Raw genomic sequence first — 72,089 nt, forward strand, 5'->3', positions numbered from 1 at the left:
CATGCCTCCTAAGTTACTCCTCTTTACTCCCAAAGGACTTCTCTTGACCTAAAGGCATTAAAGACCTTAAGATTTTTTCTGCTATGGTAATTGTATGTGCCAAAATTTGTTGCATACTAATGCAACAAAAAGTATAACAATTTTTTAACATATTACTTAGAGAGTGAAGTATGATTTCATCAAAAATGTTAAAAAAATCTTCAAATCAATGAAAATCAAATATCTTATAATACACAAACATTCTAAGATAACATTTAAAATAATTGCAACTGTCAGATAAATCCTTCAATGCAATCATCTAACTTTTTAATTATACACATCAGAATGAGACATTGCTAATAAATTATTGTATTTAGCTCTGAATATATTATTCTAGTTAACTGTGTGCTTGTTGCACATGATGAGCCTATTAAACCTCCTTTCCTTATAAATTTCTCAGTCTCAGGTGCTTCAAAAGACTTGCAAAAGATCTGTAAAGTTATAACTAAAAACAGGCTTTGTTTCTTAACACTGGGATGGAGTGTCAGTTAGAGGAGGGAATCCCTTTTACTTTATGCACATCAGTAATTTTTAATGTTCTTAGAATCACACATTATTTTGAAGATAAAGTAAATGCTGTTAATATTTTCCTGTATCTTGTATTCTTTATATTTTATTATCTTTGATTATAGAGATTATTTTCATTCATTTTTAGCCCTTTCAGTATCTGGGATAATATTTAGCTTGTTATTGAAAATTTACATAATTCTAAAGAAATATTTTTTAAACCCTGTCACAGTGATTCTCTCACAACTTATACCTGTTTTGTGACATAATGCGGTGACACTTATTTTACCACCATTGACTTGCTTCACTTTTATTGAATGATAAAGTGTTGCTGGCCTATTTGTTGTTGCAGTATTCAATATTGGCATCTCTCAGTAAGCATTTACCATTTCACTTCTAGGTTTTCTGTGGTTTGTCTCTATTCCTTCTGAGATGCTGTAATTATGCCTAGTGTTGAGTTCATAAGATTTTGGTTTGATTCATTATAAAACTAACATATCTAGAGTTAGACATGTATGTATACATAGATAGAAATGTAATTAAGAATCATTAACTTTACTTCCTCAGAATTATGTACAATCAATACCATTACTGTGTAGTTATATCTCTTAATCCATCATGCAGAATTTATACATAGCATTCATTTGTACTTTATTTTGTATGACTAAAATGTCACCATGTCGTAATCCTACAGTAGATAAATTGTCTTTGTCCTATTGTGGTATATAAGCTTTCAACATTGTAAAATAAGATGCTTTTCTATTTGTTGTAAAACAACAAAATTGTAGTTAAAAGTGTCTTGACATACAGTAAACATTAAAAACAGACCTATATATCAAAATCTTAGGATATTTAGCAGCTCTTCAATTTCCATGGCAATTGTTCAAAATTTATAGCATATGAGAATAACATACTCTGTTAGTTCGAGGAAAACATTATCTTATATTCAGAATGTATTTCATATGCCATCATTTATGTCTTTGAAGTGACATTTCAGAGACAGAAAGAGAAAGAGATCATGCATACATGTCTATCAGTATTTAGGTTTTCTGTCTTACTAATAAACTTCAAGTCTTGGTAGTTTAACATATTATGGTTAATTCTCACCCAAACTGATTCTGAGTGGGCATAAGCTCTTACATCATAAATTTATGCCATCTGGAATGAATCTATGACCTTCAAATTTTCATCCAGGGAAGAGAAATAGAAGGAAAAAACAAGCAATTGACTGCCTCAAGATAGAATCTGTAAACTGATATTACGCTCATATTTTATTGACCATAACTAGTTACATGAGCTAGGTCTCATCTAAAGATAGGTTGAAAATCGAAACATGAGTATTTAATAAGCTTTAACTGTGGTTGCCGTATTATGGCATTAAATAAGAAAAGCTGTGATAATATTAACATTAAAATCACAAACAAGGATCACCAAATGTTTACGTAAGTAACTAGAGACAACACAAAGCATGGACTGTCCCTGAGTTAATACAGGTGACAGTTCTATAAGCCAGATAGACAATTAGTCAAATATAATAAAGGTGAGATCCATATCATGATAGTGGAAAAACAAAGCTCTGTAGCAATTTTCATTGCTTTTTTAGCCCACCTTTCTTTCTGTTTCCACCTGGGTTCTTTCCATTTGCCAGAAAAGCTCTCTTTAATCTTTCTACCGTAGAAGATGAAGTTTCTAAGTTTTGTTTTGTTTTGCAACTTTTTATTTCCTAATTTTTATAATTATTTCACTGAGTAGAAAATTCTGTGTTAAAAGTTTTTCTTTCAAATCTTTAATTCTATTATCTTCTCACTTTTGTTGCCTCTGTTGAAATGTCAATTGTCCATCTTATTGTTCCTTTGAAGGTAATGTATTTGTTTTTTTATTTTTTTTCTGATTGCTTTTCGACTGCTTTCTTTGTAGGCAGCAGTTTTACTTTAATAGAAATAGGTGTACTTTTCTTTTTTTGCTTCCTTTCTTGTTCTCTCTCTTTTTTTATTTCTCTAAACTAATTTTGTGTAAGGTGATAGTGCTCCTTAACCCATATGCCTGGTGTTTCATTATTAGAATGCTAAGCTTGTAGGAATTATTGATGTTAAGTTAAGCTTGATGACCTGTCACTCAAGGTCATCACCAAGGTACAATTTTTCACACAAAATATTTGCAACCTCTGGCATAAATGAACTAAAGCTAGGGATCTTTTATCATAAATAATTCTTAGCAATTATCTCTTTAAATGCCACTTCTGCTTCATTTCTTACTTCTCCCTTTAGGATTCAAATTATATATATGTTAGACTTGTGCTTGAGTACTAATACCACTAACACTCTCTTCTCTCTTTTTAATTTCTTTTATGTAGTCTAGATATTTTCTATTGAACTGTATTTTTTGACAAAATGTGTTTATCATATGCGCAAAAATAAGACTTTGTATGATTATATGTACAAGACTGGTTTCTTACAACACTTTGGGCAAAACCACAGCAATAACCAAAAAAATTAATCAAAAAGAGAATGGATGAATAAATTGTGGATTTAAAAGTTATACAACTATTTATTTTTGTTTGCTTTTAAACTTTTTATTTCCATAGGTTTTTGGAGAACAGGTTGTATTTGGTTACGTGAGCAAGTTATTTAGTGGTAGTTATCGAGATTTTGGTGCACCCATCACTTGAGCAGTGTACACTGAACCCAATTTGTGGCCTACTGTCCCTCACCCCACTCCCACCCTTTCCCTTGAGTCTCCAAAGACAATTGTATCATTCTTATGCCTTTACATTCTCCTAGATTAGCTCCCACTTAAGACTGAAAACATATGGTATTTGATTTTTTATTCCTGAGTTACTTCACTTAGAGTAAGTATCCAGCTTCATCCAGGTTGCCGTGAATGCCATTAATTCATTCCTTTCTGTGGCTAAGTAGTATACACTAGTATAAATACCACAGTTTCTTTATTCACTCATTGATTGATGGACATTTGGGCTGGTTTCACATTTTTGTAATTGTGAATTGTGCTGCTGTAAACATTCATGTGCAAGAATCTGTTTTGTATAATGACTTTTATTCCTCTGGGTAGATAGCAGTGGGATTGCTGGATCAAATGGTATTTCTAGTTTTAGATCCTTGAGGATTCACACTGTCTTCCACAATAGTTGAACTAATTTACACTCCCACCAACAGTGTAAAAGTATTCCTATTTCTCCACATCTTCTCCAGCATCTGTTGTCTCCAGATTTTTTAATGATCATCATTCTAACTGGCGTGAGATGCTATCTCAATGTGGTTTTGATTTGCATTTCTCTAATGACAAGTGATGATGAGAATTTTTTCATGTTTCTTAGCCATGTAAATGTCTTCTTTTGAAAAGTGTCTGTTCATATCCTTTGCTCACTTTTTGATGGGGTTGTTTGTTTTTTTCTTCTAAATCTGTTTTAGTTCTTTGTAGATTCTGGATATTAGCCCTTTGTCAGATGGGTAGATTGCAAAAATTATTTCCCCCAACCACTTCTGCTGGTTGACAGTTCACTCTAATGATTGTTTCTTTTGCTGTGCAGAAGCTGTTAAGTTTAACTAGATCCCATTTGTCTATTTTGGCTTTTGTTGCCATTGCTTTTGGTGTTTTATTCATGGAGTCCTTGCCTATGCCTATGTCCTAAATGGTATTGCCTAGGTTTTCTTCTAGGGTTTTTATGGTGTTAGTTCTTATGTTTAAATCTTTAATTCACCTGGACTTAATTTTTGTATAAGGTGTGAGGAAGGGATCCAATTTCAGCTTTCTGCACATGCCTAGCCAGTTTTTCCAACACCATTTATTAAGCCATTTTTTCCTATTGCTTGTTTTCTTCAGGTTTGTCAAAGTTCAGATGGTTGTAGATGTGTGGCATTATATCCAAGGTCTCTGTTCTGTTCCATTGGTCTATATCTCTCTTTTGGTACCAGTACCATGCTGTTTTGGTTATTATAGACTTGTAGTATAGTGTGATGCTTCTAGCTTTGTTCTTTTTGCTTAGGATAGTCTTGGCTATGCAGGCTCTTTTTTGGTTCCCTATAAAGTTTAAGGTGGTTTTTTCCAGTTCTGTGAAGAAGGTCAATGGTAGCTTTATGAGGATAGAATTAAATCTATAAATTATTTTGGGCAGTATGGCCATTTTCACGATATCGATTCTTCTTTCCCATGAGTTTGGAGTGTTTTTCCATCTGTTTGTGTCCTCTCTTACTTCCTTGAGCTGTGGTTTGTGGTTCTCCTTGAAGAGGTCCTTCACATCCTTTGTTATTTGTATTCCTATGTATTTTATTCTCCTTTTAGCAATTGTGAATGGGAGTTTATTCATAATTTGGCTCTCTGTCTGTTACTCGTGTATAAGAATGCTTGATTTTTGCACATTGATTTTGAATCCTAACACTTTTCTGAAGTTGCTTATCATCTTAAGGAGATTTTGGGCTGAGACAATGGGGTCTTCTAAATATATAATTATGTCATCTGAAAATAGAGGCAATTTGAGTTCTTCTTTTTCTAATTGAATACCTTTTATTTCTTTTTCTTGCCTGATTGCTCTGGCTAGAACATCCAATACTATGTTGAATAGGAATGGTGAGAGAGGGCACTCTTGTCTAGTGCCAGTTTTCAAAGGGATTGCTTCCAGTTTTTGCCCATTCAGTATGATTTTGGCTGTGGGTTTGTTGTAAATAGCTTTTATTATTTTGAGATACATTCCTTTAATACCTAGTTTGTTGAGAGTTTAGCATAAAGGGCTGTTGAATTTTCTTGAAGGCCTTCTCTGCATCTATGGAGATAATCATGTGGTTTTTGTCTTTGGTACTATTTATGTGGTGGATTCCATTTATAGATTTGCATATGTTGAACCAACCTAGCATTCCTGGGATAAAGCCGACTTGATCATGTTGGATAAGCTTTTTGATGTGCTATTGCATTTGGTTTGCCAGCATTTTATTAAAGATTTTTGCATCTATGTTCATCATGGATATTGGCCTGAAATTTTGTTTTTTCATTGTGTCTCTGCCAGGTTTGGGTATCAGGATGATGTTAATCTCATAGAATTTGTTAGGGAGGATTTCCTCTTTTTGTATGGTTTAGAATAATTTCAGAAGGAATGGAACCAGCTCCTGTTTGTACCTCTGGTAGAATTCGGCTGTGAATCTGTCTGGACATGGACTTTTTTTAGTTGGTAGGCTATTAATTGCTACCTCAACTTCAGACCTTGTTATTGGTCTATTCAGAGATTCAACTTCTTCCTGCTTTAGTCTTGGGAGGGTGCAAGTGTCCAGGAATTTATACAATTCTTGTAGATTCACTGGTTTATCTGCATAGAGGTTTTTGTAATAATCTCTGATGATAGTTTGTATTTCTGTGGAATCAGTGATTATATCAATGAAATAAAATGAGAAGGCAAAATTAGAGGAAAAAGAGTGAAAAGAAATGAACAAATCATCCAAGAAATATGGGATTATGTGAAAAGACCTAATCTATGTTTGACTGGTGTACCTGTATATGACAGGGTGAATTAATCCAAGCTGGAAAACACTCTTCACGATATTATCCAGGAGAACTTCCCAATCTAACAAGGCAGGCCAATATTCAAATCCAGGAAATACAGAGAACACCACAAAGCTATTCCTCAAGAAGAGCAACCCCAAGGCACATAGTCATCAGATTCACTAGGGTTGAAAGGAAGGAAAAAGTGCTAAGGGCAGCCAGAGAGAAAAGTCAGGTTACCCACAAAGGGATGCCCATCAGACTTACAGTGGATCTCTAGGCAGAAACCCTACAAGACAGAATAAAGTGGGGGCCAATATTCAGCATCCTTAAAGAAAAGAACTTTCAACCCAGAATTTCATATCCAGCCAAACTAAGCTTTATAAGTGAATGAGAAATAAAATCCTTTACAGACAAGCAATTGCTGAGATATTTTGTCACCACCAGGCCTGCCTTACAAGAGTTCCTGAAGGAAGCATTAAACATAGAAAGGAGCAACCAGTACCAGCCACTGCAAAAAATGGACCAAATGGTAAAGACCTTTGACACAATGAAGAAACTGCATCAACTAAAGGGCAAAACAACCAGCTAGTATCAAAATGTCAAGATTAAATCCACACATAACAATATTAACCTTAAATGTAAATGAGCAAAATGCCCCAATTAAAAGATACAGACTGGAAAATTGAATAAAATTCAAGACCCATCAGTGTGCTGTATTCAGGAGACCCATCTCATGTACAAAGACACAATTAGACTCACAATAAAGGGATGCAGGAAGATTTACCAAGCAAATGGAGAGCAAAAGAAAGCAGGGGTTGCTATCCTAGTCTCTGATAAAATAGACTTTAAACCAACAAAGATCAAAAGAGACAAAGAAGGGCATTACATAATGGTAAAGGGTACAATGCAACAAAAAGAGCTAACTATCCTAAACATATATGTATCCAATACAGGAGCACCCAGATACATAAAGCAAGTTCTTAATGATCTACAAAGAGACTTAGACTCCCACACAATAATAGTGGGAGACTTTAGCACTCCACTATCAATATTAGACAGATCAACCAGACAGAAAATTAACAAAGATATCCAGGACTTGAACTCAGATCTGGACCAAGTGGACCTAATAGACATCTACAGAATTCTCCACCCAAAATCCACAGAATATACATTCTTCTCAGCACCATATCACACTTACTCTAAAATTGACCACATAATTGGAAGTAAATAACTCCTCAGTAAATGCAATAGAATGGAAATCATAGCAACCAGTCTCTCAGACAACAGTGCAATCAAATTAGAACTCAGGATTAAGAAACTCACTCAAAACCACACAACTACATGGAAACTGAACGACCTGCTCCTGAATAACTACTGGATAAATAATGAAATGAAGGCAGAAATAAAGATGCTCTTTGAAACAATTGAGAATGAAGACATAATGTACCAGAATCTCTGGGACACATTTAACACAGTGTCTAGAGGGAAATTTATAGCACCAAACACCCACATAAGAAGCAAGGAAAGATCTAAAATCAACACCTTATTATCACAATTAAAAGAACTAGAGGAACAAGATCAAACAAATTCAAAAGCTAGCAGAAGATAAGGAATAACTAAGATCAGAGCAGAACTGAAAGAGACAGAGACACAAAAAACCCTTCAAAAAATCAATAAATCCAGGAGATGGTGTTTTGAAAAGATCAACAAGATAGACCGACCACTAGCCAGACTAATAAAAAAGAAAAGAGAGAAGAATCGAATAGATGCAATAAAAAATGATAAAGGGGATGTTGAACATTTTTTGATATGTTTGTTGGTCATTTGTGTATTTTCTTTTGAGAATTGTCTATTCAATTGCTTAGCTCACTTTTTATTGGAATTGTTTTATTCTTGCTAATTTTCTTATGTTCCTTATAGATTCTGAATATTAGTTATTCATCAGATGTATAGATTGTGAAGATTTTCTCCCAATTTGTGGGTTGTCTGTTTACTCTGCTGACTGTTCCTTTTACTGTGCAGAAGCTTTTTACTTTAATTGAGTTCCACCTATTTATCTTTGTTTTTGCTGCATTGGCCTCTGGGTTTTTGGTCATGATGTCTTTGCCTAAGCCAATGTATATAAGGGTTTTTCTAATGTTTTCTTATAGAATTTTTATAGACTTAGGTCTTAGATTTAAGTTTTTGATTCATCATGAGTTGCTTTTCATATAAGGTGAGAGATGAAGATCCAGTTTCATCCTCCTACATGTGGCTTGCTAATTATCTCAGCAATATTTGTTGAATAGGCTGTCCTCTCCGCCTCTTCATATTTTTGTTTGCTTTGTCAAAGATAAGTTAGCTCTAATTATAGGGTTATTTCTGGAGTTCACTATCTTGTTCCATTGGCCTATGTGCCTATTTTTATGACAAAACAATGCTATTTTGGTGAGTATATCCTTAAACTATACTTTGAAGTCAAGTAATCTGATGCCTCAAGATTTGCTCTTTTTGCTTAGGTCTCTCTTTGGTTATGCAGGCTCTTTTTTCATCCCGTATGAATTTTAGATTTTTTTTTTTAAGATCTGTGAAGAATAATGGTGATATTTTGATGCAAATTGCATTGAATTGGTAGATTGCTTTTGGCAATATGGTCATTTTTGCAATATTGGTTCCATTGATCCATGAGCATAGGATGTGTTTCTATTTGTTTCTATCATCTATAATTTATTTCAGCAGTGTTTTGCAGTTTTACTTGTAGAGGTCTTTCACCTCTTTGGTTAACTATATTCCCAAATATTGTATTATTATTGTTATCATTATTATTATTTTGCTGCTATTTTTAAAGGGGATGAGTTCTTGATTTGATTCTCAGCTTGGTTGCTGCTGGTTTATAGTAGAGCTATTGATTTGTGTGCATTAATTTTGTATCTTGAATCTTTCTGAATTTATTTATCAGTTCTAGAAGCTTTTTGGATGAGTCTTTAGGGTTTTTGAGGTCTACAATCATATCAACAGTGAACAGGGACAGTTTAATTTCCTTTTGGCCAATTCGTATGCCCTTTATTTCTTTTTCTTGTCTAATTGCTCTGGCTAGGACTTTAAGTACTGTGTTCAATAGAAGTGATTAGAAGGGCTGGGCACAGTGGCTTATGCCTGTAATCCCAGCACTTTGGGAGGCTGAGACAGGCAGATTGCTTGAGGTCAGGAGTTCAAGACCAGCTTGGTCAACATGGTGAAACACTGTCTCTACTAAAAATACAAAAATTAGCCAGGCATTGTGGCAGGCCCTGTAGTCCCAGCTACTCATGAGGCTGAGGCAGGAGAATCACTTGAACCTGGGACGCAGAGGTTGCAATGAACTGAGATCATGCCATTGCACTGCAGTCTGGGCAACAAGAGCTAGATTTTATCTAAAAAAAAAAAAAGTGGTAAGAGTGGGCACCTTTTTCTTGTTCCTGTTCTCAGAGGGAATGCTTTCAACTCTTGCCCATTTGGTTGGCTGTGGGTTTGTCATAGATGGCTTTTATTACATGGAGATATGTTCTTTGTATGCCAGTTTTGCCAAGGGTTTTAATCATAAAGGAATGCTGAATTTTGTCTAATGTTTATCTGCATCTGTTGAGGTGATCATGTGATTTTTTTAAAAATTCTGTTTATGTGGTGTACCACATTTATTGACTTGTGTGTGTTAAATTATCCCTGTATACCTGATATGAAATCCACTTGATCATGGTGGATTATCTTTTTGATATGCTGTTGGAGTCAGTTAGCTAGTACTTTGTTAAGGATTATTGCATCTTTGTTTATCAGGGATATTCATCTGTAGTTTTCTTTTTTTGTTACGTCCTTTTCTTGTTTTGATATTAGGGTAATACTGACTTCATAGAATGATTTAGAGAGGATTCCCTGTCTATATATATTGTGAAATAGTGCTGATGGAATTCCCTCCAATTCTTCTTTGAATGTTCGATAGACTTCAGCTGTAAATCCATCTGGTCCTGGAATTTTTTTGTTGGTAATTTTTTTTATTGCCATTTCAATCTTGCTGCTTGCTATTGGTCTCTTTCAGCATTTCTAATTCTTCCTCATTTAAGTTAGGAGGTTGTATATTTCTAGAAATTTATTCATCTTCTCTAGGTTTTTTAGTTTATGTGCATAAATGTGTTGATAGTAGTCTTGAATAATCTTTTGTATTTCTGTGGTGTTGGTTATAATGTCTTCCATTTCATGTTTCTTTGTACTTATTTGGATCTTCAAGCTTCTTTTCTTGTTAATTTTCCTAACCATCTGTCAATTTCATTTAACTTTTCAAAGAACCACCTATGGGGAAAGATGGGTGTTAGACAGGGTTCTCTAGAGAGATAGAACTAATGGAATATATATACATATATATATATATATATATATATATATATACACATATATATATATATATATATGAGGTTGTTGACTATTAGCTCACATGATTACAAGGTCCTACAATAGGTTATCTGTAGGACCATTTTTTTTGCATATTACATTTCTCTGATTGAAATCTCCATTCTTTAATTTATTATGTATCTCTTATTTTTGTTTCTGAATCATGTTAATCATACTATGTACTCCTCTTTTACCAGTTAAATGAATTACTTTCAAATATTTAATTATTGCTGTCTGAATTCACAGTAACTTTTAATTGTATGATGTAACACTCATAAAACATGCAGGCTTTTGATTTCATAACCATCCATAGAGGGTTCATTCTGTTTTTCCTGGGTAGTTAAGGGTGGCAGAAAATTACCTTAATCCAATTAGAGGCTGCCTGATTAGTGTTTTGACAGTTTTGGTACTAGTTCTTCACTGCTCCAAGGGCTGAGCTATTTAAGAGTTACAACTGAGGGCCCACTGAGACCTTTTGTAAGGTCTTCTCTTCTCCACAGATTCAAATAAGAACTGAATAATTAAACTTAGTTTTTTAATCTTCTGTTTTAACAGCTTTGGAATTTGAAAAATGTGTCTACAGAGAATTTGACACTGTTGCTTTTCTCTGCCCCTTTTGTTCACCAGAATTTGGACGTTCACATTGTTTATTTTTCTATTGTCTATCTATCTATCAGCTATCTACCATCTGTGCAACTATCTTAATTTTGTGAGACCACCAAAATGTTGCCTTCTTTCTCTGAACCTTAGGATTGTTTCTCTAACACTTTACCTAAATCTTCACATTTTTGTCTCTTAAGCCAATCAACAGATGTCTGGGGGGTGATGGGGAATGTCACAACAGAATATTTGCTTATGTCTGGCAGTTCACTCTTTTCTGAGACTTGTTTTTTTCAAGTCCAGTTGTCTCAATTACTTCAATACTTTTTTCTTCTTTTCAGAAATGCTCTTTTTCCTTTTCCTGTTTTCTTTTTAATAAACCTTTAAATTTAAAATTATTTAAGATTTACATAAAAAGTTGTGACTATAGTATGGAGAGTTGTCATATGCTTGTATTCCTATTATAAACATCTTACATTATTTGGTACATTTGTAACAATTAAAAAAAGTTATGATTAATTATTGTTATTTTTATCCGATGTCCATGCCTTATGTTTTAGATTTACCTAATGCTCTTTATGTACCAATATCCAATTTGTGAGATCACATGACATTTATTCATCACATCTACTTAGACTTCTCTGGACTGTAAGTGTTCCTTATCAACTTTTAATTTATTTCAAGTACATTATTACATATTGTCAAACTTGTCTAATAGTTATTTGTAGCAGTGTCACAGGATCCTTGGGGTGTCATTTATCCAGCCAGAAACCTCTGTGGCTGGTGGCACCTATGCCCAAGTTTTGCTTGGGCCCACTGGTCTCACTCTTCCCACTTGGCCTGGCTAGCTGTGCTTGGCTTGTACTATAGGACTGGATCCCATGCCTGTCACGGGTGAGCCAAGCACAGAGAAGTGAGGGGTGTGTGAGCTAGTGAGTGTTGGGTCTGGCCATGGGGCACAGCCAAGTTTACTGGCTGCTGTGGGGCAGGCAACTCCAGGTGTCAGCATGGGAACTGGCTCCCTGCGAGGCTGCAGCTGGACAAGGCATACTGCAAGCAGCTTCCAGAGTTGGCACAAGAGAATGTGGTGGCACCTAGAAGGTTGGAGATGCCAGGAAACACAGGTCCCAAAAAGGGCATCACAGCCCTGGCTCAGAGATCTCCTAGGTCTGGGCTACTCAAAGGGCCACAGCTCTTCTCTGCTCCTCGTTGCCTACAACATAGCAAACAAGGGACCTGTTTCAGCCCTGTGCATATTACAGTTCTTTCAGCCCCATCATTTGGCAGATCTTGAGTTATTGTCCCACATTTAGGAAAAATGAGGTACATGGACAAATGGAGGGTGAGCAAGGCAAAGGAGGTGCTTTACTGAGTGACAGAATGCTCAGAGAAGACCTGTAGTGGGTAGCTCCTTTCTGTAGGCAGGTTGTCCTATTTTCTGCTCAGCTCTCAGAAGAATAGAGACCCACAGTTGGTAGCTCCTCTCTGCAGGTGGGTTGTCCTGCTTTCTGCTCAGCTCTTAGCAGATTCGAGACATGCAGTTGGTAGCTCCTCTCTGCAGGCAGGTCATCCCATCAACTGCCCAAGTCTGACTGAGTCCAGGGTTTTTATGGGATTTAGAGAATAGGAAGTGCATGTTGAATGGTCCACGGGCAGTAATAGGCAAGCCCAGAAAAAGCACCGTAAGTTCCCATTCTGGTCCATGGAACAGGAAGCCCACCCCCCAGGTCTCAGGCCATTCCTGGCCTGAAGGTGGGGTTTCACCCACCTCCCCCTTTCTGCCCAGGAGCCTGTCTGCTTCCTGCTGTCATTAACCTGTCATCCATGGTGCCCACAGTGCCCAGGCTGTTTGTGCCAAGGGGTGCCTGCAGGCCCACATTGAGCCACCCCTAGCCTCCCTCTAGGCTTCCTTCCAGTGCTCATCACTTCCCAAAGTCTGGAGGGAGCCTATGCAGCAGGGTCCTGTTGTGTCAGTTCTGCCCTGAGTGTGTGAACACCTGATCGGGTCATGACAGTGCCCAGGCTTGCCCACAGCTTTGCTTTGAAATCAGGTTGAGCACCGAGAGCATGGAGAGGCCAGGCAGTGGGAGCAGGCACTTCTGAGCCTATGGGGAAAAGTGGGTGTTAGGGTTCTCTAGAGGGATAGAACTAATGGAATACACACACACACACACACACACACACAAAAGTTTGTTGAGTATTAACTCACATGATTACAAAGTCCTACAATAGGTCATCTGTAGGCTGAGGAGCAAAGAGAGCCAGTCTGAGTTCTGAAACTGAAGAACTTGGAGTCTGATGTTCAAGGTCAGGAAGCTTCTAGCACAGGAGAAAGACATAGGCTGGGAAGCTAGACCACTCTCCCTTTTCACATTTTTCTGGCTGCTTATATTCTAGCCACATGGGCAGCTGATTAGATTGTGGTTTCCCAGATTAAAGGTGGGTCTGCTTTTCCCAGCCCATTGACTGAAATGGTAATTTTCTTTGGGAGCACCCTCAAAGACACACTCAGGATCAATACTTTGTATACTTTAATCCAATCAAGTGGACAATCAGTATTAACCATCACAGGGGACTTCCTGACCCCTGAGAGTACATAGATACCCCAATATGCAGCCACAGCTGGGTGGCTGCAGCTGCACCCAGGAGGGTGGGGCACCCACTCCTCCAACCTGGAAGACAGTGGGGCTACTATCTGCTCCCAGCTCCCACGGGCTCCATGGATTGCACAGCCCTGGCGGTGCCTTCTCTACTGCAGCCAGCATCATGGCAGTGACTGCTCCATACAGACCACTTCTGCATCAGAAGCAATGTTAGACTTCCTCATACTCTACCATAGCCAGAAATGCACATGTGCTAGAGCAGTGCTTTTTAAGATAATTTTTACAGGGCCACAGTGAGAAATAACTCTTATGTCACATCCCAGTAATTTCCAATAAAATATTTCTTACTATGTGCTAGGTACTAACTGTACAACTATTTTTGTAATATACTTAATGTTCGCAATAAACCATGAATTTCTTTCAATTATTTTCCTCATATCCAGTAGAAACTAAAATCCAAACTTTCCAACTAGTAAGGGGCAGAAGTTGGATTAGAATCTAGGAATGATGTATTCATAATCTGAGTTGTGGATTTCATGCAAACTTTTATTAAGAAATATATATAAAAGTTTAAATGCTCAAGTTCTTAATCCCAGAAATTCCACTGGTAGTGATTTATTATCTGGATAAACTTGCTAAAAGTTATATGTAAAAGATTAAACCATACAACCCTGTTTTCAATAATAAAACCCAGAAAATGACCTGATATAATTCCATGAAGAAGTGGTTAAATGATTTGTACTGGTTAAATGATTTATTCAACAGAGGACCCCAAAGTGCTTATGTGACAGTTTCTCCTAGATAGATTATTAAGTCATAATATCAAGTTTCCCAATAGCATATATAGTAAGATTCTACTTTTGAAAAAATTATGTGTATTGGCAAATGCATGAAGTTCTTGGAAGATTACACATAAAGTCTTGTTTTATAATACACAATTACCAAAGGTTGAGAACTTCTTTTTATATGTAGTGCATTTGAATTGCCATCCATAAACATGTTTGTGTGAACTTTTAACCATGTAAAAAGGATGATGCAGACAGTTTAATAAGTCCCTGTCCCAGTATATTTGTACTGATATAACAAAATATCATAGACTGGAAATTTATAAACAGTAGAAATTTATGTATTACAGTTCTGGAGTCTGTGGCATCCAAAACCAAGGTGCCAATGTTTGAAGTTTGGTGAGGGCTACTCTCTGGTTTTCAGATGGTGCCTTGTTGCTATGTCCTTTGGAGTGCATAAATGTCGTATCTTCACATAGTGAAAGAAGTGCAAAGGCAAAAGGAAACTCACTAGTTCCCTTAAGCTTTTTTAACAGTTCTAATCCCATTAATGAAAGAACCCTTATACTTACCCCCAAAAGGCTTTATCTCTTAATGCTGTTACATTGGGTTTTAGGTTTCAATATCTGAATTTTAGGGAGACATATATATTCAAACTATAGCAGTTCTAAAGTAGATTGTTAAAGAATATGAACTAAACTTACCAGTTTAATTTTTGCCCAAAATTTCAGTCCAGGTTCAAAGATAAGTGCCCATTTAACTGAATTATCACAGCAAGATATAATGACTTAGATTAAATATTGCCACCAGGCTTACATAAAACACTCCATAACTGCAAATATTTTTAAAATAATTTATGTTCCTAAATTTAGGAAATAAGAAATTCGGTGCTGATGGACTACTACAATTATTTATAAGGTGGTAACATTTTTGTTTAATAAAGTTCACAATAGATGTGTATTTTATTTAGTTGATAAACATCAAAACAGAATGTTACCATAAGTTGCACTGGGATTCTAGATCCTGCTTTCTCTGGCTGTGAGAAGCCACTTGTGTACCTCTTTGCATGTCATATTCACTGATGACTCTTTGGTCACTTAAAATCAACTGCAGGAAAATATACTCCATGATAATTAGGATGACTAGAAATCATGGCTTTCCCTTCTACTCCTCAAAGAGATATTGGTTAAATATTTCCCACCATCCTCTGATTACGACCATGACAGAGCATGAAATCTGTAGATATACACCAAAGTTTTGAGTCCTGTTTGTGCCACTTAGGATGTGGGTAGCCTTTGCAGATTACCAAAGGCCTGAAAGTCCCCATGACTTTACTGGGAAACAGTATTACACACTTTACTCTCTAGGCTGTTTTATGGATTCAGTAAGTAAGATATGTAACATAGGCTACATGTACTCTGCCATGCAGTAAGCTTTGAATACGATTTAATTATTTTACTCTTACATTGTCCCTCTCCTCTCAAGTTTACTTTGGTTCCTTTATTTAGTTTTTTTTTTCTATTATGGCAATTCAAGTTAACAATGTAGAGAAAGTGAAGAAGTAGAGTGAATAGAACACTAATTATCTGACAGTTAATATATGTACCTAATAACTGCTGAAAATCTCACCTTATATATCAACCATAACTTATTTCTTTGCAGATAATCATTTCTGAAAGGGGAAAGAAAATGTCCTTTCTTTTAGTTTCCATCAGCAGTTTGTATCTGCTTTACATTCATAAAATGATAAATTATTATAACTAAGAATGAGTTGTTCCTATGAAATTTTAACTTAAGAAATAATTACGAATAAAGATTTGTTTAGTCACTGTTTATTTGCTGCTATTTAGCTAAGGAGAGGGCTGTGGTGGTAGCTCTAGCAACGAATATGTTGCCTTGAGTCCCAGAAATGTGATATTAGAAGAAATAGTAGGACTTGTAAAATAATTAAGTCTCCAGTAAGAAATCACTACATTTGTCAAAAATATATATTACGTAAATGTTACTTAAATTACTATGCAAATGTTATTTTGCAAGTAAAGTATATTTATGTATTCTAAAATTATAACCACTTTTAGTGAAAAAATGACTACATCAATTTCCTGAAGACTATATTTTAATTTGTAAAATTATGAATATTATAGTTTTGTTGGTTTCCTCTAAATTCTTGGGGAGTTAGTTGTAATAAGAAAAAGTTTCTAAATATATTTTAATAAACTTACAAGTTAATATGTACAATTGAAATGATTTATTTAAATATTTTATCTAAAGTACTGAATTTTCCTTCAATACAAAAGTCCTTAATTCATAGATAATATAAATATGAAATACCTATGTCCCTCATTATTTTATAAGATATGAAAAAATTTACTAAACTCTGGTAGTTTTTTTTATAGAAAAGAATTAATGTAACTAATATTCTTTTCCCACACTAGCCTGCTCTTTATGTTCCTCTACAGAACCAGCAGGTGAGCCACACAAAGGACATCTTTGACAGATAAAGAACACTGATGCCAAGGTCTGAAATAAATTTTTTAGCATTAACATCTGTGTTTGTGCAAAGCTCTTGGCTGGTTTCTTCATTTGATGCTTGGATGGGGCTGTTAGCTCTGTTGACTCCACTGCTAACCATACTAATATCAGTTTAGCAGGCTCTGGTGACCTGCACACAAAATCAGACATTGATAAACTACTTTACAAGTCCTATTTGTTGAAAATTGTCATTTTTGTTCCTTTGAATGACCTGTGTCCACAAGAATTTGTCCTCATTGTATGAAAGGCACTCTAAGAAAAAAATTACCTACATTTTTCATGTAGAAGTAAAGAATGGTACAAAGCACTCTTCCTTAAGATAATCTCAAATCATTCTCTGTATCTTTGGATGACTTTTTTTCACATTGCTTAAAAAGTAAATTACTATAAATCAAATTTATTTCAGGAAATTCATAATTTATAATTTTTAACTAATTTATTATAAATATATATAATTTATTATAAACTATAACTAATTTATAATTTCTTAATTGAATGTCAGGCAACTACATTTTAAATACATTTATTTTCATTATTATTCAAAGTTCATACATATTACTTTTAGGGATACAGGAGATATATTCCGAAATTTGCAACAAATGCAAACATCGACTAAATCAATTTGATCTGATCATATTACAGAGGTGTTTTCATATACCCTGAAAAACCCAAATAATTCTCATTTAGCCAAAAACATTTTTAAATATGTTGGCACAGACACATAAATATAGAAAATGTTTTTCCATGTTTTTGCTAGAACGTGCTCATTTAATATTTTAATAAAATGTAAATTACTAAGTATTTTTTTAAATGGGTACTTTCAAAATTTTGTGCAAGTTTCTGAGTAGTATAAACATTTTAATCAAAATTGCTCAACTCTGTGCAAGATGAAAAATCAAAGGTTTATATTAATGGTCCAATTCAGGAGAAATAATTTGCTCTAAAATATTTAACTGCTATTGGATTTTGTGTGCAAGGTAAAAGATCACTTAATGTTTCTGTTCAGGCCCAGATTTTCTTTTGTTTTGTGCACTTATGTATGTTTTAGTTTCTTACATATATGTAGTAAACTGAGTTTTACTAATTTTACTAGGTTTTTAAATAATAATCATGACAATGTGAAACACAAAAGAAAACACACACATACACACGCTTTTCCAGAGCAATTCCCCAGTAAAAATACCACTCCAATTTTTTTGTTATTTTATCCCATGAGTGTAATAAACTTGTAAAATAATTTCATAAACTTTGAAGATTTTTACGACTGAACATTGTTATAAGCACACAGTTGGTTCTTCTAAACACACATCTCTACCGTAATTTCATTTAAAACAAATATAAACTTGTTATTTTTCAAATCTAAATTTAAAAATATAACACAGTGACGAAGGAGCATGTTGTATATCTTAATCTAATCCCCAAAGACTAATTAGACTTTAACTTAAGTGCTATTCAAATTGGTTTTTATGTGCTTAAGTTATTTGAAAATACTGTCTTCCAAAGTGTGGAGGAATCATTTGGATGACATTGCAAACTTCTGATGCCAAGCTGGAAAAATTTCTTCCAAAGACAGCATCTGGTTATTTGGCAAAATCCATTGTAGTTTTTCTGCACACCTAGGTCTGTTATATGGCTGGCTGCTTTTGAGGACCAGTTTCTAGTTTACTAAAATGGAGGACTATATAAATCACTGAAAAAGTTTGTGATGCTGATTTAAGTACTAGTTTAAAAACTAAGGCTCCATATATGAAATAATTATAACACTGACGTCTGTATGCTGATATACTCTCACAAACATCTGTTTCTACAAGTGCCTGTGACTGGTTAAATGTGTAGGATGAATAAGCATATTATATATTCTATAAAAAATTTGAAAATCATTGATATTGTTTGAAAATATATCCTTCACACATTCAGAGTTAATTAATGGAGACAGGAAACAGAAAAGAGTTGTTCAGGATCTTCTCTTTCTACTGATAATGCTATTGATGAAGTGAGCCAAAAAAAAATTTCTGTGTGTGAAGTAATATTAATACTTTAACATATTTCTGTATTTTCCAAATATACCATATGTGAATATTGTTCTTCAGGATACTGAATTCATAATCAACAGAGCAGATAGAAGACAGAATTATTTTCTCTCTGGGTAATTGTAATTAATGTAATTCACTGATTTCTGATATAATGATAAATAAGATGGCATACAAAATAAAGGTTAATTTAACATCTCCCCCAACCCTTTTGGTAGTAGCTCTTGCCCGAGTTAAAAAGAAATAAAAATAATGAGAAAGTATATGAATACCGTTTTGAAGATATTTTTATGGTAATAGTTTTCTTCACTAGTGTTTTATCTGTAGTCACTGAGCTTTTTCTCTTCAAGAGCAATTTTTCAGATTCCCCTGTAAATTAATTTACCCTTTGTTTGTTCAGTGTCTTATATTTATGAGAAACTATTCCAAGTCCTGGAGATAAAACTCAAATTTCATAGTAGTACAAGGAGCTTGTATGTTATAACATTGAAATGGGGCTCAGGAAAAGAAGGAAAAGCTAAAGAAGACAGCTTCAAAAATGTTGAAATGTAACATAGTAAATATAGTTTAATTGCTAAGGAATCATAGATAATCAGCTAATTTTTCTTGATAAGTCAGGAAGAGTTTTAGTAGGAAGGTGCTATTTGACCAGATTCTGAAATAAATGTAAAAGGTTTGCCAGATATAGGTGAAGGGGAAGAAGGCAGCAAATCACACTGCCATGTGTGTACCTATACAATCTTGCATGTTCTTCACATGTACCCCAAAACCTAAAATGCAATTAAAAAAAAGAAAAAAAGGTTATAAAACTGAAAACAGAAAAATATTTGATGGAAAATTCCAGAAAATTGGAAAAATAAGTTTAGAAAGATGAGTTGTAAAAAGATATGGTATTCTTAAAGAATTTTTTTTTTTTTTGCTACACACACACACACACACACACACACACACCCTGCCCTAGGAGAAAATGAATATTTCTCAGCATAAAGGTAAATGGATAACATAAATTTAAACTTAATATAGGCATACCTTGGAGGTATTACAGTACAAATCCAGACCACAGCAATAAAACAAATATCACAATAAAGCAAGTCACACAGGGTTTTTTGTTTGTTTCATACTGCAGCCTATTAAGTGTGCAAAGGCGTTATGTTTAAAAAAGTGTACATACCCACATTTAAACATTCCTAATGGTTATAAAAGACTAACAACAGTCATCTCTACCTTCAGTGAGTCATAATCTTTTTGTTGATTATGTTGATGATTGCTGACTGATAAGGTGGTGGCTGCTGAAGGTTGGGCCGTGCAATTTTTTTAAAAGGAAAACAATGAAGTGTGATATATCGATTGAGTCTTCCTTTCATGAAAGATTTATCTGTAGCATGCAATGCTATTTGATAGCATTTTACTCACAATAGAACTTCTTTTAGAATTAGTTCTCTCAAATGATATGACTGCTTTATCAACTAAACTTAGGTAATACCCTAAACCATTTTGTTATTATTTCAGTGATGTTCACTGTGTTACTACCAAGAGAGATTTCATCTCAGCAATCACTTTATTTGTTCATCCAGAAGAAGCAACTTCTCATCCATTCAGTTTTATCATGAGATCACAGCAATTCTGTTGCATCTTCAGGCTTCACTTCTAATTCTAGTTCTCTTGCTATTTCCACCTCATCTTCAGTTATTTCTTTCACTGAAGTCTTGAACTCCTCAAAATTATCCAAGAAGATTAAGATCTACTTCTTTTAAACTTTGTTACTGTTGATATTTTGAACTCCTCCCATGGATCACAAATGTTTATATCATCTAAAATGGTAAATTCTTTCCAGAAAGTTTCCAATTGAGCTCAGACCCATCAGAAAAATCACTATCTATAGCAGTCAAAGCCTTACAAAATGTATTCATTGAAATACAAGTCATGAAATTTAAAATTATTCCTTGATCCATGGACTATAGAATAGATATTGTGTTCACAGAAATGAAAATATTAATATATTTATACATCTGCATCAGAGCTCTTGGATGAATAGATACAGTGTCAATAAGCATCGATATTGACAGTAATACCAGGAAAGGAAACTTTTTTTCTGATTCAAAAGAGGGATTAAAATAAATATTCACTAAACCATGCTATAAACTGATGTGATGTTATCTAGGCCTTGTTGTTTCATGTATAGAGCAAAAGTAGAATAGATTTAGTATAATTCTTAAGTCGTAGGATTTTCGGAATGGTAAATGAGCCTGACTGAGACTTAAAATCAATAGGTGCTTTAGTCCCTAATAAGATCACACTGAAGTCAGATATTGACTTCCCCTCTCTAGCTATGAAAGTCTTAGATATCTCCTTCTAATATAAGGTTGTTTCATCTTTCCTGAAAATTTGTTGGTTAATGTGGCAACCTTCAACAATTATCTTAGCTCAATTTTCTGGATAACTTGCTATACCTTCTCCATTGGCATTTGTTGCTTCATCTTGTACTTTTATGTTGTAGAGAAGGCTTCTTTCTTCAAACTTCATGGTTTAACCTTGGCTAGCTTCAAACGTTTTGCCTGTATCATCCTTACCTCTCACAGCCTTCACAGAATTTAAGAGTTAGTACCTTGCTCTGAATTAGGCTTTGGCTTCAGGAAATGTTGGGGCTGGTTTCATTTTCCAGCCAGATTACCAAAACTTTCTCCATCTCAGCAACAAGGCTGTTTCATTCTCTTATCATTTGTGTGTTCACTTGAATAGTACTTTTACTTTCCTTCAAAAAATTTTTATTTTTATTCGCAAATTTGTTAACTGTTGGGCTCAAGAAGCCTTGCTCAACTTTCCAAATGCCTCCACCACTAAGCTTTAATTATTTCCAGCTTTTTATTTAAAGAGAGAGATGTGGAACTCTCTTTTTCACTTGAACACTCAGAGGCCATGGCAGATCCCTGCTATTAACTGTCCTAATTTTAACATTTTCATGTCTCAGGGAATAGGGAGTCCCACTGGGAGGAAGAGAAGCAGGGCCTGACTGATAGGGCAGTCAGAACACACATAATATTTATTGATTAAGTTTGTCAGATTACATGGGCTAAATTAATACTACCCTAAAACAATTACAATAGCAGCATCATAGATCACTGATTGAAAATTAGAGGATAAATGGAAGGACACAGCACTCACCTTTTTCACAAAGAAGGATCAAAACAGTGAGTAGATACCACCTGTCAAATAGACCTTCTAAGAGAAAACACTGGAATTCAGCAGAGCAGTGACTGGAAACCTCTGGAATGTGAAAGGAGAAGGATGTGAGACAGCATGCCTGCCTGGGAGTAGTCAGAAACCAAGAGAAACTACCCTTTATGGTGAAAAGGTAAACAAGAGATATCCGATGGTCCACATTCCCATTATGGACTCCTGCAATTCTAGTTATGCGGAGCTCTCTGACCCTCACAGGCTCTGATACTAGCAGAGGAAGCTCCCTGGAGTCCTGACAAAGGCACTGTTCCAGAGGGAAAGTGTTGGATCCCACACACTTCTTGAGACCCAAGAAACTGCAGCCTGGTGCTATTTTCAGAGCTCAGCTCCCACAAGACTACGTCCTGCCTTGGGATCAACAGTTCTACATCTCCACATTCCTAGAACCAGCTAGGCTGATGTCCTCCCACATGCAGCCGGGAAGCTACTTCCATTGCCACCAGCAATGGAATTGTTTGGGAGCCTGGAGATTAACTCACCCTGCCCACCACCACCAATGCCCATGCACATTGGCTGTGGGTCTGAAGACAGACTTGCTTCTCCTACTACTGGTGCCACAATTACACAAATTATTCAAGTGCCTGGGGATGTATCTGTCTTGCTCATTCAATGCTGCTGCCTGCAAACCTTGTCTGGGTGCCTGAGGATAGGCCCATCCTGCCCTCCACCACCTGTCTATGTGCTTGCTGTCCAGAGGCATAAGGAATAGACCATCTGTCTTGCCAATGGCAGCTATACAAACCTCCTGGAGACCTGGGTACCAGCCGAACTACAATGCTGCATGTATTCCTGGTGTCTGTATATGTTACACAGTGGTCCAAGGGTTTGTTTACCACCACCATTGCTGGCACTATGTGTACCCAAGCATCCTGTACAGGAAGTCCTATCCAGAGCAATCAGGCAAGAGAAAGAAATAAAAGACATTAAGTTGGAATACAGGAAGTCAAATTGTCTCTCTTTGCAGATGACATAATCTTATACCTGGAAAAACCTAAAGAATATACCAAAAACTCTTAAAAATGATAAACAAATTCTCTAAAGTTGTAGCTTACAAAATCAACATACAAAAATTAATAGCATTTGTATACCTCAATGATAAACTAGCTGACAAAAAATAATCTTATTTATAATAGCTACCAAAAAATCTAAGAATAAATTTGATCAAGGGAGTGACAGACCTCTACAACAAAAACTATATTGCACTCATGAATGAAATGAAAGAGAACACAAATAAAAAGACTCATGGATCATAAAAATTAATGTTAAAATGATTATACTGCTAAAGCAATCTACATGTTAAAGGCAGTTCATTTCAAAATACCAGTAGAAATAGAGGAATAAAAACTATCCTGAAAGTCATAGGGAGTTGCAAAAGACCCCAGAAAGTCAAAGCAATCCTCAACAAAATATACAAAACTGGATAGATCACACTGCCTGTTTTTAAAATGTATTACAAAGCTGTAGTAACCAAAACAGCAGGATTTGTGATAAAAATACACAAATAGGTCAATTTATTGCTTTGTTTCAGACATTGACTTAAGATTATAAGAGTGAAAAGAAATCATTTTATTTTTTGCTTGTCATGATAGTGTTTGCATTAATTTACTTTTCAAACCATTTCATGAAATCTTTTGCAATTTAATACATGTTTTTTCGTTATATGTGTTCTCTGTATATACACAAATGATGTTAATTCACTTGATCCCAGTAATTATTTTACAATCTATATGTATATAAAATCATCATGTTATATACCATGAATATATACAATTTTTATTTGTCAATTATACCTCAGTAAAATAAAAAGAGAAGTCAAATTCAAAATGATCATATTTTTATAGCGTTTTCTAGTACATTACATTAAAGATCATTACATAATTAAATCTGTTCAATATAAAATATTTTGAAGCATATATTTTGTGTAGGAAAAAATTCATGTTCAGATGGTTAATGAAAATATACAATTAATATAATTTTAATATTTCCCAAACTTAAAAATTTGAATTCCACTTATGTTTTTCTACTTACTAATTCATTTTGAATATTCTTTATAAACAATAGCAGTAGCTATCAAGTTCTTTGTTAAGCCCTTTACACATGAACAATTTAATTCTTCCATAAGCAACGAGGTAGGTACTTTTACATTTAATCTCCATTTTGCAGATAAGAAAACTGAGGCATAGAAATGTCACCTAATTTGCTGATATTTGCACAGTTAGCAGTAGCAGAGCAAGGATAAAACCTTCTCACTCCAGAGTTTGTGGTCTTCACATTTACAGTATTACTTATTGATGGTTTACAAATAACTACCCTTGAAGTTGTCCTCATACTAGAACAAAGTCCTGGTTTAGTTAAAGTTCATTTGGAAAATCCTTGTAACTTGGGAAAATTTTTCTATATTTAGTAAAAATCTTTTATCTTGAAATGTTCACTTTCGAAACACACACACACAAGAAAATCAATAATGCATAAAAAGCCTAAAAAAATTAGTCCTATACTCCTGAGAAATTTGTGCTTTTACTTTTTTATTTTAGTATGTGTCTTCTAATTGTTCAAGAAAAAAAATCAGAATTTTTAATCTTGATGCATTCACTGATTTGGAAAATGTAAAGTGACTGGCTTGGAAAATTATTTAAAATGTCAAGTAGTTTATGTTTTCTGGGTTTTCTCATTGATTTTCCTGGAGTGTATTCATAGGTAATTATAAACTTTCAAATGTAGACAATATACTAGATCTTTACATTAAAACATCCCTCATAATACATGCAATGGGATTGAGGAGTGGGGAAAATTTATCAGGGGAGTAGAATTGTGCAATGTCTTCTCCTAGAAAAATAAAGAAAAATAAAAATTGCATTAAAATTAATGTCTTTATTTTAGATCTCTATTTCAACAAAAGAAGTTTGATGAACCACTTTTTCTTAAATTATGTTTTTGTTTTTCTGTTCTTTAAAATAAAACATAATTCCTTTAGTCCTTAGCTTACTAAAATTTTAATATTTTCATGAGAATACCTTCAATTAAAAAATCAGAATTATTGGCTGGGTGTGGTGGCTCATGCCTGTAATCCCAACATTTTGGGAGGCTGAAGAAGGTGGATCACCTGAGGTCAGGGGTTTGAGACCATCCTGACTAACGTGGTGAAACCCCATTTCTACTAAAATACAAAAATCAGCTTGGCATGATGGTGGGCACCTGTAATCCCAGCTACATGGGAAGCTGGGGCAGGAGACTCACCTGCACCCAGGAGGTGGAGTTTTCAGTGAGCCGAGATTGTGCCACTGCAATCCAGCCTGGGTGACAGAGTGAGACTCTATCTCAAAAAAAAAAAAAAATTTAGAATTATCAAATATCCCCATCTTCCACTTTATACTAAGCAGCTTGTAGAGGGAACATTATTTTCAGAAAAGTTGTTTATTATTCTTATTAGTTTTGCTTGGTGATTGTTACTATATTTGAGAGCAAATAAAGAGGAATGAGTGAATATTATACTCATTAAAATAGTAGCTCAATATATAGGTCAGCCTGTGATTGATTATATGATGAAAGTAGGGTAGAGTCTCATTGAATGCCATGAATTGATTCTTGGAAACTGAAACTTAAAGCAAACTTAGGTGTAACACACCAAATTTTGCCATAGGCTGGCTAATCGATATAAATAAGATTTAAGTGTGTATGTCATATTTCTGGTCACAAATGCATTATCAAACTTTTAAATAAAGACTCAAAATAGTTCTAATTTGAAATATGAAAAAAATATGAGCTATAAATACATTTAAGGTAGAGTAATAAAAATGATTAAGAAATTTATCTATAATTTCTAATGAATCAGCAAGTGATAGCAGTCATAGTGGTAGTAGGTTCAAGAAACACATGTTTACAAAGTGAAAGTTTTAAGGAGCACACAGTTCAAAAACAAACAATAACAAATATGGCAGGCTCACTGAGCACTTTTGTACTACATGATTTATTATTATGCATTTGGATGACTATTGTATACTTTATATATTTTTATTTAATAATCAGTTGTATCCACTCATTTTGCTTTTTAAAATTATACTTTAAGTTCTGGGGTACAAATGCAGAACGTGCAGGTTTGTTATATAGATATACATGTGCCATGGTGGTTTGCTGCATCCATCACCCTGTTATCTATTTTAGGTATTTCTCCTAATGCTGTCCCTCCCTTGGCCCCCACACCCCTGGATAGGTCCCACTGTGTGATGTTTCCCTCCCTGTGTCCGTTTGTTCTCATTATTCAACTCCCACTTATGTATGAGAACATGAGGTGTTTGGGTTTCTGTTCCCATGTTAGTTTGCTGAGAATGATGGTTTCCATCTTCATCCATGTCCCTGCAAAGGACATGAACTCATCCTTTTTTATGGCTGTCCATTCATTTTTCTACCCACTTATTACAGTTCAGGTTCTCAGGTGTCTGGATCCTATTCTTGAATATTAGGGGCAAGATCAGAACCCACGCTAGACTTCAGGCTGTGCTTCCCCAACATGCACTCACACACACACATCCCACACTCACTCAGACTGGAACCACTTAGATATGTCAGTTCATATACATCTTTGGTGTGTGGGAGAAACCAAAATAGCTGGAGAAAACATCCACAGTCATGGATACAGCATGCAAGGTCCACATAGACAGTGTTCCCCTCTGCTAATCAATTTTCCTTTTCTCATCAATTTTATAACAAAATGACCTTGAATGAAATATTACTATTTGAGGACCTGCTGTATGTTATTCTGAAATAGCAAAGGATAATGCTTTCAAATCTAATGTAAATAGCATCAGCTTGAAGATTTTTCGATCTTCACAAAGCATTAAAAAAATCATTCTTTAAATATATCCATATTATGGAAGTCAGTTCATTGTAAATGTGTCATTTCCAGAGTGTGCAGATTTAAATATGTATCAATGGTATTTACAATGATTTGTCTCAGACATCAAATGAATTAACTTTGACAGATTGTAATTGGCACAACTGACACCTTTGTTGCAAGCAGACCTTCTGGCTGCATTCATTAGTAAAGTCCTTCAGCAGACACAAAATTTCTTACACTCAGTGAAATAGTGTTGCACTTTAGTTAATTACCTTTTTAATTATGGTTTTATTTTGAAATGAATAAATAGTAAAAATAGTAACCACAATAGCTCTTTTTGACACATTCAGGTCCTAAATCTGATTATGAAAATGGGATTTCTTTTCTTTCTATAATTCTAATACAATCTCACTACTACACTGTAAAAACATCTTAAATTACTAATATTGGCTAGATGCAGTGGCTCATACCTGTAATCCCAGCATTTTGGGAGACTCAGATGGGAGGATTACCTGGGTCCAGAAGTTGGAAGTTGCAGTGAACAATGATTGCACCGTTATACTATAGTCTGAGCAACAAAGCGAGACCCTATCTCTAAAAAAATGATGATAATAATAATAAAATTACTAATATTGAATCAGAAGTGAATAATCTTTTCATAATTTTTTCAATTCTAGAACTAAAAAAATATAGCCACTCAAAATGTATTGATATTTATAATTTTATCTCAATTAAAATGACAAAAAAGGCCCATGTAGGTAATATTATTAAACTAACTGTATTTAGATTGCATTGTTTAACACTATTATTATTTCTACAGCTAAGTCAGTATCAGCCAATATAGTCTTAGAAACTAAATAATAATGTTTTTTAAAAATCATACGAACTCTTCATCTGCAATACCAACTCAGGAAGACTCATATGGCCAGTCTTGGGTTACTCTCAGTTTAATATATATATAATATATATTCACATTCACTGTGCAATATATATATAATATAAATATATATAGTTATATATAATATATTATATTGCACAATGAATGCTAAGCTTAATACATGACAGTTCAAAAATGCTTGCTGAAGTTGGGTGTGTTGGCTCACACCTGTAATCCCAGCACTTAGGGAGCCCAAGGCGGGTGGATCACTTCAGTCTGGGAGTTTGAGGCTGGTGCCTGGCAAACATGGTGCAAACTGTATCTACTAAAAAATATATAAAAAGTACAAAAATTAGCCCGGCATAGTGACTACACACCTGTTAAGTCTGTAATTCTAGTTCCTCAGGAGGCCAAGGAATGTGAATCACTTGAACCTGGGAGGTTGAGGATGCCAGGAGCCGAGATCAGGCCGCTGCACTCCAGCCTAGGTGATGGAGTGAGACCCTGTCTCAAAAAAATAAAAATGAAAATAAAGCTCACTGAACTGATGTTTTAAAGGAAAACTCAACTTAGCCATAAATTACCTTAATAAGCATATAACTTTATAAAACCTCAGTGATTAACTTATAAATCTCAATAATTAATTGTGAATAATGCTGGATTAGTGGAAATGGTGCTGCTTATGTTTTGCAAGTGTGCTTCACTGCAGTAGAGACCCAGACTTTTGTAAAAAAAAAATTATGCTCTTCTCTTTTATTTCCTAATAGAGAATATTATAATAAATTCATGCCTTCCAGAAAGATTTGGTAAAATCAAATCCAATCTTTCATGGCTAAATAAGAAAAGATACAGTCATAGGTATACTATCTTTCTTAATGAAGTTTTATGAAGTTTATGATGTTATAATGTTTAGTTGAAATATATATTATATATTTAAATTTTAATTTAGCTCTTTGATATGGCTTATTTTGATAAGATCATGTGACAGCAGTGAAGAGGAGGCCACTGATAATACGAAATTGAGAGATAAGCATAAATATAATTTAGTAGAAATAGTAAGTCTTAGTAAGCAAAATGTTCAGTGCTTGATTTCTACTCCAAAAAATGCTACCTATATGAATTTAAGACATTTATTTTAATATATTTGAGAATAACAAAATTGGAATCACATATATTGTTGGTGGTTTGGAAGGGAGATAAAGAAATTATATATATATATATATGTAGCTGTTGAGTACTTGTATCTGAAATGGGAAAGGTTCCCTTTCTCCTCGCAAAGCCTGTGATAAGGGTGAGGCTCCCTTCTTCACTGCCCCACTGCTCAAACCTCTAGAGGAGCATACAGACAGGCAAGCTGTGGGGCTCAGATTCCACAGAAGTGTCTAGGGATGAATGTTTATAGCTGAAGCGCCAGTGTGCATGTGTTACAGGGTGCTCTTTCAGTTTTGCCGTCTATAGGCAGCTTGTGTTAACCAGCTCAGTTAGACGTTCTACCTTGTTGCAAGGACAGAGGGCTTTCTGTATCTCGGGCTCTTGCCTTGGTGTACCAGAAGAATCAGAATACACGTGGGCTTGGAGAATGAGTGTAAAGTTTTATTGAGTGGAGGTAGCTCTCAGCCCATGGGGGAGCCAGAAGAGAGATGGTTTTTCCCTGGAGTTGGGCCGCTTGCCAACCCCCCAGCTCTCCTCTGACCGCCCTGGCCAAAATCCACCTTGTTCCACCAGTTGATGGCCTACTGGCATGCTGGCATCTGTCGATGTGCTCTTCCACTAGCGTACTCCCAACGTCTTCTCAATGTCCAGCTCCTTGTCGTCGTCGTCTTCTCCTTCTCCTTGTCCTTCTCCTTCTTCTTTTTTCTATCCCCCAGGCTGGAGTGCGGTGGGGATCTTGGCTCACTGCAACCTCCTCCTCCGGGGTTCAAGCAATTCTCCTGCCTCAGCCTCCCGAGTAGCTGGAACTACAGACACGCGCTACCACACCTGGCTGATTTTTGTGTTTTTAGTAGAGATGAGGTTTTGCCGTTTTGGCCAGGCTGGTCTTGAACTCGTGACCTCAGGTGATCTGCCCGCCTCGGCCTCCCTAAATTCTGAAATTACAGGCCTGAACCACAGTGCCGAGCCCAGTTGCTTGTTTTCTTCCATCAATGTGTTCCTCTCCTGCCAGCAGCTTCTGTCTCCGCCTTGCTAGGGTCTCAGGTTTTATAGGCCAAGGAGGGGAGCGTGGTGGGCCATGGTGGTCTTGGAAAATGCAACATTTGGGCATGAAGGCAGAAATGCCTGTCCTCACCTAGGTCCTTGGGGATAGAGACCTAGCCAGGGACCACTCTCTCCTCTATCCAGCACTTCCCTTCCCCACTTCCATATCATTTAATGGGACCATGATCTTCTCTTCCAAGCACTCCCCTATCATATCCAGGGATATGGTAAAGTCCTGGTTTACCTAATTGGATATGCCAATTGAAGGGCTTTAGCAGTCCATCTATCAAGTACTGTCATAGCTCAAATCACCAATTTTGGTAGAAAACCATAAATACCCATAATGCCCATGAAACAAAAACTCACTGGCACACAGTCTTTATTTTTCTCTTATATAAACCTTGCCTTGCCTTTTGCTTTTGAAAGGTGATGGTCACAAATGATTAATCTGATTAACGTTTAAGTAAATCTGACCTGCATTTCTAACTACTATATCTGTATTGTTCTCTGTCAGTTAATTCTGAAAATTTCAGAGATCTGCCTAAATGACTTTCTCCATTATAGTCACAGAAACAGGCATCTTGAGTAGACACTTCATCCACACTTAAGCCCTACTGTTGAGCCTCTTTTTGTGACAATAAAGAGATTTTGCTTTCATAGATGAATCTGATATGCTTTATATATATGTAGGTCTATGTATGCTTTAATGTAGGTTGATGACCAGATAGATAGATAGAGAGAGAGAGAGAGAGAGAGAGAGAGAGAGAGATAGAGAGAGAGAGATAAAAAAAAGATAATCTGCCATTTATTGCCCAATCGATGGCAATGAAGATTGGTTTTAATCATCTGACCATCTGGTCTCTGTCAAGAGGACTAGCAGAGGGAACAGATTTTCTGTAATGAGCCAATCATCAATTCAGAATCTAGTTTTCTTTAGTTTTATCAATTTTGGTTGTCTTTCCTGTTTTGCGGATTCCTGGAATTAGGTTATTTATTGTTAAGCAACTGGATTACAAGACAATAGTTAAGTTAGGCTTTTAGCCTTTGTCAGTTCTAAGTTTGGGAAATTCTTTATATCATTTCCTGAGATGTTATTCTGACAATTGATATAATGCTTTTGGAAATTATTCAATCATAAGAATTTATCCATATTACAAGGATATCTTATCCTTATAACATTCATACTATAAAAAGATCTAATTCAAATTAGAAAAAAATTATTTTAAAATTTTAAGAAATTGAATTTTGTAAACATGAAAGTGAAAAATTTAATGATTTGTGTAACAAGTGTGTAAGTGAGCCTAGGTTTCTTTGGAATAAGAACAGAAGTGAAATAAAAGGATTATTTTTGCTTTGATATTTTTTAAACAACTTTATTGAAGTATAACCAATATACCACGCAATTCACCTACTTAGACATTTCAAGTCAACAACTTTTAGTGCATTTAGAAGTTTGTGCATCCATCACCACAAGCACTTTAGAATATTTTAATTACCCCCAAAAGAAACTCCACGCCTCTTAGCTCTTATCCCCAATTCCTCTATCCTTCTAGTTCTAAGCAACCACTAAAGCACTTTCTGTTTGTACATATTTGTCTATTTTGTATATGACATATAAATGGAGTTATAAAATATATGGCCTTTGGTGACTCTATTCTGTTATGTAGCATAATGTTTTCAAGTTTTATCCATTTTTTAGCATTTATTCTTATTGCCAAATATATCAGTATAACACATTTTATTTACTCATTCATCACTTAATGTATGTTTGGGTTGTTTCCACATCTTGGCTATCATAAATAAGCTATTATGAACATTAATGTACAAATTTTTTATGGTAATGTGTTTTCATTTCTTTGGGGTATAAACCTAGGGGTGGAATTACTGGATCACATAGTAACTGTGTTTAAACATTTGTGTAAACACCAGACTTTTCCAAGTGCCTGTACCACTTTACGTGTCCACCAGCAGCATATGAAAATTCTAGTTTCTTCACATCCTTGTCAACTCTTGATATTATCTGCCCATTTGATTATAGCCATTCTAGTGGATGTGAAGTGGTATCTCATTGTAGACTCATTGCAGACTAGAAAAACTTGATATCACAAAAAAGCAGAAGAGTTTTAAGTACATGTTTTGTATTTCAAGAAAGTACAAAACTTCTCTCAGAAAAAATAAAACAGAAAAGTTTCACAGAATTACATTCAACAAGAGAGGAAAAACTTTGCAACTCCAACACTGTGTTAGCAGACCTTAAGCTTCAGCCACTGGTTACAATCACAATATATTAGATGAGGATTAAAGAAAACAGTATATAATGTAATAGCTGCAAAATCAGACATAATTCCCTATTAGGCTCAGGGTTTTAGAAATTTCTTCTGCTTTGTAAATGTGAAATATTTTCGAAACAAAACAATAGGAATACATTGCTTCAGCTTCAGAAAGAATATCTTAACTTTAAAATAGTTTATATTTTGAATGGCAAATAAAGTCTGACTATAAATATGCATATAAACACAGAGACAGACACACACATATATAATAATACAATTATAGTATTTTCAGAAAAAACAATTAATTTTTTTTTTAAATATGATAGTGCTTTAAAAAAAATGTTCAAGCCATTTCTGAAGCTCTAACTGAAAGGAAAAATAGATTTACATTTACTTGTATTGTGACTATGCATTTATGCACACGCACACGCGCACACACACACAGCTATACATTAATTGGCCTTAATTGCTAAGTCACAAAATGAGAAGTGAAAAAAAATTCAAGTCAGTCAACTAAATAGATAAAAATGCTTTAAAAGCCTCTGCACTTTTAAACAAAATTTGAAAAATTTTAAATAATGATTATATAGAGAATATATACATATATATATATACACACACAGATATGTTTTTTTAAGTAGTAAATTCAAAGTAGTTAGTGCATTTTCTTATATAATATGCCTGATAAGGTTAATATATTTCACAGTGAAAGTTTACAAATGTATTAAGTATTGTCATCCATAATTATTAACTATGTTATAAAAAGTATAACATACATTTATCTTTGTGAGTTTAATTGCTTATGTTTAAATAATTGGGTAAATTAATAACAGAAAGTTTATAAACGTTGACAAAACAATTGCTAAGCATATTATTGGTCTTTGAGTGTATTTTTGTGCTTTTTTATGTTTAAAATATTTTGATAAATGTTTTTCATTTTTAGAAAAACTAATGTATCTAATATTAAATCTAACTTAATAATACAATTATAAATATTAAATCCTATAGAACTATAATACTTTTAGAGCTAAAATTAATGCTATGGAGTATACTAACAAGTAGATATTGTTAAGTGCTACTGTACTTACAAAAATGTCACTGTAAGCTAGCTGAGTGTGTGTGTGTATGTGTGTGTGTGTAATCTTTAGACACCTTTTACTGGTTTTGGATTTTATGTTAATATTTTCTATGTAGGAATAAATTTTCTCTGGAAGTAATTCTTGATGTTAATTTTTTAGGATAATAGATCTTTTAAAGAATTTTTGGCAATTTGGATAATCCTCAGATGGCCATTCATATCACTTTCCTCTCCTTCCCTTATTCTAGAAAAGATCCTAAAATAACTTGTATTCTCCATATATTAATTGGATTAGCTACTATATTATCTCATTGAAACAGATGAAAGTAATCCCTTTCTTGATTTTTAATTCCAAATAGGCCTTTTATTTCATTAATATTTCCTTCATACACATACTTTTTAAACTATTGACAAAGCACTTTCCTCTATATTTTCTTATTTTGGTAGTGATGATGATACACACAAGTGCAGGAAAATAAACCTTGGAATCCAAGTGGCTCTTTAAGTGTGTCACTTGGCAGGTAATACAGGACCATTAAGCCATTTGTGTTTTTGTGGTCCATGTTCTTTCTTAATTAGCTATCACAGCAACACCATTTTTTTCGATATTCTTAATTATGTTAGCATCTTTTCTCATTGGTTTCATATAAATAATGTAATATTGTGAATGTTTTTACTCAAGAACAGGGAATTTGTGACAATTTTATTTCCTAATTTTACTTAATCTGATAGCTAGAGATTACCCCTCTTTGGTGCATGGAATGGTGCTGACAACTAAATTAATAAAAGACTCAGGAGGTTGTCAGTCTCATTTTGTATTATATAGTTTCTTCAGTTGAAAAAGGATTATCTCTAGAAATATACTCTGTACCTCTTGAAAAGAAAGACATGCTGCCATTAACTGTGTTTATCACCTTCTTTACCCATAGCCGTAAATGCCACTTCAATATAAATCCAGCAACTTTGTATTTTCTAATAAAGGTGAGTTTTCAGTGTAATATCTATACAACCTCAAAGCCTTCCCTGTCATTCATTAATTATTGTTTTTTAAACAACTCGTGTATTATTTGTTGATGACATACATCACAACCCACCAAGAAATTTTTTGGGGGGATTTGGATAAAGATTTTGAGACAGGATAAACTTTGCTGAATTTACTTTTTTGTTTTCTATAAACAAAACAATGTTTGTAACTTTCTTAAATATTAGAAAATCACATAATCATTTAAATAACAGTATAGTAAAATAATATCTTATTAGAGATATTGCAATACTACAGAAAATTTCAATTATTAACATCAGAGCACATATAAATGTACTATTTTAGAACCTAAAGTTGTCCTACAGTTGACTACCAACAAGAGATGGATTTTATCTCTATGTATATAATAATGGTATATACACAATTAGACATTATGAATCCAAAAGGAATTTTGCAAATACAACTATCTGAATCCACACAGTAAAAATATATTTATATTTCAAATGTTTCTTATGCATAGCAATAAATTTTGGCATTGCAAACACACTCACTAAGTAGATCTCTGGTCCACTCATGCTCAAGTAACCCCCTCAATGGCAGGAGAGATTCTTTTCAAATTTACAAATATATTTTCAGAGAAATGTTACACGAGAGACTGAATGATTGTCAAAATCTTATGTTACTTCTAAGTACATTAACTCTGAAATAAAAAAATAAAGTTGCAGACTACCAGACACACCCAAGTAAAGGACTATTTGAAGATTTTACTGAGTCATTTAAATAACAAGCCTTTCATACCTTAGTGATAGATTCTAAATTTTCTGGTTATTTGACTTTCTTCATCAAAAGCTACTTGTTTTCTCTTGGAAAAAGTATATATTGATTTTGTCTTTCTCAATTTGAAAATACCTTCAATTCTGTATTGTGTTAGACAAACTCATCTTATACATGAAATGTGTAATAACTGTGCAAAGTCTTCCGATTAGTAAGAAATGTTATTGCCCTTATTATCCTCAAATCTGGAGAATGAAAATGAGATAATGGTATTTTAAAATCAAATCTTTCCAAAACTTTCATAAGAGAGTTCTCTCCCTTGGTTCAAAGTCTTAATAATAGTGGTATCTATACCACAAATCTTCACAATTTTCTACTGTATAAAGTAGAATACCCATAGACTTGTTTGCATATTTTGCTGGTAGACTCTACCCATTACATTTCATTTTGTCCAATATTGTATATATTGAAATGATAATAATAAACACAACCATGTATTCAACAGGAGAAAGCTTTATTTTCAAAAGAAATATACCTGGGCACATTAATTAAGACTGCATAACCAAGATTTGGTATACTAGAAAAGACATCAACAAAAGAAATCTTTGCACTTATTTGGAAATAGCTAAACCAGTCTTTTTTAGGCAACACTATTTTTAAACCACTGAGTGTGCACTCATGGATTTATATTGCCCATTATAAGCAAAGTTAGATCTCTTATAAAGTGATCTTTGATGTTATAATTGTAATTATTTTGGGGAGCCATGAACCATGCCCACATAAGTTTGTGATAAATGTTAACTGATAAATGTTATATGTGTTCTCACTACTCCACCAACCAGCCATTGCTCCATCTTTATCTCTCTTCTCAGGGATCCGCGCTAGCATCTGTTATTTTGGTCTTTTTTATAATAGTGATTCTAATTTGAATGAGATAATATCTCATTGTTTTTCCTAATGCTTAGTAATGAAGAAACATTTTTATATACCTGTTGGCCATTTGTATATCTTATTTTGTAAAATATCTACTTATGTCTTTTGCCTAATTTTAATGGCATTAGTTGTTTTATTACTATTGAGTTGAGTTCCTTGTATATTCTGGATATTAGTCCCCTGCTGGAGAATACTTTGCAAATATTTTCTCCCATTTAACAGATTTTCTCTTTACTCTTATATTTCCCTTGGTGTACAGAAGCTTGTAATATATTATTTTACAATGAAAATATAAACACCGTTTTTTTAGACACAACGCTAGCGCATACTTAATAGAGTATGAAAGACTACAAACATAACTGCAATATGTACCAGCAAACCAAACTATTTGTGTGTCTGCTTTATTGAGGTTTTCTGAAACTGAACCTGCAATATCTCTGAGTATGTATGCTTGTGTTTAACAAAAAAATATTTACTTACTATATTTCATGAGGAGTCTGATGTGGTTAAGCTACCAGATGTGATTGAAGACACTAGAGTTCTTGTTTCACAGAATGATTTCTTTGTAGATGACATTAAAAAAATGGAAAAGCATTCCATGCTCATGGATTAGATGAGTCAACATCACTAAAATGAGTGACACCCAATCTACAGATTCAATGGTATTCCTATCAAATTACCAGAGTTATTTTTCACAGAATTAGAGAAAACAATTCTAAAATTCATATAGAGCTGAAAAAGAGCCAGAATAGCCAAAACAACCTAAAAAAAAAAAAAAGAAAACCCAGAGGCACCAAAATACCTGACTTCTAATTAGAAGGTTATAGTAACTAAAACAGCATGATACTGGTACAAAAATAGACCTATACATTAATAGAACAAAGACAGAACCCAGAAATGAAAGAGCATACCTACAAACAACTAATCTTTTACAAAGTCAACAAAAATATGAAATGGGGAAGGGCACCTTACTCAATAAACGATGCTGGGAAAACTGACTAAACATATGAACAAGAACAAAACTGCATGCCTATCTCTGACTGTACACAAAAATTAAGTGAAGACTGATGAAAGACTTAAATGTAACACCTGAAACTATAAAAATCCTAGAAAGAAACAGAAAATACTCTTGTGGACATTTGCCAAGGCAAAAAAATTATGACAAAGACCCCACAAGCAAATGCAACAAAACCAAAAATAGACAAATGGAACTTAATTACATTGAAAGCTTCTGCATGGCAAAGTAACAAACAACAGACTAAACAGACAACCTACAGAATGGGAGAAAGTATTTGCAAACTATGCATCTAACAAAGAGCAGATATCCAAAATTAATAAGAATCTTAAACAAATCAACAAGGCAAAACAACCTATTGAAAAGTGGCAAATGATATGGATGCATGTGTCCAACAAACATATAAAAAATGCTTATCACTAATCAGAAGAGAAATGCAAATTAAAACCACAGTGACATATCATCTCACACCAGTCAGGGTGGCCATTTCTAAAAAGTCAAAATACAACAGATATTGGCAAGGATGCAGAGAAAAGAGAACACTTATACACTGTTGGCAAGAATGTAAATTAGTTCAATCCCTATGGAAAACAGTATGGAGATTTCTCAATGAATTAAAAATATAATTACAATTCCACCCAGTAATCTCATTACTGGGTATTTACCCCCCCCCCCCAAAAATAAATCATTTGATAAGGAAGACACCTGCATTCATATGTTTATTGCAGCAGTATTCACAACAGCAAAGATGGAATTTTTGTGTTCATAAGTGTTTGGCTGGATAAGGAAAATGTGGGTCATGCCTGTAATCCCAGCATTTTGGGAGGCTGGGGCATGAGGTCAGGAGTTTGAGACCAGACTGGCCAACATGGCAAAACCCCTTTTCTACTAAAAACACAAAAATTAACTGGCATGGTGGCACACGCCTGTAGTCCCAGCTACTCAGAAGGCTGAGGCAGGAGAATCTCTTGGACCCAGGATTCTGCAGAGGTTGCAGTAAGCCTAGTGAGACTGTCTCAAAAAAAAAAAATGTATAAAATGTTTAATGGTATTTCCCTATCATATTTCCTATTATATTTTTTATTTCACTGTATCTAAAATGTTAATTTTCTCTTTGTTACTAATATTATTTATTTCTGATTCTCTTAATCATTCAGGTCTTTTTCATATAGTTCCATATAATAGAATCTTTAACTATGTTGTCCAGTATATATTAAATAACAATTGCTTTACAGGCTTTGGGCCTCAGAGACAATTAGGCAGTGAACATTCTTTAAGATGTTGCCTTAACAATTCATATTTACATTTGAATAGGATATATTTTAAATTTGCTGAAAATTGAACCTTTCCAAATAGATGAGTACATGTCAACTTTGAACAATACAGGAGTTAGGGGTGCCAACTCTCCACATAGTCAGAAATCTGTGTATAACTTTGGACTCCCCCAGAACTGAACTACTAATAGCCTGCTGTTGACTAGAAGCCTTGTTGATAGCATAAACAAATAAAACGTATTTTATATATTACATACATTATATACTGTATTGTTACAATAAAGTAAGCTAGAGAAAATAAAATGTTATTAAGAAAATTCTGTGGAGAAGAAAGAGGAGGAATTGGTCCTGCTGTCTCAGGAATGGCAGTAAATCTGCTTGTAAGCACACTTCTACAGTTCATATCCATGTTTTTCAAAGGTCAACTATTTGCTGCTTAGGTTAAGTGTCCATCAGTGTACTATCATGCCTCAATTCGAGCCTTCAACTCCTTTGGCCTACTTTATAACCCCATTTCTAGTTCTTGAAATATTTTTCTGTACTACAATATATGCAATGGTTATATCCATTTTCCTGAGTCAACTTTGATATTTTGTTTTATCTGCTCTATCTAACCATCAATTAATCTGTTTAGTTTTATTTCTAAATATATCTAGTCTCCTATTTTACTTCTTTAGGGGCCTCTATTGTAGTCTACCAATTTATCTTTCTGCATTAACTTTGACCCCTCTGTAAACCATGCTAACCAGTATAGCAAAAATAATTGTAAAAAAGCAAAACTGAATATGTAATCTCCTATTATAAAACCTTGCACTGTATTCTCTTTTATCATAGCATAAAGAGCAATGCACTTTACATGGCCCGTATTCTTCTCTGTAACGTGAATTCTTTCCATTTTCTCACTCATTATGCATTTGTGCCTCCTCTCTACTGTGCTTTGGACAATGACTTTCAATTCCAGTTTCCTTTCTGTCCCAGGATTACAATGTACTTGGAATATTCTTCTCTCTCCTCATTATTCTCCATACTTCCCTCCTCATTTTTCTTCATATTTCTTATTCTTTCTTAGGTTCCCAAATCGAATGCCATTTTTTTCTTTTAAATTTGAAAAGGAGAGTTTTATTTCTAATAAATACTGCAAGATGTCCATTCTGACAAGCTGGGAAGCATAGTCTCTGGTTGGAAGCCAGAAACAGACACTTGGAGGGAAAGGCAAAGGGAACATAAATTTATGCTGAGCAGGGTGGCTAAATATACATATTTAATAAATTATAGGAGTAATCACAAATACTTATGAGAGCAGAAGTGTGCACCTATGCAGTTGAGTGTCATGCCCCTCTGTTGGTCCCATGTACAAAAAAATGGCAGCATTAGCGTGATCCAATGGTGAAGTTTTAGGACCTTAGATGTTAAAAGGTGAAGCACAGGACACAAAAACCCTTCTTGGGCACGATCTCTGTAGACTGGCCATAACCAATCCGTCCTCTGTTATCAGACAAAAAAAGCGGGACAGCATCAGGAGACTGGGATCAGTGGTGGAGTCTTTGGAAAGGGCTGTTTTCTGTGTCGCACGTAGGGAAGAAACTCTAATGACAGTTAGTGAGGGATGGACTATAAATAAGACATGCCTGACTTCCCATCCTAGGTTATGTGGGAGAACTCCCTTTTCAAGGTTACTCTGGTGCTCCGTTGGCCAGGAGGAGAAACGCCATTTCTTTAAGGAAGTCTTGAAACTGGGTAGTACTCACCTAAAGACACTCACTGTCACTACACTTATAGTAGTTGGCCTTTTTCTTTTCCTTTTATTTTATTTTATTTTTTCTTTTTTTCGAGACGAGTCTCGCTCTTGTTGCCCAGGTTCGAGTGCGGTGGCGCGATCTCGACTTACTGCAACCTCCGCCTCCTGGGTTGAAGCCTCAGCCTCCCAAGTAGCTGGGACTACAGGCACGTGCCACCAAGCCCAGCTAATTTTTGTATTTTTTTAGTAGAGACGGAGTTTCACCATGTTGGCCAGGATAGTCTTTATCTCTTGACCTCGTGATCTGCCCGCCTCGGCCTCCCAAAGTGCTGGGATTACAGGCGTGAGCCACTAAGCCCGGCCTCTTGTGGCTGTTTTATAGCAGCAGTTTAATAAACACCTTTGAGTAAATGAGTATGTAATTAATAATTAATTTCTTTTAAATACTTGATATTTGACAAATTCATTACTTAATATCTAGTCCATGACTTGGTAGTTGTTTTTTGTTTATATCTTTCTTGAAACCACACAACTGGGAGAAAATGCAAGCCCACAAACAACGGCTATAACAACATAATGATGATGGAAGAATAGTAAGCACCAAATAATGCAGTAATTATGAAGTATGTGCTACTTTTCGTAGAAACTGGAGTTTACATTATAGATTTATTTATAGTTAAGTTTTCAAAGAGCAGTTATTTTAAACCATATCAGAGACAGTGACTTTGTATGTTCAGAATTTACATTCAGAGCTACCTGTGCCATCATGAATACATTTGAATAAAAATGAGAAAAAAGTTAGTAGAAATTATGTCATTTGCATTATTTTCAAAAATAAATAAAAATGCAAAATGACATACTACCACCATCCCCTTGCCTAACACACATCACGTGTCTAAGATTCTGTATTCACATAATTTTTAACTGTGTTAATCACATGGTTTTGTTTTCTTGGTTAACTATTGCAGATTTTTTTTCACTTATGGCAGATGTGTTCTTGAAAAATTATACCTATTGTAGAAAATTTGGAAAGAGTCCTAGAACACCCAATTATGCGAGAGCTATGGCTCATATAGGGGACACCTACTGCTTTAAAAGGGAACCTGGGATTTATAAATTTTCCACAAAGGAAGATCTGTCTGAAAGATTTAATGGGACTGGGATTTGAACAAAAGGTATTTGTTCTGTTTTCTGTTTTTCTGACACTCATTTTGTCAACACCAATTAATTATTAAGTGCCACAGTGGTTTGGAATCCCAGAATAAACATTTTACTCACACCTTCTGAATCCACTTGATGTACAGCCTAAGAAGGAATTCATGAAGCATTGGGCATGTTACCAGATGCTTATCTATTCTGGTCAATTTTTTAAAAAGGGGAAAAGCTACATAATAATAATATAGGTTTTCTCATTTAGTAAATCTATGTTTAGTTTTTCAGGGGAAATTATTTTTAAAAACTTACTGACATAGCATATAATTCTTTGAATTCAATTTATTTTGTTTTTATTTGAGTAAAAGAATTTTACTAAGTGTACCAAAGGATGAATTTCAGCTCTGCCCCAGAATTCTTAGCTGGGCAGATTGGTGAATTGTTTCTCTCCCAAATCCATTCAGTAATGACTCGGGAAGAAGACTGTTTTTGAGTGTGAAGACAGCAATGCAAGCCTTCAAAGAAATGAAAAATCAAGAAAGCATGATGCCACCAAAGGAGCATGCAATGCTTGTCTTGTCACTGACCCTGAAAAGTGGAGGTTCATAAATTGCTTGGGAAATAATCCATGTTAATTGTTTTAAGAAGCTCAGCAGGCTACAAGATAACAGATAGACAACTCAATAGAGTCTTGAAAATAATACATTAAAAAAAAAGAAAAGTTTAACTAAGGTTCAAAAATCTCTAAATATGTAAAAGGCCTTAACTCATTCCATCTGTTTGACACTCTATTTACTTCACTGTGCTTTAGCAGATACCCTTCTCGTGACTTCTTAAACATATTCAACATGGTTCTAACTCAGAACATATGTGCTTGCTGATTTTTCTGCCTAAGAATAATGTTAGTGAGAGTTATAATAAATTATTCCATCAAATTTTACTTACTCAAGGCTTCCGTCATCATGGTATTTAATATAGCAGTGGCCTTTATCACTTTTTATCATCTTACTCTGTTCTATTGTTTTCTCATAGATTTTATTGCTATATAACATTTTGTATTATCTTTATGTATTTCTTTTTTGTTTTTGTCAATAAAATGTATACATAGCTAAACAGATAGACATACATGTGGATATAGATATAGATATCAGTGTCATATACTTAATACTTTTAAAAGTATCTTTTAAGTATCTGATAGTGAATAGCTATTTGCTGAATGTTGAATAAAGGAATGAATGAATTTAAGTGTGGTGAAGATATGAACTAATCCTGAATAAAGAATGAAGACAGCTGTTATTCTGTACATAAAACCATGAAAAAAGCAACAGGTCTAGACTGTGTTTAGAACTTGGCTACAAGATACAAATCTCCACAAAAATAAACCAAGATTCTTGAGCAAAAGAAAAATTAAAGTAATTGATATTAAAGCATTAAATATAAATAAAAATCCATGAGTTTTTATAGATGAAACTATTTGCAATTTACTCTAATAATGAATACATGAACTTATGCATTTATCAGAATAAATGGAATTTTACAGCAAAAAGTGTGAATCAATGTATTCATTAAAAATTATTTAGGAAATTGTGAGGACACAAAATGTAATGAAAAATGTGACAAAATATTCTAACTGTATGTAACTAAAGGTGGTAGGATAAATAGGTGCTGACCTAAGTAACTTTGGAAATGAGTAGTCTGTAAAACTAATGACAAACAAAAACTTTACATAAGAACCCTCTTCTAGTTGATAAAGTTGTGTCACACAGGGTAATGATGAACAATTTTGATACAATATGTGTTTATTGGAAATGAATGCTTAAAAAATCGTGGATGGTGTGAATAAGGTTTTTTAATAATAAAATGGGAGTTTACAGATAATCAAGTAGAAAAGGACAGAAAGATCTGTGTGTTAATGGATTAGGGTTTAGTGACAGATGAACTCACATAGCATCACATATAAACACTTAAAGACAAGTAGAAATAGTTGCGATTATATGTTTATAAAAATTTTAGTACATATATATCTTTATATTCTGTTTGGTCACAGGACTGGAAGCAATGACACTCTACTAGTAACAAGCATATCCAATGGCCTTATCATACGTTTTAATAATATTTTTTATAAAAGAAATCAGGAGAATTGGCCAAATCTAGTACTGAAACAGAAAATATACAAAATTAGCTTGGAGCATCCGATAGTAGCAGGAAGTGAGAAAATCCTCAACATACACACACAACACAACAAAGGCATTATGTCATGGGGACACAGAAGCCAGATGAAGAAATTACCAACAGATAAAGCTAGACTCATTTGAACAATGAATTAAATATGGTAGTATTGTATTTTAACCCAAAATATATGCAAATTCTGAGTCATGCTGTGATGGTTAATATTCAATGTCAACTTTATTGGATCGAAGGATGCAAAGTATTGTTCCTGAGTGTGTCATGAGGGTGTTGCCAAAGGAAATTTTAGTCAATGGAGTGGGGTGAGGCAGACCCACCCTTAATGTTGGTGGGCACCATCTTCTTGGCTGCTGGAAAAGGTAGAAAAAGCAAGCAGAAGAAGGTGGAACGAGCAGATTTGCCGAGTCTTCCAGCCTTCATCTTTCTCCTGTACTGGATGCTTCCTGCCCTCCAAGATTAGACTCCAAGTTATTTGGCTTTTGAACTCTTGGGCTTATACTAGGTGGTTTGCCAAAAACTCTTGGGCCTTTGACCGCAGACTGAAGGCTGCATTGTCAGCTTCCCTACTTTTGAGGATTTGGGTCTCAGACTGATCCACTACTGATATCCTTGCTCCTCTACTTGCAGATGGCCTATTGTGAGACTTCTCTTTGTGCTTCCCTACTTTTGAGGATTTGGGACTCAGACTGATTCGCTACTGACATCCTTGCTCCTCAACTTGCAGATGGCCTATTGTGAGACTTCTCCTTGTGATTATGTGAGTCAATTCTCCTTAATAGACTCCTTTTCCTATATACATATATCCTATTAGTTCTTTCCCTCTAGAGAACCCTGACCAATACACATTTTTACGTAAATAAATGCTCAAATGGATAAATAAATAACTGGGGAGAAGAAAGGGTCCCATTTTCAGAAGAATTACAAATAATTTATGTGGATACCCCTCTCATTGAGAGGGGAGCTTACCCCTTTTTCAGTCTGAGCTGTGAACAGCAAATTCCTTCAAGAGAGTACAGAATTTTAAAGGGGGTGAAAAACAGTAAGTTTACAATGGGGAAACATGTCAAACATTACCCTTTACCAACTAATGAGGTTATATCAATGGTGATAAGTCATGTTGTTAGTATGTATCCTGATATGATGTGATGAAAACGGCACTTCATCTTTATGGTCATCCTTTCTCAAACTCATAACACCAATACAATTAGGATAAAAGTATCAGATAAATACAATTATGGGGCATTTGACAAAATACCTGTTCAATAATCCTCAGCCTTGTCAAGGTCATCGTAAACAAAAAAAGTCTAAGAAACTGTCACAACTACTGACTAAATATAATGTGAAACACTGGAGGGGATTCTACATCAAAAAAGGGCACTAAGCCAATAAAAAGAAATTATGAATAAAATATGGGCTTTACTTAATAACAATGTGTCAACACTTCTTCATTCATTGTCACAAATGTACCATGTTAACTTAGAAGTTAACAATAGGAGAAATAGGGTGTATGAGATGTGGTGGGAGCAGGGAAAAGAAAACCTCAAATAATGTCCATATAAAAGCTATAGAATATAAGTCCACATGCATAAAATAAACTTAAAATACAACAAGCTATAGAACAGTATACAGATTGATCAACTCAAACATTAAAATATTTAATAATTGTAACTACATATGATGAGGCACTGATGAAAAAAAATCTAACTATTTTTCATGAGAATAATAGTGGCTTTGACTTCGATAGAATGATTTAAAAGATTAGATAAATCTTAAAGGAAAGTTTACAAAGAATAGATAAGTGTGAAGAAATTAGATATAAAATATAAAAGATAAGTAAATGCTATGCATGAAAGATGATAAATATAAAGAATACAGTGAAAAACTTGATATATGCTTTATTTATAGAAAAAGATAATATAAGGAATGAAGGTAATCAATCCTTATACAGACATTTTCTAGAATCTATGAAAGCCACAAATACTCAGATTCACACAAAAGATAAAGAAACATACATATCCAAATTTGACCTGTTGGAGTAAAACTGCAAAATATGATTAAAGAGAAAACCTTAAAATCTACTGTGAAAATCATATATCTGCAAAGAATAATTATTGGACTGATATTATACAATGGTATGCAGGTTTTGTCCCAGTCATGCATGGGTCATTCAACAGTTGAGATATAATTTTCTTTTTCTGAGTACTTTTTCTGTGACAAAATTTACCCAAATAGGGAAAGTAAAGAACTTGTTAACTTATACAAGGCATCTATTGAACCCATTTTTAAAAAGATATTCCAGGGGAAAAAAGTCAGATACACTTTTTTATTATTAAGTAGCAAAACATGAATGGCTCCCATTATTGCTGTTATTCAGTACAGTATTAGAGTGTATAAACAATGTACTAAAACTAAACAGAAACAAGGAGGACATGTTTTGAAATAGGAGACATAAACCAATTTCTCTTGCAGATGCTATGTTATTACACATAAAAATAGCAAAGTAATCAATATTTTTAAAATAAAAAATCCCAATATCTTTACAGGATACACATACACAGACAGACACACACACACACACACACACACACACACACACACAGTCAATATAAAAATAGTATGGTTTTTCCGTCACAGGCATATAATAAAAAAAACATTCAAACTAAAAACAATAACCATAAAGTGTTTAAAAATTGTTCTAAAGGCAAACTCCAGTAATTTTATGGGAAATACTAATGTTCAAATAGAAAAATAAGTAAAGATATTTACTATGTTAATGAATGGAAAAATATAATACTATAATAAGATACATAGCTCAATATTCATAATGAATATAGTACAATTCTAATTTAAATTTCTACTATATAGTTTTAGATGAATTCTAAAGGTTATATTAGAATATAATTGTGGAAATTCAATTAAGAATAATACAACTTTGACCAAAAACAGTAAGGAAATGTCTTATCCTCACAAATTTAAAATATGTTCCAAAGTCATAGTTAGTAATAAAAGCTCATTTAATTTTATAGGAACAAATAAATCAATAAAACTAAATATAGAACTCAGGAACAAATTAGGAGTCATAATCCCATTGAGAAATTATGCATTGTTAGTAGCTGATTTAGAAAATATAGAACAGTAGAGAAATGTAAGTTACATTCCTACTTGATGCTAAATACAATGATGCACTACAGTGAATTGAAATTCCAAGTATTGAGAACTACAACGATATAGCTAGTAAGTTGAAAAAAATATTTTAAAAATAAATCCAAACAAGTAAAACTTATGAGAAAATTTTCAATACATTTTTTGAAATTAAGGAAAATAATTTTTACTCAAAGAGATTACAAAAGTATACTGCAAATAGTTTTGGTCAATATCTAAATATTATATGAAAAGGACTGCAGAACACACAAGAAAATTCATCATCAATACCACCACAACAATATAAGCAAACATTGTTCTGAAAATAAGCAGGACATACAAATTTATATGCATGGAAAACTGCTTCTACAAGTGGACAAAAAGCATATAAAGAAAGAAAAACCTTTTTATTAATGAGGTTATTGTAAATACAAAATTTATATTTTCTTGTTAATATTTTGTATTTATGAATGCACTATTTTTAAAACCACAAAATAATAAAACAATAAAGTTGTTGTGACTAAATATTGCTTAGATGTGAAAAAATGAGAGAATGGTGGAATTTTCATTTAGATGAAAAATGGTGGCAAACAATCCATCAATGTGAATTAGTTAAACTGAGTATGTATGTCAATACAAGATATGAAGAGCTTTGCCAAGTGTGTAAATCTAAATACTAACATAAACACAAAAACCAAGCATAATTTTACTTGTTTTTAACTTAATTTTTTGGCTTGAAATTTAAAATGAAAAATAAAAATGCAAAAGAAATACCATCTAGATCTTCTAAACTAGTGTAAGGAGATTTAAATAAATTATATATAAATCCAACATAAGTCAGGACAACTCAATCTCATTTTTTCTAAGATGGCAGATTAGAAGCTGTTAGTGTGCCTCAGACACTTGGAAATAGCAAGATAGAGCATGAAAATCAATTCTGTAAGATTTCATTCAAGAAAGAAAATGGGAATCTGCTGGAATCATGAAACACACTCTAGATCCTGGGAAGAAGAATAGCAGCAAACAGACCAATGATGACATCCAGCTGATAAAAGTGAGAAAGGCAGAGAATCTCCCCTGTCATTTGCCTTTTCACTGAAGATTTGAGCAACCTAGACTCAAGGAGAGCACTTGGCTTCTCCCAAGCCCTAGAATTAACTTGAGGGACAGGCTATGAGACATTGTCAGAGAAAGACACCAGAAAAAACTGCAGAGATTACCAAGTACTGAGAAGAGGAAGCTATTTTTAATCTAGGTACACACAAAGTAAGACATTGTTCGTTGACCAGGCAGAATGGCAATGTGGGGATTTTAGTCTTGGGCCAGAGATTGGAGCCCCTGCTCTGGAGTGTGGTAGGGGTCTCCACAGTCAGCACTGTGGAAAGTACCTCAGCAGTAGGCACTGGAATTGTCAGAAGAACTGTAACAGAGGAAGTGCTACAGTTGTGGTTTCTCCTGGGTTGTGACACTTGCAGCTGGGGACAGCTTGGCAACCTTGGAACCAGCCTGTATGTGCCATTGCTGAGTGCCTCAGCCTGCTCTCCTGAGACTGTGGTGCAGTGGGGTTCTCTCTGCTCCACCCCCACCCATAAATGTAGTCATTTGGAGCAACTACTTGCCTGGACAAGCAGCCTGAGCCACCCCACCTTTTATCAGCATAGATCATAGTGCGTTGGGGTCCTCTCTGCCTCATACTCAGGCAGAACTCCAGGCATTTAGTGCATCATTCACCAGAATAAGTAGCCTGACCAGCCCTACCCTTCCTGTGCAGAAAACCTGGTACAGGAAGGTCTTTCTTCTAAATGCTTTAAGCAGATATCCAGGTATTCAGAGTGCTTGTGATATAGTATGGATATATGTCTTCACCCAAATTTCATGTTAAATTGTAATTCCCAGTATTGGAGGTAGGGCCTAGTGAGAGTAGATTTCTCATGAATGGCTTAGCACTATCATCTTGGTACTGTCCTCATGATAGTGACTGACTTCTTGTAAGATCTGGCTGTTCAAAACTGTGTGGCACCTTATTGGGACAAGTCCTAACATGCATGATAAATTATATTGCTTACTGAGAAAAATGGCAAGAAAAACGTGGCTGCCCCCCCTTCCCCCCACAATGGAAAACTGCTTAGGACATTCTAAAGTAGCAAAACAGTATATGTATATCATACATTGGTTAAAACAATTATTTAAGAATGGAATATGTGACCCTGCCCCTGTGGCTCCCTCATGGAGAATACTTTCTAGTTTGTCCTTGATCAGTGATAAGCAGGCACCAGCTTCCTATCTAGTTTATCTTGGTTCACAGAACACCTGTTTATTAATAATAATCACCTGTTCAGAGAGAAAAAATATATGGGTCAAAATCCGCTCAAGGCCCTCAGCCCAGAATGCTGTCAGCCCCTGGAGTCTCTCAGCTTGGAAGGCTGTTGGCCCCTGGATAGTCCCACTTTGCTGTTCTATCTGGGTGTCTGCTTCTTAATTCCTTCAGCACTGCCTGGGTGGGGGTCTCTATAGCTGAACTGGTCTTAGTAAGTGGCACCCAATATGGGGCTTGAATCTGGGATGAAAGGTTCAGAGAGATGGAGAAAGGAGAAGCTAAGCTGAAGGTTGCCTGGGAACTCTTGAAAGAATCTCCCAAGTGAGTTAGGGGGAGCTTAGAAGTAACCCAATAACTCTTGAACAAAATCTCCCAGGGTAAGTTGGGGGAGCTCAGATGTAGCCCGAGATGGGAAAATGTGGGTACTACTTTAAGAAAGGTATATAGAAAAGAAGCAAAGGACATTTTTATTTCGGTGTGGTCTGTTTGGGATTTAGTGTGTTTTGCCTTAGAGCTGTTTTGGATGAACAATGAGGAAGAAGATTCAGAAGAGGAAGGAGAATATGATGAAGTATGCAGAGAAACTGTATAACAAAAGGATGAAAAGTCAAAGAGGAAAAGGCGTGCCCATCAGCTCCCCCTCAGAATCTTGCTGACAGATGGCCAGCTACCTCAAAAGTGAAACTAGCTGCTCCTGTTGCCATGTGCTCTTTTAGTACTACAGTAACTGGTTCCATTCAAACAGTTTTCCACATGGGATGAGGGGCAGCCAGGTTTTCCTTGCCATCATTCTCAGCAAACAATATAATTTATCATATACATTAGGACATATCCCAATAGCACCTTGCTCTCTCTCTCTCTCTCTTTCTCTTGCTCCTGCTTTCACCATGTGACATGCCAGCTTCTCCTTTGTCTTCCACCATGATTGTAAGTTTTCTGAGGCCCCTCCAAATGCTGAGCAGATGTCAGCATTATGCTTCCAGTATAGCCTGTAGAGCCATGAGCCAGTTAAACTTATTTTCTTTATGAATTATCCAGTTTCATGTATTTTCTATAGCAATACAAGAACAGCCTAACAAAAGCTTCTTGTGTGGTCCAGAAACCTGAGTCATCCCACTCCTCCTATGCAGAGATCTTAATGGAGGGGAGCCCTTTCTGCTCCGTGCTCAGGAAGATCTTTAGGCATCTGAAGCACCCACCCTCCTGTATTGGATTAGATTGCCCTCGACCATGTGCAGAGAACTTGGAGCTGAAGAGGTTTCCCATCTTTACATCTACACACATAACTTTGCACTTGGTAATTACTCACTGGATTCTCCGTCACCATTGCTGCTTGTGCCAGCCATTAGGGGACCTGTAGGCAGACTTTCCAGGTTCAGCCCACTGATTGTGGCCTCTGTCCCCCAGGGTCTGTGCAGGGGGCTCAGACATGTGTACATTCCACTAATCAGCCCATTGCCTGAGGCAACAAAGTTTTTCTGCCAGTGAACAAGGATCAAGTATATACCCAGCCATGTTGGCTGCAGCTGGCTCTTATGTACAGGTGCCGTCTTCAGGCTCATAAATATAAAACCTACCAAAACAAGTCCATAGGGCTATAGAAGCAAAACAAAAGACTTTTCCCAGCAACTTCTACAGTTGTACCTCTAGAAATAGGAGAGGGGAAGGGAAAGGAAAGGAAAGTATAATAAATAATAGGGAAGGAAAGAAAAATAAAATATTCTATCCACATGAAAATAATTACAAAAGTTAGAAGTGCCAGCATTTCCAGATGAGAAGAAACTAACACAAGAATTCTGGAACTATAAATGTAGTAAAACCACCAAAGAATCACACTAGTTCTCCAACAATGGTCTCTAAACTGAGAAATGACATAAAATATTCAAAGCATGAATTGCAAGGAAGCGCAATGAGTTCCAAGACAAGATTTAAAATCATAGAAACTTTCTAAAGCAATCCAGTAAATAAAGAAGGAAGTAAATATCTTTAAAAAATTGTCAGAATTTCTGGAATAAAAGAAATCACTTAAGGAACTTCAAAATACAATCGAAAACTTTATTAATCAAAGGACCAAGAAGACAAAAGAGTTTCAGAGCTTATAGATTAATCTTTTGAGCTAAATAATGAGACAAAAATAATTTTTTTTGAAGTAAAACCTTCAAGAAATATGAGATTGTGTTAAAAAAAATCAAACCTATGACTTACTGTCATTTCTGAGATAGAAGGAGGAAAAGTTAACAACCTGGAAAAATATTTCAGGGAATAATTTAAGAAAAATTTCCTAATCGTGCTAGAGAGATAGATATCCAGATACAAGAAATCCAGAGAACACCTGAGAGATATACAAAACAAACATTAACAAGTCATGTTGTCACCAGATTGTCCAAAGTCAAAGCTAAAGAAAAAATATTAAAGGTATTTAGAGCAAAAGATCATCTCTCATACAAAGAATACCCCATCAGGCTAAAAGCAGACTTCTCAACAAACACCTTTTAAGTTGTGAAAGATTGGGGACTAATTTTTAGCATTCATAAAAAAAAAAAAGAAAAGAAAAAATTCCAACCATGAATTCCATGTCCCATGAAACTCAGTTTCATAAATGAAGGAGAAATAAAATTGCTTCTAGAAAAACAAGTACTAAGGGTATTTGTTACCACTAGACCAACCTTACAAGTGATCCTAAAAGGAGTTCTTCAGATGGAAATGAAAGAACCATACCTGCTACCACAAAAATATACTTTATACAGCTTGCAGACCCTACAAAGCAACCACACAATAGAAACTACAAAACAACCAGATAACATCAAAACTGGATCAAAACTTCATATACTAATATTAACCTTGAATGTAAGTAGTCTCAACTCCCCATTTTAAAGGTATAGAGTGGCAAGTTGGCTTAAAAACACAAGAACTGTCTGTTGTGTTCAATAGACCCTTTTCACATGTAATGCCACCCATGGGCTCAAAGTAAAGAGTTGGAGAAAGAGCTACCATGCAAACAAAAATAAAAAAAGAGAAGGTGTCATTATTCTTATATTAGATAAAACAGACTTTTCGAAGTGTAGCTCACCTGAGATCAGGAGTTGGAGACCAGCCTGGCCAACATGGCAAAACCCTGTCTCTACTAAAAATACAAAAATTAGCCAGTTGTGGTGGCACATGCCTGTAATCCCAGCTACTCGGAAGGCTGAGGCAGGAGAATCACTTGAACCTGGGAGGCAGAGGTTGCAGTGAGCCAAGATTGTGCCACTACACTCCAGCCTGGGTGACAAAAGAAAATAAAAATACAAAAAAAAAGGAAAAGAAAAGAAACGAAACAGACTTTATGCCAACAACAGAAAAAAAGAATAAAGAAGGGGAAAACATAATGATAAAGGGCTCAATTCAAAGAGAAGATTTAACTATTTTAAATATATACAATCTCAACATTGAGACACCCAGATTCACGAAACAAGTAATTGTTGACCTAGTAAATGAATTACACAACAACCCAATAATAAGGAGGGACTTCAACACCCCGCTGGTATCAGTAAACAGATCAATGCAGAAAACTAACAAAGAAATTATGTACTTATAATTTAACACTGGACTGATTGGACCTAATAGACAGCTATAGAATCCTCCACCCATCAACTGCAGAATATACATTCTTTTTATCTGCACATGAAACATACTTCAAGATCAACCACATGTTCGATGATAAAATGAGTGTCAATAAATTGTTTAAAAAATGAAATCATACCAACCATACTCTCGGAACACAGTAAAATTAAAATAGAAATTTGTGCCAGGAAGATATCTCAATACTACCCAATTACATAGAAATGAAACAGCTTTCTCCTGAATGAATTTTGAGTAAATAAAATTAAGACATGAAATAAAGAAAAAAATACTTGAAATAATTTAAAACAGAGACACAACATGCCAAAATCTCTGGGATGCAGCAAAAGAAGCATTAAGAGGAATGTTTATAGTGCCAAATGCTTACCTCAAAAAATTAGAAAGATCACAAATTATCTAGCATCACAGCTACAGTAACAGAAAAACAAGAACAAAGTTAACAGAATGAAAGAAATGACTACTAGTAGAGAATAACTGAGTTAAATTGAGACCCTTCAAATCTATACCAAGAATCAACGAAAACAGAAGAATTTTTTGAAAGGATAAACAAATCATTAGACTTCTAGTTAGATTAACCAGAAAAGGGGAGAAGATCCAAATAACTACAGTCAGAAAGAACAAAGATGGTATTTCGACTGATCCCACAGAAATAAAAAGATCTTTCAAAAATATTATGAATGCCTCAAAGTACACAAACTAGAAAATCTAAAGGAAATGTGTGCATTTCGTGAAATGCACAATCTCCCAAGGTTGAATCAGGAAGAAATTGAAACCTACCAACCAAAAAACAACAACAAAAAGCAATACTACCCAGGTACTATGCTTAGTAGTTGCATGACGGGATCATTTGTAACTTACCATCACACAATATACCCAGGTAACAAACGCAAATCTAAATATGAGTTAAAGAAAAATAAGTAAATAAATAAATCAAATAGAAAACCTAAAACAAGTTGGTAGATATATATGAAAATATTGCAGTATTCAAAATAAATGTAGAGATTTAACTTTATTTATTACAAGTAACTTGCTATCATATTTAAATCCTACATGTGGAACTTATAAAATATAATTTTAATAGCTCATGAATAACAGAGATTTATAAAACATTTACCAATTAATACAAATAATTACAATTAACAATTTGTGGAATGCAAATAAAAATTTATCTCTATAGGTTCATTCATTCATTAAAAGTCCAGAAAGTTGGACAATAAACAATTTGAACATGTTAAGAGGTTGGCAGGGAAAACTATAGAAAAACCTGAAGAAAGTAAAAAGAGTAAAATAATAAGTATAGTATTAAAAATTAATGAAATATGCAAATATATGCAAGTAAACACCTGCAGGTTTTAATTATGCAGTATAAATACTGTCACCCTAATGAAAATTTTCTCACTTGTTCATCTAAAATAAAATAGAGAAAGAGAGAGAATTTGATCTTGATACTTTATGGTAGCAGTAGGGTGGTGAATACAGTGTGTTAAAATTTCTTAAATGCAAGGAAAACAGATCCCTTCACTCAAATAAACTTAGAATTCTTTTCTGTCAGTATAAAACGACCCACCTTAAGTGGGACCACTGTGGACATATATGCTAACAAGCAGAGCAGCACAAATAACTGGAAGAAATTGAAAGTAGATGTATGAAAAATGCAAATAAAGAATGCAACATACTGTTTTTTTGTTCATTAAATAGAAAAGCCACTGATTATAAGACATGTTATTACTTTTTAATGTCATTAATATTTAAAAATTACTACTGAATAATAATTCCTCTTAAGGACAGTCATGCACAGCTCATGAACAACCCCTTTTGAAGTATCAGAAATATAGATATTGTTAGTAAGAGCAACAGTAGACTGTTTTAAAAAGATGACAGTATAACAGTTTTTTATGTGTATACAGTTCTGAGCTTACCCTTCATAAATATGGACATTTCTCAAGTCAATGATTGACAAAATTTTCATGGGACTCAGGAATATTTTAAGAAAGATCAACACATGTACAGATCTCAGTTGTCATCCATCACTTTCAGGTTATCTAGGAGAAGAAAACCCTTGTATCTCTATAATCAATCAATCAACAAAAGTAATCACATGTTTTTCTGCCTAGTGGTATGGTGGTGCTGACTTCAAATACACCAAAACAGTCAGTTCTTATTTTCTGAAATCTCATCAGTCAGTTGTGAAACAGCCATCATTAAAAGTAAGTTATATAATTTAAAATTAAATTATATTTAAAACAGAGGCAATAGTACTAAAAACTCACTATCTATTTTTTAAAGTTTTACCATTATCTATGTGCTTGACGTTATTTACATGATGTGTTTGTCAGGTGGATATATCTTACAATGGCGGCAAATTTCTTCCATACTCTTTTAATAACACTACGTTGGTAACTTCAGTTGTTCAGGGCAAGAGTCTTTAAAACACAGACATCAGACCAAGCTGAGAATTGGGATATGATTTAATACTTATGTCTTATCTAGACTTAAGACAATAAAGGTAAAATATTAACAAAGCAAATGTAACTTTAAAATGTTTCATATCAGTAGTTAGCACAGTGTGAATACCACACAAAAAAATTCAGAAACTATTCTTCTAGTTTTTGTAAACTATTAAACGATTTTAGAAAGAAGTGGCTGATATCATTGAAAATATAAATATAGAACAAAGGTGTATCTTTATTGTTTCACTTTTGTCTTATTCTTCAATGTTAAAGAAAATCATCAAGATCTGTTTATCTTAGAATTATACTCATTCATAAAACACATGAATAATTTGGTTAAGAATGCAAGTATTTGACAAAAAGTAAAATAAACCTTCTATGAGAGATAATCAATTAAGTGGAATTAATGAAAAACTGTTACATTTTTATTATTTTTTAGACATTGGTGTTTCATATATTTAATATTTGAAATTACATAAAATTATATATATTCACGTACTTTTTAAAAGTCAGTTTAAAAAATTTCTACAGCATGCTACTGATTCTGAGGCATTTGAACTTATTTGTATTACAATTCTCACAAATAAAAGGAAATTCTAATGTGAGGAAATTTCTTTCTTATACATGCTACCTACTTTGGGGTATGTATGTGAGTGTTAATGTTAGCTACTGATTATTTTTCATGTGTATGTTCCCATTCTACCATGGCCTTTGACTTTCAAATAAATAGTCTTCATTCATTCTGATTTTTCAAACAACATAATTATCCAGTGCAAGAAAGAACATCTGCCAAATTGTATATTCCAGACAGTTCAGTTGATCTTTTCAGATACTTAGTGATGCCCCTTTAGAAAATAAAAGCATAAACAGGATGCCCCTGGAGCTTCCTTTGTTGAAAATGTGTTAAGGTGACTCAGTGGAATATTTTCTTTCAATGTTTGTGGAAAACTAGAGAATTAAAAAGAAAGGTATTTTTGTTGCTGCTGAAAAGCAGTGGTAAAGACTTCTAAAAATTATCTAACTAGATATGTATCTCAAATATACTGTTATTCTTCAATGGAGGTGTTTCAACTCTAACCTATTAGGTGAATACAGGGAATATATAATCACATGAGAGAGTAACGGAACTCTAATGTCACTTCTATAACTATCCATTTAGGGTCTCTGTGGGTGAGTCTGTTATATCTTTTCCTTGGTTTTGACAGCTGTACTTTCAGTAGATTATAAAAGAGAAAATAAGCCATGCTTTTTGTGCTGAATGTAAAATGGGAGTTACATACACTTACAGAGTAAGCTTTCACTGTTCTATGTTTCATATTTCTTTATTTGAAATTGTAATCATCCTTTAGTAGACTTGTTCTGTCAAAATCATATCATGGTGGGTTGCTTAAATCTAAAAATGTTCAGTTAGAGACTGCTATAAAAAATCTTAACAAATACTCTGAAAACAGTCCTGAATTACTGCTGAGAGAAAGAATATATAGTATATATATTTTTATATATATATATATGTGTGTGTATATATATAGAATGCTATGACTTTAGTAAAATCAGTGACCAAAATTACTTTAGATCTTATTTTTACTTTTGGTTATTTGTATGCTGTTTGCTATCTCATATGTCTCTTACATGTCTTTTTGAGGTTTTAAAAACTATCTTCCAGATCCACTGTAAATTCTTAATATAATAATTGTAGCACTTCATTACTAGATTATACCCTATCAATTTCTTTGACTCAAGTATCATTGTTTTATTTAATCCCTTCACAGCAGATACCCTTAATTTTTAAATTTTCTAAAGGCTAATGCCTGGTCTCTCTGCAGCTTAGCAATTTTCTCTGTGATTCTTTAGGGTACTATAAAGTATAGTCATTAAATACTATATGCCTAAGCCTCTTCTCTTCCTTCCACTTAAATTATAAAGAGGATTCTGACCCTCATGAATAATCACATAATTTTAGCTTCAAAATTTTCCTGTTATGTTTCTTTTCTTTTTCCATTTTTTTTTATTCCATTGAGAAGTGGTACTCTTTTTCTAAGTGATATTTTCCATTCCTGACTCCTAACTACAAGCCCTTACATCCTAATGCTGTGGGTGGAAATGTCATAGGAAAGAGAATCTGGATTGCTTGATGAGAATATGTCTCAGAGGAGGGTGAATGTGTCTCTTCCTGGCAGAAGAGCAAGTGGCATTTGGGAGAAAGGAGAAACAGATGGTGACTCTGAGAAAAAGGACATTATAATGTCTCCTTCTCTTCACAGAATTAGCACTAGTTCAGCATGAAATTCATGGTTAACCATAAAAATGGGTGGTCAGCACCCAAGTGATAGTATACCCCAAGAATGGATCAAACTCTTTTATTTTAAACATTTAGTCATACATAATAATTGTACATACTTATGGGGCACATATAGTGTTTTAATACAAACATACAATATGTAGTGATCAAATCAGGTAAATTGGAATATCCATCACCTCAAACATTTATCATTTCTTCATGTCAGGAAGCACTCCAAATCTTCTCTCTTAACTCTAGGTTTCGGAAGAGTGTCTACTATAGACCATAACTACATTCCCTTTGTAAGTAAAGTTGGACAGAAATAAAGGTGTGCTTTTTGTTCCTAATAAACAATCATTTACAGTTTATCTAAAGAATACAAAGCAAAAAACACAAAAAACACAAGAACAGAGAATTTTGTGTAAGAAGAGATGTTTCTGTTTAAATTTATATGCAGAAAAGGTTGTTATGTATAGATTATTTTAAACTTCTTAGTATAATTCTGTGGCAAGAATGATTTTCTAACATATAATATGCACCAAAAGAATAAGTTAACATATATATCCTACCAGGCTGTCATATTAAGCAGTATATTTCTGGTGAAAATAATAAAATGTTTTAAATTTGAAATGAATATACACACACATATATGATTTACCTGGGCATAGAACATATACATTATTTAACTCTAGGCTATACAAACAAGAAAAATGGTTTTTTTAAGGAAGGTTAATTTAATTCATACTTTTATATAAAATTGTATGTAATATATTCTTCTGATAAATAATAAAAACATGACATTCCCGATTCCAATTAGGTTCAAGTTACTCTCTTTAAAAAGTGACTGTCTATATTACCAAAAGTATGAAAGTTAAGTCATTTAACCTGGTATGAATTTTTTTGTTTTATAATATTCTAGTCTTAGATTTTATAATATTCTAATCTTAGATTTTATTTAATTGCCACTACTGAAGCTGTTGGCATGTACAAACAAGGACAAATGCAGTTGCCAACACACTGCAAAGTGCTTTTCTTGGCACTACTTGTTGTAGTACCAGCAGTCTCAGAACTCCTCAGCCCCTCCATTACAGCCCCTCAAGAAGCCACAGAACCATGTTGGGGCCCAATATCAGTCTCAAAGAGTACAGTACACAATCCAGGAATAATAAACTGAGCCTTGGCCCCCTAAAATCTTCCAGAAACAAAACCAGTCAACTGAAATCACTTTGTATGACAATCAAGCCCTCAGGTCATCAAATCGAATAAAAGAAAAAAAAAAACCCATACAAAAGACAGCAACTTCAAAAACTGAAGGAACATCAACCCACAAAGATGAGAAGGAACCAGTGCAACAACTCTGACAGTTCAAAAAGTGAGAGTGTCTTCTTTCCTCCAAATGACACACTAGCTCTTTAGCAAAGGTTCTTAATCAGGCTGAGATGGCTAAAATGACACAAATAGAATTCAGACTATGGTGAGAAATGAAGATCATTGAGATTCAGGAGAAGTTGAAACCCAATCTAAGAAAGTTGAGAATCACAATAAAATAATACAAGAGCTTGACAGACAAAATAGCTAGTACAGAAAAAAATGTAACTGACCTGATAGAGCTGAAAGTCACACTACAAGAATTTCATAGTGCAATTGCAATTATCAATAGCAGAATAGACCAAGTTGGGAAAAGAATCTCAAGAGCTTGAAGACTGGCTTTCTATGATAAAACAGAAAGATAAGAATAAAGAAAAAAGAATAAAAAGGAATGAACAGAACCTCTGAGAAACATGAGATTATGTAAAGAGACTAAATATATGACTCATTCGCATCCCTGAAAGAGATGGAAAGAATGGAAGCAACTTGTAAAACATATTTCAGTATATCACTCATGAGAACTTCCCCAACCTAGCTAGAGAGGCCAACATTCAAATTCAGGAAACACAGATAACCCCCACAAAATACTTCACAAGAAAATAATCTCCACACACATAACCTTAAGATTCTCCAAGGTTGAATTGAAAGACAAAATGTTGGCCAGACACAGTGGCTCACGCCCGTAATCTCAGCACTTTGAGAGGCCAAGGTGGGTGGGATGACGAAGTCAGGAGATCAAGACTACCCTTGCTAACATGGTGAAACTGGGTCTCTACTGAAAATACAAAACTTTTTTTAGTAGAGACATGCCTGTAATCCCAGCTATTCAAGAGAATCCCAGCTATTCTCCTGCTAAGGCAGGAGAATCACTTGAACTCAGGAGGGGGAGGGTGCAGTGAGCCAAGATAGTGCCACTACACTCCAGCCTGGCTAACAGCAGATCTCTGAGCATAAACTCTACAAACCAAAAGAGATTGAGGGCTTATATTCAACATCCTCAAAGAAAATGAATTCCAATCAATAATTTTATATCCAGCCTAAACTAAGCTTCATAAATGAAGGAGAAATGAGATCCTTTTCATACAAGCAAATGCAGAGGGAATTTGCTACCACCAGACCTGCCTTACAAAGAGCTCGTAACAAAGGACTGAATATGAAAAAGAAAGACTGTTATCAGTCATTACAAAAGTATGCTTAGGTACACAGACCAGGGACACTATAAAGCAGCCATACAAACAAGTCAGTATAATAAACATCTAACAACATGATGACAAAATCAAATCCACACATATCAACATTATCCTTGAATATAATGGGGAAAATGCCCTAATTGAAAGGCACAAAATGTAAACTGAAAAAAGAAACAAGACCCAAAGTTACACTGTCTTCAAGAGATCCCATCTCACATGCAATGACACCCATAGACTCAAAATAAAGGAATGGAGAAAAATCTGTCAAGCAAATATAAAACAGAGAAAAGCAATGGTTACAATTCTAATTTCACACAAAACAGACTTTACACCAACAAAGATCAGAAAAGACAAAGAAGGGAATTACATAATTGTAAAGGGTTCAATTCAGCAAGAAGACCTAACTATCCAAAATAAATATGCATCCAACACAGGATCACCCAGATTTGTAAAGCAAATTCTCAAAGATCTACAAAGAGATTTAGCCTCACACAATAAGAGGGGAGACTTTGATACCCCACTAGATAATTGAAGCAGAAAATTAACAAATGTATTCAGGACCTAACAAACATTGAACCAAATGGATCTGATAAATATCTACAGACTCTCCACACAATTAACAACAGAATAGACATTCTTCTCATCACCACATGGCATTTACTCTAAAATTGACCACACAATTGGACATAAAACAAGCCTTAGCAAATGCAAAAGACCCAAATTAATACCAACCATCCTCTTGGAAAACAGAGCAATAAAAATAGAAGGCAAGACTAAGAAAATCACTCAAAACTATACAATTACATGAAAATGAAATAATAAATTTGGAATAAATAAATTAAGGCAAAAATCAAGAAGTCCTTTAAAACTAATGAGAACAAAGTTACGACATACAAGAATCTCTGAAACACAGCTAAGGCAGTGTTAAGAGGGAAATTTATAGCACTAAATGTTCATATCAAAAACTTAGAAAGATCTCAGTTAACAACTAACATCGTGAGTGAAAGAACTAGAGAAGAAGGAGCAAATCAACTCCACTGCTAGCAGAAGACTAGAAATAACCAAGTCAGAGTTGAACTGAAGGAGACTGAGACAAGAAAAAAATATTTGAAAGATTGACATATCCAGGAGTTGGTTTTCTGAAAAAAATTAATAAAACAGACTGTTAGCTAGACTAATAAAGAAGAGAGAAGATTCAAATAAACACAGTTAGAAATGACAAAGGAGATATTATCACTGACCCCACAGAAATACAAATAATAATCAGAGATTACTACAAACACTTCTATGCAAACAAATTAGAAAATCTAGAAGAAACTGATAAATTCCTGGACATACACACCGTCCCTGACTGAACCGGGAAGAAATTGAATCTCTGAACAGGCTAGTAATGAGCTCCAAAATTGAATCAGTAATAAATAGCCTACCAACCAAAAAAACTCCTGGGCCAGACAGATTCACAGTTGAATTTTACCAGGTATCCAAATAATAGTTGGTATCGTTTCTATTGAAACTATTTTAAAAAATTGAGACAAAGAAACTCTTCCCCAACTTATTCCATAAGGTTAGCATTATCCTGATACCAAAACATGGCAGAGGTACAACAAAAAAAGAAAACTTAAAGTTAATATCCTTGATAAATACTGATGCAAAAATCCTCAGCAAAATACTAGCCGACTGAATTCAGCAGTACATCAAAAAGCTAATCCACCTCGATCAAGTAGGCTTTATCTTTGGGATACAAGGTTGGTTCAACACATGCAAATCCATACATGTGATTTAACACATAAACAGAACTAAGGACAAAAAACACATGATCATCTCAATTGACGTAGAAAAATCTTTTGATAAAGCGTAACCCTTCTTTATGTTAAAAACTATCAACAAACTAGTTATTGAAGAACTATACCTCAGAATAATAAAAGCCATCCATGATGATAAACCTACAGTCAACAATATATTGGATAGGCAAAAGCTGGAAGTACTTCCAATGAAAACAGGCACAAAGCAATGAAGCCCTCTCACCACTTGTATTCAACATAGTATTTGATGTCCTGACCAGAACAGTCAGGCAAGAGAGAGAAATAAAGGACAACCAAACAGGAAAAGAGGATTGTATCTGTTTGCGGACAACATGATCCTATATCTGGTGAACCCTGTAGTCTTGACCCTGAAACTCCTTTAGCTGATAAACAGCTTCAGCAAAATTTCAGGATAGAAAATCAACATACAAAACTCACTAGCATTCCTATACACCAACAACAGCGAAACCAAGAGCCAAATCAGAAACGCAATCCCATTCACAACTGCCACAAAAAGAATAAAATACCTCAACATACAGCTAACCAGGAAGGTGAAAGATCTCTACAGTAAGAATTACTAAACACTGTTCAAGAAAATCAGAGATGACAAAAACAAATGGGAAAACATTCCATGCTCATGAATAGCAAGAACCTCTGTAGTCCCAGCTACTTGGGAGCAGGAGAATCGCTTGAACCCAAAAGGAGGAGGTTGCAGTGAGCTGAGATCATGCCACTGCACTCCAGCCTGGGTGACAGAGTGAGACTGCTTCTTAAAATCAACAACAGCAACAACAAAGCTTTTTAAAATTCATATGAAACCACAAAAGTTTCAATAGCCGAGATAATCCTAAGAAAAAAGAACGAAGCAGGAGCATCATGCTATCTGACTTCAAACTACACAACACGGCTACAGTAACCAAAATAGCATGGTACTGGCACAAAAACAGACACATAGACCAATGGAACTGAATAGCAAGTGCAGAAATAAGGTCACATACCTACAACTATCTGATTTTTGACAAAGCTGACATAAACAAGCAATGAGGAAGGGACTCCCTGTTCCATAATTGGTGCTGGTATAACTTGCTTGCTTCATGCAGAAGATTGAAATTGGATCCCTTCCTTACACATATACAAAAATCAACTCAAGGTAGAATAAAGACTTAAATATATAACCCCAAACTATCAAAACCCTGAAAGACAGACTTAGACAATATTTTTCTGACACAGGAACTGGCAAAGATTTCATGAAAAAGATGTCAAAAGCAAGTAACAAAAGGAAAAATTGACAAATGGGATCTAATTAAACTAAAGAGCTACTGCACAACAACAGAAACTATCAATAGAGTACACAGATAACCTAAAAATGAGAGAAAATGTTTGCAAACTATTCACTTGGGAAAGGTCTAATATCCAGCATTAATAAGAAACTTAAACAAATTTACAAGAAACAAACAAAAAACCCCATTAAAACCTGGGCAAAGGAGGTGAACAGACGTCTTTCAAAAGAAGACATATATGCAATTGAAAAGAATTTCAATATCACTGATCATTAGAAAAATACAAATTAAAACCACAATGAGATACCATTTCACACCATTCAGAATAGCTCATACTAAAAAGTCAAAAAAATAACAGATTCTGGTGTGTTTGCTGAGAATATGTAATGCTTATATAACAAAAGTACCATTTGATCCAGCAATCCCATTCCTGGGTGCATACCCAAAGTAATAAAAATTGTTCTCTCACAAAGCAGATGCAAGCATATGTTCATTGTGACACTATTTACAATAGCAAAGATATGAAATTAACTAAATGCTCATCAATAATAGATGGGATAAAGGAAAATGTGATACACGTATACCAAGAATACTATATGTCCGTCAATAACAGACTGAACAAAGAAAATGTGGCACATATATACCATGGAATACTAAGCAGCTAAAAAAAGAATGAGATCAAGTTATTTGCAGAAACCCTAATGGAGTTGGAGTTCATTATCTTTAGCAAAGTAACACAGGAACAGAAAATCAAATACCACATGTTCTCATTTATAAGTGGGAGTTAAAGGATGAGAACACATTCATGCAACGAAGAGAGCAACAGAAACTGGGGCCTACTTGAGTGTGGAGAGTGAGAAGAGAGAGAGGATCAGAAAAATTGAGTACTAAGGTTAATACGAAATAAGAGAAGACGCAAACAGATGGAGAAACATTCCATGTTCGTGGTTAGGAAGAATCAATATCGTGAAAATGGCCATACTGCCCAAAGTAATTTACAGATTCAATGCTAACCCCATCAAGCTACCAATGACCTTCTTCTCAGAACTGGAAAAAACCACCTTAAACTTCATATAGAACCAAAAGAGAGGCCACATAGCCAAGTCAATTCTAAGCAAAAAGAACAAAGCGGGAGGCATCACACTACCGGACTTCAAAGTATATACTACAAGGCTACAGTGATCAAAACAGCATGGTACTGGTACCAAAACAGAGATATAGACCAATGGAACAGAACAGAGGCCTTGGAAGCAATGCAACACATCTACAACCATCCAATCTTTGACAAACCTGACAAAAACAAGCAATGGGGAAAGGAGTCCCTGTTTAATAAATGGTGTTGGGAAAACTGGCTAGCCATGTGCAGAAAGCAGAAACTGGACCCCTTCCTGACACCTTACACTAAAATTAACTCCAGATGGATTAAAGACTGAAACATAAGACCTAACACCATAAATACCCTAGCAGAAATTCTAGGTAAAACCATTCAGGACATAGGCATAGGCAAGGACTTCATGACCAAAACACCAAAAGCATTGGCAACAAAAGCCAAAATAGACAAATGGGATCTAATCAAACTCCACAGCTTCTGCACGGCAAAAGAAAGTGTCATTAGGCTGGGCGCGGTGGCTCACGCCTGTAATCCCAGCACTTTGGGAGGCCGAGGCGGGTGGATCACGAGGTCAAGAGATCGAGACCATCCTGGTCAACATGGTGAAACCCTGTCTCTACTAATACAAAAAATTAGCTGGGCACGGTGGCGCATGCCTGTAATCCCAGCTACTCAGGAGGCTGAGGCAGGAGAATTGCCTGAACCCAGGAGGCGGAGGTTGCGGTGAGCCGAGATCGCGCCATTGCACTCCAGCCTGGGTATCAAGAGCGAAACTCCGTCTCAAAAAAAAAAAAAAGAAACAGTCATTAGAGTGAACTGGCAACGAGCAGAATGGGAAAAAATTTTTGCAATCTACCCATCTGACAAAGGGCTGATATCCAGAATCTACAAAGAACTAAAACAGATTTACAAGAAAAAAATCAAACAAGCCCATTCAAAAGTGGGTGAAGGATATGAACAGACACTTTAAAAAAGAAGACATACATGAGGCCAACAAACATATGAAAAAATGCTCATCATCACTGGTCATTAGAGAAATGCAAATCAAAACTACATTGAGATACCATCTCACGCCAGTTAGAATGGCGATCATTAAAAAATCTGGAGACAACAGATGCTGGAGAGGATGTGGAGAAATAGGAACACTTTTATACTGTTGGTGGGAGTGTAAATTAGTTCAACCATTGTGGAAGACAGTGTGGCGATTCCTCAAGGACCTAGAAATAGAAATTCCATTTGATCCAGCAATCCCATTACTGGGTATATATCCAAAGGATTATAAATCGTTCTACTATAAGGACACATGCACAGGAATGTTCATTGCAGCACAGTTTACAAGAGCAAAGACCTGGAACCAACCCAAATGCCCATCGATGATAGACTGGACAGGGAAAATGTGGCACATATACACCATGGAATATTATGCAGCCATCAAAAATGATGAGTTCATGTCCTTTGTAGGGACATAGATGAACCTGGAAACTATCATTCTCAGCAAACTGACACAAGAACAGAAAATCAAACACTGCATGTTCTCACTTATAGGCAGGTGTTGAACAATGAGAACACATGGACACAGGGAGGGAAGCATCACACACTGGAGTCTGTTGAGGGGGAATAGGGGAGGGACAGCGGGGGGTAGGGAGTTGGGGAGAGATAGCATGGGGAGAAATGCCAGATATAGGTGATGGGGAGGAAGGCAGCAAATCACACTGCCCTGTGTGTACCTATGCAACAATCTTGCATGTTCTTCACATGTACTGCAAAACCTAAAATGCAATAAAAAAATAAAATAAAATAAAATACTTGGGAGACAAAATAATCTGTACAACAAACCCCCATGACATGAGTTTACCTATATAACAAACCTGCACATGCACCCTTGAACCTAAAATAAAAATTTAAAAATAATAATAATTAAAAAATAAAATGAAATAGGTTCTTATTATGATTGTTCTCCCAGTATTGGTTTTAATAATGAAAATATAAATATGTATCTTATATTGTAAAATATTTTATATCCAATTTTAAATTTTGCAATGTTGGACCATTATTTGCTGTATTGTCATTATCATTGACATTATATTTTCTTCTTGACAGTGTACTTGACATTATAAACCAAATTCTCATATGAAAGACTCATTTAATTAAACAGTGCACTCTAAATATTAACAAATTTTTTAAGTATCCTTCAAAGAAAATAATGTATGGACTAACTGATTTTTTAAAAACTACCTATCAGGTACTATACTCACTACCTGAGTGAGGAATCAATACGCCAAACCTCAGTATCACACAATATTCCCAGGTAAAAATCCTGCATGTATACCCTATATCTAAAATAAAAGTCAAAATAAAAAGAAAACATACTTTATTAAAATCTTTGTGAACTGGCAATGTCAAAATGGCATATATATCTACTGATTTGAATTAGCTCTTTTATGTAGTAGAAATAAAATACATTTGCTTCTTCTAATTCAAAGGCAAATTAAGCTAAATATGTGTCTCTAAGATTACAGATCGTATTTTTATACATTATTTATTTTATTTCATTTGTTTAAGATTATTGGGAACTTCCTTTTGCCCACATTCCCTATTATCCCAAGAAAAATGAATTATCTGGGATTGGCATTTCAAACTGTACCACACAAGTGAAGGATTTTCTTAAAATAAAACATTAGGATTTTGATTTTCTTTAGCATGTAAAATTTTTCATTAATAGGCTGAAGCCAGATTCCACTTTCTTTACAGATTCCCTAATGTTGCTTTTTATTATTTTCTCCAAAATAGTAATTGATCTGACATATCAAGGTTGGTGGCTTCTTCTTTCATTTTGATTGGCATTGTATCATCTCTATCATTTTAAAATCTTACTTTTTCTTCAGTGTTATTATTTCTGTGATAATTTCTTCCCTATCCATACCTTCATTTTTTTTTTCAGGATCTCTATTTAAACCTCTTCTATGTTTTCTATATTATATATTTTCTCAAATATTTTGTCAACTTGGTCTGTCCTCTGAGAAATATATTGAAGTTTATATTCTGGTCATTTTAAAGGATTTATTGTTGCATATATATCATAATTTTTATTGCCAATGCATATTTTCTTTGACCCCCCATCTTTCTCCTCCTCTTCTGTGTCTTTCCTTTTTCCTTCTTCTATTTTCTTTTCCTCTTTTCTCTTCTTCACCCCTTTCTCCTTCTCCTCCTCTTTGTCTTCTTTACTATTTGTGATGATTAATACTGAGTATCAACTTTATTGGATTGACTGATACAAAGTATTAATCCTGGTGTGTCTATGTGGGTGTTGCCAAAAGAGATTAACGTTTGAGTCAGTAGACTGGGGAAGGAAGATTCACCCTTAATCTAGTGGGAACAGTCTGGTGGGCACAATCTAATATATATACATTCTACTAGTTCTGTCCTTCTAGGAGAACCCTGACTAATACACTATTGTTTTTGTTGAATTACTTCCCAAGATTCCCTGTGTAAGATAGTTTCTTCTTCTTTTTCTTCTTCTTATCTTCCTATAAGTTGTTAGCTTTCCTTGAATTTTCTGTTTCATGTTTCAGTTTTTCTTATATATTTGATGACTGTTGGTGTTTTAATTTAATTTTTAAAAACAATTATTTAGGTTGACATTATTGACTTATTTTGCTCTTGAATGAAGGACTGTTTCTCCTATAGCTCTCCCCATTGGCATAAAAAGCCAAACTTTTCACTCTCATTTAAAAAATAATATTTCATATTCCACAATAAATATTATCATTGTCTTGTAACACACATCATGTCTTGTAACACACAGTTCATCAGTATCTCACTTTAAGAAGTAGGTCTCAAAAGCTTTCTATACTGCTCCTGTAATTTGTTAACAACTTTGAAAAATCCAGAAGTTTTACTTCTCTACTTTTTAAGTTGTTATTAAGTTTGTTTCTTGCTTTTAACTTTGAATGAGTTTCAATAGTCACCTCTATCTAAGCCCCGTGAAACAAGCCCAAGACATGAGGGATCATAAGAATTTTTATGAAAATTTTACGCAGTGAACTGTGAGATAAAATTTATTATCACTGAGGCAAAGCAGATGACATAAAATGTAGGATATTAAAGTAGACAGATAGCAGAGTAAAATTTCTATAAGCTGTCTACAAGAGGAATATGCTATGCAAAGGCACCAAAAAAGAATTTTCCTGTCATTAGTACAACTGTGGTACTGTTAATTGCCAGCTATTTTTTTTTACAGATTATTTCACAGAATATTTTCTCTATTATATGAAGATTAATTACTTTAAATAGTATGTGAAATAAATCAGTAAATTTTAAGAAAATGAATAAACTTGAATGTAAAATATTATTACAAAACACTCATTTAAATACCTTCTTGCCTATAAAATTATGACATATAATTTTTTTTTGAATTTTTTGGAGATTATGTCACTGTAGATAAGCAGAAAGAAGAGAAAAAAGAAAATAGTATGGAATAAAACATGGTGTTGTGATTTGTTACTGAATTGGTATAGCAGAGAAGTGTGCTATATAATGTGCATTTTATTGTAGGTTTGACAAGGGAGCAGATTATTTATTTAGATTCTTTATTTTTTTTTTTTACTATTAAAGACTTTCTACGAAGAAATAAGTCCGAATAATTCATTATAAAATATTCTGTCATTAAGATATTAAAATAAAATCATAAAGATATGCCATTAGGAGGTCACCTAGTATAGTTTTAAAATTTATCTATAGGAATCTAAAGCAAGATTTTTTTTTCAAAATGTTTCACATTGAAAGTTTCTATTAATTTAACTATGATATACTTAGTTTACATTTTATGTATTCTAAATAACATTTTCCTTATTGGCAGTTGAAACAGAATCTATGAAATATTATAATAATACAGTTGGAAAGGATCTGAAAAATCTTCAATATCAAACTGTCTTGCAATGCTTTTATACCATCTACAGCCTGCAAAACATGTTTCTAATGAGTAAAACTCATGTGTGGTTTTCACTTCATTCATATGCCTTTAAAATTTGACTAAGCAAAATATATTTTTTAAATTATGTTATCAATATAGTTTTACTGTAAGATTTTTATGAGGAATATGCTTACTTATTTACTTCTGTCTATCACCACTTTGATCTGATTCCGCCATTCAATAAAATTGCAATGCTTGGATAAACATACATAAGAATTAAAAGGCATAGACTCCTACCTATAATGATTAACAAATCAATAACTGTTATTTCCTTCTTTCTATTTTTCAATAATAATTTCTTATTGATAGTGACTAGTAAATTATGCCCTGTAATTAATATAGCAGACATCATTTGCTATGATAACTTGCCAATTATAAATGAGAATATTGTTTTGTTTTGGCATCTTGCTTTTGCTAGAAACTTAAAGATATCATAGATTATCAATCATTTCTTCAACAAGTATTTATTGAGCACCCACTACATGCTCTGCAGCTTGTAAATTGCACTCTAAAGTATGAATTACTGATTTGCCTATATCCTATTGGAGAAATATTAGAGAAACCATCTGTGCTAAAATTATCTGAGCTTTTTATGATTTGTAAAAGAGAAAAAATGTGGAGTTAGAGTCTCTGTTAAATGACATTCAGGCTAAAATTACTAACATTTAAATAATATTGCATAACATTTAATGTTGGAAGATGCATTTGTAGTGATTTACATCCACATGACACTGCATGAAATCTACCTTCATCCACATTCAGTTTCTGGTTTTATATAAACTGTATATATTTCAATTCAGTTGTACATAAATTATGGTACTAAAATTGTTTTTATATCTTTAATTCCTTTTTGGGAACCATAAAAGTTTTGACATGTAAACTTAAGGAAAGTATTTCTTGAGCAATAATTTGATTAGAACAACATTTTTGTAATTCATTTAGAGATAAAATACTGGCCATCCTGGAAGATATGTCATTTTTGTTGTTTTAATAATGTAGTTCACATATCACCATGATTCATGTGTCTTATATTGGCAAGCATTGTTAGAAACACCACTCACACAGATATCAATTTTTTATTATTTTTTTGATAGGCACTAGTTTAATCAGATACAGGGGATTAATTTGATATATGTTTAAATAGTTGTATAAGAGACTGAAGAAAAATATGTAAAATTAACTTTTAACTCATAAGATAAATCTTGAAGTGGAACATGCTAAAATGATGTTTATTGCTAAGCAGCATCATTTGCACTGAACTTGGTCATTTTTTTCCCCCTTTCAAAGTATAAAAGGAATTTGTTGAAGATATGTATTTGTCTTTTTCATTTTTTTAAGCAAGAGAATATCAATATCTGATTTGTGTTTGTATAAGTTCGGTCTAGCTGCTGATTTGATGAAAATAATATGTGTGTATGTACCTACACACATGAAAAGTGGAAAATTTAGAGTTCCTAATAAATATTTTAATTTGGACAAATCTATAAGATATCTAAGAGGATATGTCAAAAATGTGTTGTAGTTGAAAATAAGAATCTGAACAAAAATCAATTATTTGAGCTCAGAAATAAGAGCTTCCAAAATGGAAGTATTACAAAAAGCAGTAAAAGTCATAACGCCTCTTTAGGACTGTGGTTAAACAAAAAGAGGTCACAGATTTAATCCAGAGAAGGTATTAGAGTTGTAAAGTGGAAGAGGATACACAAAATAAAATTTAGATTGTCATGAGAGATAAGAAGAAAATAGATTGTGATATTAATAAATCAATGGGGGGATTAATTAAGATAATAAAGTATGTCCATAAATATATTTTAGGAAGAGTGTGGCTTAGGAAAGTACAATTTCAATGGCCTGTTAGAGAAAGACATCGATTTGTAGAATGTTGAGGATTGAGTTGTAGATAAGTTATAGTAAGGTAAATTGTAGGTAAGTTGTATTAAGTCTTGTAAACATCTCTGTCCAGTGTTTGTGCAGGTGGAGGAATTTGGTGACACATGTTACTGAGGAGATAAGTAAGGAGTGACATCCTTGAATAGGGTAGAGTAGATAATATCAAAGGCAAAAGTGAAGAGCAAATTAGATGAAAACATTGAAATAAGTTTATTCTCTGTAATGGGAAGAATGGGTTCTATTCAAGCAGTCTTTTAATGTGAGCATGAATATAAAACATTACCAACTGTAAGTGATGATATAGAGTAAGTGGAAAAAGGAAATAATGGAAAGTAGTCATTCCAGGAGAAAAGCTAACAAGCTTTTTAGGAAATGTTGTGAGATTAAAGTTGTCATCTAAGCTGAGATTTTTGTTTGACAACATGTGGAACGTGTATGCAGGTAGGTTCAAGTGTCATGGAGATTTTTAGGCAAGATAGCTGGATGGGGAGGAAGAGAATATTAGAAGAGGAATGTGAGAAAAGCAGAGAAGAGGAAAGAAGTGAAGAAAAGAAAAGATAAGAAAAGAGAAAAGAAAAGAAAAGAAAGGTTGGGAAGGAAAAAGAGTTTTGGATATTTAAAATGAATTATTAAGAAGAAGCCATTCCAGATGTACACTGGATAAGAAGGACAGAGAAGACCCACACTGTCTCTGAGACAGTTTTGAAAGCATTAAAATCAAGTGCTCAAGAAGGTTATGTAGCAGTGGTGCACAAATTTATATAAGGTGAAGAGTAAAGTTGGAGGTGTATTCTTGCAGCAGAAAGCAGAAATAAGGATTTAGCAGTTTTTGATTACAACAAAGTCTAGATCATTGAGATTCAATAGAAATTAAATTTAAAATATATGAGCAAACATTAAAATTTGAGGCAGCTACATTTGTAAAAAGAAACAATGAATTAAGTTTAACAGTATATTTTAAAGAATATATTAGAAACATTATTTCAACATTGCATCTATATAAAAGAAATGAAACAATCTACATTCTTTTAGTCATACTAAATCTTTCATATTCATTGTGTTTTATACTCATCACATCTCAATTCCAAAGAAAATTTTTTATTACAAATACTTGATCTGTACTTTAGCTTTA

The sequence above is a fragment of the Aotus nancymaae genome, unplaced genomic scaffold (assembly GCF_030222135.1).
Source record: "Aotus nancymaae isolate 86718 unplaced genomic scaffold, 86718_ANA_hifiasm-v0.15.2.pri h1tg000088l, whole genome shotgun sequence".
Classification (NCBI taxonomy): Eukaryota; Metazoa; Chordata; class Mammalia; order Primates; family Aotidae; genus Aotus; species Aotus nancymaae.